Source organism: Lathamus discolor, chromosome 3 (assembly GCF_037157495.1).
Source record: "Lathamus discolor isolate bLatDis1 chromosome 3, bLatDis1.hap1, whole genome shotgun sequence".
NCBI classification, from domain to species: domain Eukaryota; kingdom Metazoa; phylum Chordata; class Aves; order Psittaciformes; family Psittacidae; genus Lathamus; species Lathamus discolor.
Window position 1 is genome coordinate 146,290,285 of NC_088886.1, and position 72,089 is coordinate 146,362,373.

The following is a 72,089-nucleotide window of genomic DNA, read 5'->3' on the forward strand; positions in this document are numbered from 1 at the left end:
AGTTCTACCAGCAGTAGAAGATGACTGAATTAGGGATTACTTGAATAAACTGACATCAAATAGTCCTTGGGACCTGATGGGATGCATCCAGAAGTGCTGAGGGGGCTGGCTGATGTCCCTGCAAGATCGGTTGTTATCATCTTTATGGCACTTAATCCTGTAAACAACTGGACTAAATATACCTCAAATAAACAACAAGGCAGCAAAAAATCTTTCTTCTCATTGTGGGATAGTTAAGTAAGTGATGGCTTAACCAGTCAGGTGAAAGCAAAGCAGCAAATCCCCATAGTATAAAATCTCCACCAACTGCACCTATGAGCTAGTATCTCTAATAGCGAAGGAATAAGCTACCTATAAGGATATTGTGGAGGCTGAAAGGAGTGCTTCAAATACATTATAGGTGTATTCACTGCCAAAGAAGATTTTTCTGATGGAAAGCTACCAGGAGCATGAAAGCCAAATAAACAAAAACGTTCCACATCTTCTCAATCATAGACATTTAGAAATAAAGATCCTCACACTCTCCACAACATCATTTCCAAGATGGGTATTATTCATCCCAGGAAGATGTGTATTTGTTCAATCTATCCAGACAATTGTACTTCCAAGCAGAGAGTGTTGCTAAATCAGCACTTCACATTAATCAACAGTTGAACTTGAAATCAGGTGATACTGAGAGTGCGAGCCCATGACTAATCATCAGCCTCTGCATTTCCTCACCATTAGCTATTGACAATGAACTGCAAAAATGAAAAGCTCCCTTTCCAAGTCTTCTTTTTCTATGCTAACCGAAGCTGACAGGCTCACAAACACACTGACCAGCTGTGAATCTGTGGAGAACATACAGAATGTGAACAGAAAACTACCTAAGGGAAAAAAAACCCAACACCCAATCAAAGGGTGAACAAGAGTGAAACAAAATCTGTCCTTCAAATCTCTGCAAGGAGCTCTGAATTATTTTAATGGCAAGTCTCTGCATTGTACAACACCGAACCATTTGGAAAACGCATGCAGAATAGAGATGATATTGCAAGTAGCAGTGAGAAATACTTAGCAAATGATAGTGCAGACTGCATACACTGAAAACGCTTTTCTAGACAAGATGCTTTGAAAATCAAGCTCTTGCCTCGGTCTTGAATGTTAACATTTAGTAAGGACATTTCTCATTTCTTAATGTCCTGTCATCACATGATATTAAGGTCCTTTCCAATCCTAATCATTCTATAATTCTATAACTCATATATATATGAATAATACACTAATAGAGAAACATTGTATGAGAGAGAAACCAGTCTTTTCAAAGAATGATTTCAAAGTAGTGCTGTTCAGTAGTGGGTAGCTTAATAACAGTTGGTGAATCTTTCTATTTGTGAGTTGAAGAGGCTGACCTCTGCAGCAGCCCATACCTCTCTGTCAACAGTCTTCAGTGCTCTCAGCCAGAGTTGTGTCCAAAGGAACTTTTGATTTGGCATGATAAAGGGAAGCAGAAACTTCTGGCAGGGGATGAAACTCCTAAATTGATCTGCCACTGACAGAACAGGCTCGTTCTGGAAATCTCTGCCCTCAGCTGCTAGTTCCCATGCCCCAGCTGGAGATTCCCACTGCCCTGTTGTGTGACAAATGCCAAGTGAACTGTTGATGGAGCTACTCTGAGTGGGTGGAGTCTGTAGCACACACAGGACATCTTTCTTAATGTCATTTTCATACTGATTATCATTTGTTCTTACAGGACAATATTAATCACCTTAGTTAAGTCTTTATGGGTTTCACAGATAATTAATTCAATTAAAGTCAACTGCTGACATTTGCACAATGAAATGAAGGAATGGTACTACTGAATAATGTGTTTATTTGCTCTGTCCAGGAAAAGACAACAAACTGACAGCTAAAAGAGATTTTTCTACCCAAGGAGTGAACTTCTCAAAAATCTTCCTCACCTCCCATGTTAGTAAATCTGTATCACTGTAATTCTCAAATTTCTTTTTTCCTTAAGGTTTCACACGTCTCTCTGTGAAAAGGGGATTGCTGCAGTCACTGCCACTTAGACGCCTGCTGCCTGTGACTCATCTAACTGATTGCTGTCCCTCGTCCCTCATCTTCGGCATAGACTACCTCAGGAGAGGGTACTTCAAAGACCCAAAAGGGTACCGATGGGCTTTTGGTATTGCTGCTTTGGAGACCGAGGAAATTGAGCAGCTGTCCACCTTGCCTGGTCTCTCAGGGGATCCTTCTGTTGTGGGGTTGCTGAAAGTCAAAGAACAACAAGTGCCAATTGCGGCCACAACAGCGCACCGGCGGCATTATCGCACCAACTGAGACCCCCTGATTCCTATCCATCAGCTGATTCATAGACTGGAGAGTCAGGGAGTGACCAGCAGCTAATAGCCCCATATGGTCAGTGCAAAAGTCTAATGGAGAGCGGAGACTAACAGTAGACTATCGTGGCCTGAATGAAGTCACACTGCCATTGAGTGCTGCCGTCCCGGACATGCTAGAACTTCAGTATGAATTAGAGTCAAAGGCAGCCAAGTGGTATGCCACAACTGATATTGCCAATGCATTTTTCTTAATTCCTTTGGCAGCAGAGTGCAGGCCACAGTTTGCTTTTACTTGGAGGGGTGTCCAGTTCACTTGAAACCAACTACCCCAGGGGTGGAAACACAGCCCTACCATTTGCCATGGACTGATCCAGACTGCACTGGAATAGGGGCAAGCTCCAGAACACCTGCAATACATTGATGACATTATTGTGTGGGGCGATACTGTGGAAGAAGTCTTTGAGAAAGGGAGGAAAATAATCCAAATCCTGCTGAAAGCCAGTTTTGCCATAAAATGGAGTAAGATCAGGGGACCTGCACAGGAGATTCAATTTTTTGGGAATAAAATGGCAAGATGGACATAGACAGATCCCCACAGATGTGATCAACAAGATAACAGCAATGTCTCCACCAACTAATAAGAAAGAAACACAAGCTTTCTTGGGTGCTGTGGGGCTCTGGAGAATGCACATCCCAAACTACAGTTTGATTGTAAGCCCTCTCTATCATGTGACCCAGAAGAAGAATGATTTTAAATGGGGCCCTGAGCAACAACAAGCTTTTGAGCAAATTAAACGCGAGATAGTTCATGCAGTAGCCCTCGGACCAGTCCGGACCGGGCCAGATGTTAAAAATGTACTGTACACTGCAGCTGGGGAAAATGGTCCTACCTGGAGCCTCTGGCAGAAAACTCCAGGGGAGACTCGAGGTCAACCCCTCGGCTTTTGGAGTCAGGGATACAAAGGATCTGAGGACAAAGGATCTATACCCCAACTGAGAAAGAGATACTGGCAGCCTATGAACGGGTTTGAGCTGCTTTGGAAGTGATTGGCACTGAAGCACAGCTCCTCCTGGCACCCCAGTTGCCTGTACTGGGCTGGATGTTCAAAGGCAGGGTCTCCTCTACACATCATGCAACTGATGCTACATGGAGTAAATGGGCTGCACTAATTACACAATGAGCTCGAATAGGAAATCCCAGTCGTCCAGGCATTCTAGAAGTCATCATGGACTGGCCAGAGGGAAAAGATTTTGGAATGTCATCAGAGGAGGAGGTGATGCATGCTGAAGAGCCCCCACCATATAATAAACTGTCAGAAAGTGAAAAACAGTATGCCTTGTTTACTGATGGGTCCTGCCGTATTGTGGGAAAGCATCGGAGATGGAAGGCAGCTGTATGGAGTCCTGGATGACAAGTTGCAGAAACTGCTGAAGGAGAGGGTGAATCGAGTCAATTTGCCGAGGTGAAAGCCATCCAGCTGGCCCTGGACATTGCTGAATAAGAAAAGTGGCCAGTACTTTATCTCTACACTGACTCATGGATGGTGGCAAATGCCCTGTGGGGGTGGTTGCAGCAATGGAAGCAGAGCAACTGGCAATGCAGTGGTAAACCCATCTGGGCTGTGGCACTGTGGCAGGATATCGCTGCCTGGGTGCAGAACCTGGTGGTGAAGGTACGCCATGTAGATGCTCATGTACCCAAGAGTCGGGCAACTGAGGAACACCAGAACAACCAACAAGTGGATAAAGCTGATAAGATTGAAGTGGCTCAGATGGACTTAGATTGGCAACATAAAAGTGAACTATTTTTGGCCTGGTGGTCCCATGACACCTCAGGCCATCAGGACAGAGATGCAACATAGAGATAGGCCCGTGACTAAGGGCTGGATTTAACAATGGACACTATTGCCCAAGTTATTCATGAGTGTGAAACATGTGCTGCAATTAAACAAGCCAAATGGTTAAAGCCTCTTTGGTATGGAGGACGATGGCTGAAGTACAAATATGGGGAGGCCTGGCAGATTGACTATATCACACTCCCACCAACTCGCCAAGGCAAGCACCATGTGCTTACCATGGTGGAAGCAACCACCGGATGGCTGGAAACATACGCTGTGCCCCACGCCACTGCCCGGAACACTATCCTGGGCCTTGAGAAACAGATTTTGTGGCGACACGGCACCCCAGAGAGAACTGAGTCAGACAATGGGACTCATTTCCGGAATAACCTTATAGACACTTGGGCCAAAGAGCATGGCATTGAGTGGGTATATCACATCCCATACCATGCACCAGCCTCTGGGAAAATCAAACGGTACAATGGGCTGTTAAAAACCACACTGAGAGCAATGGGTGGGGGAACTTTCAAGCATTGGGATACACTTACCAAAGGCCACCTGGTTGGTCAACACCAGAGGATCTGCCAACAGAGCTGGCCCAGCCCAGTCAGAACTTTTACGTATTGTAGAGGGGGACAAAGTTCCTGTGGTGCACATGAAGAATTTGCTGGGGAAGACAGTTTGGGTTATTCCCGCTTCAGGTAAAGGCAAACCCACTCATGGGATTGCTTTTGCTCAGGGACCCGGATATAGTTGGTGGGTAATGCGGGAAAATGGGGAAGTCCAATATGCCTCAAGGGGATTTGATTTTAGGGGAAAACAGCCAATGAACTTAATTGTATGCTGTTGCCTGCTATGTAATACTTTTATAGCGCATCAACTAGATGTCTTCAGGTCACCAGCGACTGGCCCTGACTTCCCTCCAACCATCATCCCAACAGAGAATGAATTTTGATAGAACCAGATGAGTTCTGCAGTGAAGGAACGATCAGCATCAGCAGGCAACAATCCAACACTGCACACAGCCTTTCCTGCCCTGAAAGACTGTTACAGGGGATGGAACCTGACATCACAGACTGAATGGACTCAACAGTATTATAGGGATTGGTCCATGCACTAAGAAATTATTTCTTTCTCTCTGTCTGTGTGTTTATGTGGATGTATATATATGTAAGAGAGATGGTATATTGAAAATGTGGGATCTGAGCATGACGTGAATGGCATGGAATAAGGGGTGGATACTGTCCTGGGTCAGCAGTAGCAGTAATTTTTCTCCTTCTTAGTAGCTGGTGCAGCACTGTGTTTTGACTTTTGACCTGGGAACAGAGCTAATAACACAAATGTTTTAGTCTGACCAAGGACTTTCTGAGCCTCATGCTATGCTAGGGACGAGGGGAGGCCGGGAGGAAGCAGAGACAGGACACCTGACTCAAGCTAGCCAAAGAGGTATTCCATACCACAGCACATCATGTCCAGGGAGGTAACTGGGAGTTACCCGGAAGGGTACGGGTTCTCTTCAGGGGGGAGTCGAACTCATTCGGCTAGTGATATTATATTCTCTTCCCTTGTTATTTTCTCTTATTATTATTATCATTGGTGGTAGCAGTAGTGATTTGTGTTATACCTTAGTTACTGGGCTGTTCTTATCTCAACCCATGCGAGTTACATTCTCTTGATTCTCCTCCCCATCCCTCCTGGAGCAGGGGGGAAAGGAAAGAAAGAGGGAGAAAGTGGGGGGGGGGATTGAGTGGATGAGCTGTGTGGCTCGGTTTAAACAACGACACCTTCTCATAGTGCAAGGCAGAGGACAGACAGAGAAGAGCAAAACTCAAGAATCTCTGTTAGCAGACAATTGCCAGCTTTCTTGCAGGGTCACAGACAGACTTCTCTCCAGCAGAAGATGCACAAAGGATTGTACCGAACTGAGCATTTGAAGAACCTGAGGCTCTTCCTGCTCCTCATTCTTCCCTTTAGACAGCTAAAACTGAATGACAGACACTGATTTCTATGCACACCAGAAGCTTTCAGTTAGACACACAAAATACATCCCATTGCAATCACAGATCTGTTCTCCACTTATTTGACCTGAAATTTCACAATGCCTTCTCCACTTGGGATAGGCTTCATTTTATGGCACTATAAATTTATTGATTTACAAGTGAGGAAACAGCACTGAATTGTTCTGGTAGGAAACAAGCCATGGATCAATCCATCCCTGTATTGCATTTCTGTGTATGTTTGATACAAAGTCAAGAAACAATTAATTCAAGAAAGATCTAGTTATTAAAATGCTGCGAAGCCATTCAAACTCTTTTCTTGCCTAGTACTCCCAGGAGTGATCTGAATTACCAGCATTCTGCCAATGGCACTGAATGCCTCATACAAGAACTGGGCAGGACAGTGCTACACTGGAAGCCATAGGGCATTCATGATATGTAAGCATGTTTAAAACCAGGATCTGTAGCCAAGAACAGTGCACCTTTTTGTATACCTGCCCCAGCAAAACTGTTAAGAGATATCAGCCTCTATTATGGCAGGGGGGTTGGAACTAGATGATCTTGAGGTCCTTTCCAACCCTAACTATTCTATGATTCTATGATTATCAAATCGAGTTCAGTTCCATTCATGTTGTTCCTATGCTATTTAAGTATACTTAAAAAGCAACATCAGTGGTCAGACCTTATATTTGGACAAAAAACCTTAAACTGCATTCAAAATAATATAAATCCAGTATAGTAATTAAAAATAAATTCTTTTAGGAAGGGTAGATGGAAATACATGAAAATATGGGAAAATTGGTTTTCTGGTATAATCTAAAACGACTTACTTGCATGCACCATTAATTTTCACGATATACTGAAGGTATTTTTTCAACAAACCAAGCTGCTCCCAAATGGCTGTAGTCATGATGGGATGCTATTTGTCTATGTCCATTTCTACTTCAGTTTTATAGCGAGTGGGACTTCAGCCTCTATAAACAAACAAAAGCTCTGGAAACCTGTGGACAAGCAGCCAGTAAGCCTGTAGCAGTGACAGGCTTGCTGGTATGCTTTCCAGTGTTCCCTGGAGAGGAGACAGTGTGTAACTAACTATACTATACTAATAACTTATATCAGGAAGTGCTCCCCTCCGTATAAATATTTAAAATCGTGAGTGCTAGGGTACTGAGATTTCCTATGACCACTGTATCAGCTCCTGCCTGTTTCCACCAGTTATTAAAGTTGCTCCCTCTTGGGGAAAGCAGGAAAACCTTGGGGGATGCCGGCTTGGTTGTTACCACCTCGCCTGTTACGGCCGGCTATGACCCCCTGCGGCTCTGCGGCTTGTGCTGCTGAAGGCTTCCAGGCCCTGCGGGGCTCCGGTACCCCTGCAGGCATCGAGGCCCAGAGCGGCCGGGGACAGGCGGGGCCACCGGGGAGCCGGACGGGACAGCGCTGAGGGGACGGAGAGCGCTCTTCCCTCAGACTCAGCCGCTGCCGGCACAGGGGTTATCACAGAATTATTTACGTTGGAAGGGCAGTTAAGATCTCCAAGTCCAACCATTCCCCAGCACTGCCAAGGCCATCACTAAAGCATACCACTGAGGGCCTCAGATACACGGTTTGTGAACGCTTCCAGAGATGCCGACTCCACCACTGCCCTGGGCAAACTGTTCCGGTGTCCCACTGCTCTTTCGGTGAAGAAGATTTTTCATAGAATCCAGTCTAAACCTTCCCCGGTGCAGCTTGAGGCTGTTTCCACCCGTCCTATCACTTGTTATTTGCAGAAGAGACTGACCCCACCTCACGACAATCTCCTTTCAGACAGAGAGCGAAAGGGTCCCCCTGAACCTTCTCCATACTAAACCCCACCGCGGTCTCTCACCGTTCCTCACACACTTGTGCCCCAGACCCTGTACCGGCTCCGTTGCCCTTCTCTGGACCCGCTCCAGTACCGGTTATCCCCGGCACAGCACCTCAGCCCTGCCCCTGCCCGCTCCTCACTTTGTGGGCAGTCCCGGGCCGCCCCCCTCCGCGGGGCTGGACTGAACGGAGCAGCTGGTTGAGAGCAGCGGGAGCTCCGCCCCTCGCGCTCCGCAAGCCCCGCCCCCGTGCCGCGCTACACCAATGAGAGCGCTGCGAGCCGCTGACGGACAGCGTCACGTGCGGAGGAGGAGGCGGGGCCGGAACCCGCGCCCGTGCCCGCCCGCCCGCCCAGGGGCGCGCCCCTCGGCAGCGGCTGTGGCGGCGGCGGCGGCGCTGGGACTCGGCGGGCTTCGTGGGGCGGCGCGCGTGCGCGCACTCGCGCTCGGCTCGGGAGCGCGCCCCGGCCCTCCACACCTCCCACCCGCCCCTCCGCTGTCCGCCCGGCGCGCACGGGTGCGGAGCGGCGGGAGCGTCCCGCTCGCCCTCCTTCCCGGCGGTGTGCGAAGATGGAGCTGTTCCAAGCCAAGGACCACTACATCCTGCAGAGCGGGGAGCGGGCGCTGTGGTGCAGCCGGAGGGACGGCAGCCTGCAACTGAGAGCCGGTGAGACCCCGCCGCTGGCGCTGCTTCCTGTGTGGGGAAGGGCCCGGTGCCGTCTCCCGGGGTGCGGTGGCGGAGAGCTGCCGGGCAGAGGGGTCGCTGAGGGAAGGGCAGTGGCGGTGCCGAGCCCCGGTGAGGAGTGCCGGGGCTCTGTGGTGGTGCCGCGGGTGGGTCCGGTGGGGCTCAGCCTCTGCCCATCGCCCGCCCCGCGGAGGGTGAGCCCCGGCTGCTGCTGGCCCCGCGCTGCCCGGAGCCGTGCCCGCGGGGCGGGAGGTCACGCGTGTCTTGGCCCCGCGTGGAATTCCAGTGGGGAAGTGGGGTTTTATTGTACCTCGTGTTTGTTTCTGTGCAAAACCAAGCCGGGCTGCGTCTGCCACCCCCCCCGCCCTCCCGTGGGGAGCCTGGGTGGTTCATGATATCAGAAATGGATCTGGGCACCCTCAGGGGAGCATCGCCAAACCAGAAGGGCCATCTTGTGCTGGTGTCGGCCTTACGTAAGGGATGCTGGCCACTGTTCCCGGCAAACGGTGGTTGCGTCTTGGGGCAAATGTGTCCCTGTGTCTCCTCTTCGAGGAGAGGTTGAGCAGGGCTCTGGACTTCTAAATTGCTCTCAAATTTTATTAGTGTAAGTGATGGTTACAGTGGGAGTAAGCGTATCTATATCAGGCTGAAGAGAAGGAAGTGGCATCAAAAATTGTGGATTTGTGTTAACAAAAACGTTTGCATAGGGTTGCGTTACAGAAATCTTGAAACAATGGTAATGATAATATCCTATCCTGGAGGTGAGTCAGTAAAAGTGTCTATAAAATAAAATACAATCCTTAGAATCGTAGAATCCCGGACTGGTTTGTTTTGGAAGGGAGCTTAAAGCTCATCCAGTTCCAACCCCTGCCACGGGCAGGGACACCTTCCACTGGAGCAGCTTGCTCCAAGCCCCATCCAACCTGGCCTTCAACACTGTCAGGGATGGGGCAGCCACAGCTTCTTAGGGCAATCTGCGCCAGTGAAATCAGCTTGCTTTGAGAAACAGATGTACCTTAGATGTAAAGGACTACAGTGTACCTGCTTAGAAGTTAAAAGTACTCCAAATAGCTGGATGTTTCACCAAATGAAAAGTCTTCTAAATTTGGGATCCATTTGTGCTGATAAAGCCAGTTCAGCATGCATATGACCAGGTTGGCTATCTGAGCAGAGCACACTTCATGATCCCATTCATAAAAGGCTGGAAAAACTTTATACATAGACATCAAATACCATTGTTATCTGTGTTCATCCAAAGGGCTGTTTTTCAGACTGGTCTGCCTTGTGTTATGGTTTTATACTTGGGTCATGTCTTGTCAGTGCAAGTGTTTGGCATCTCTTAGATAAAATTACAGTCTGCCTCAAGGTAATGTCATTTATTCTTGTCCAGCAGCTTCACTTACAGTTGAAAGTCCAGTAATACTTTGGCTTATACGTCACCTTACAGAATACTTGATGTTAAGCTAGCGAATAATACTGCTAGTCAATGAAATGTGTGGTTTTGTGTATATGTGTGTGGGGAAGCCTTCAGGTTTAGATTTGCAATAGTTATAGCCATCTGCAAAAGCATAAAAGCTCGTGCTTGACCCAGACTAATGAAAGCACAAAATAGTGAACTGTAGTTATGGTGATTGGTGTTTGAAAGCTTTAATTTTAGAAGTATCAATTTTTTGATACTTTTATCAAAATAATGAAAAATCATGACATTTTAGTTTTTTATCAATTTTTAACATTTTATCAAAATCAGGAAAACAAAATCACTTCATGCAGCCATTGCTGTGATTTTTTTTAAATACATTTTTGTTTTCTCAAAGTCCATGAACCTCATGGAGGCTTTGCCATTGCCCAGCAATGCCTCTGTGCTGCTCAGCAGCATTTTGTCCTTAGCTTTCCTTTAGGTTTTCAGCCAGTATACATGTGATCCCTGACCTACAGATGAATGAAAGGTAATGTGATATCAAAGTATCTCAGTCTGCCTGAAACTCTTGACATTGGTCATGCTTTCCTGTTTCAGTGTGTTTGTAGTCTTGTTTTTCCAACGCTGCCTGTGGATCATCTTAATGGAAGTGGGCTCTAGGGCTGTGAAATGAAATATCTTAAAGTGTTGAAAGCAAGCCCAAGAGAGAAATGGTTCTCTGACATGAAGTCTTTCTTGGCTCGGTAGCTCTTGCATGTATGAAGACAAAGCTGGATATCCTCAAGTTTACAATGTTATTACAGCTTAATTTCATTAATCAAGGCCACTGACCGGAAGTGAGTAACTGGATTATTGTGTGATGAGTCACTGCTGCATTAAAAATCCTAAAATCATAACTTGTGTTCATTGACATGCTTAATAGTCTGTCAAAAGGCTGTAATTTAACTGTGTGTCTTTGCTTGGCTTTGGAGGCCTTGGTTTTATTCTGTCCCGCAGAGGCTGCTCTGAATTAATCTTTATACATTCACAGATTGAAATAGATAACAGTGGCAAACCTTGCAGAGTATTGCTTTCTGTGATAGGTCTGAATCTAAAGAGCTGACGCTAAGCCTTATAAAACTCTCCTCTCTGAACTGCAAAGGCATGTTCAGAAATGTGCTGATTTTTGAAAGCTGTGTTTTCTGACCTCTTTGAATCATGGAGAGAATAGCTTGAATTAAAAAAGGCAAAAACCCCTTGGTAAATATTTGCTAAAAGCAAAATCTGAGGTTGGCCCTGGTTTGGAGGATTTCTGCCGATGTTTACAAGATGTTTCTGGTGGTTTTTTCCCCTGTGAAGTGAAAGCACTAATGAGTCACCTGCAGGAAATCTATGAATCACTTTGGCATCATAGATTTGGTGAGGAATTTAGCTGTCTACAGTGTACTTTCATCAGTGTTGTGAAAAAACATGTGCTGTTCAACCATGCTTTAAACACCTTACATCAGCTCTTGATCAGGATTTCACTCTTGGTTTACTCTATTTATGCTCTGTTTTGCTGCTCCTGACTGCTAGTTCTATGCAGTTCACAAACATTGTTTTATTGATGTTGTTGGTATAAATTATGTATTTATAGACACATGTGTATACACATATAAAAAAGAGTGAAAGTCTTGAAGACACTGAATTCTTGCTGTTTCCTTATCAGCAGAAAAAGGAATGGGACTATTTTATGGGGTGAACACTATTATGATCATGTTGGCCTTGATAATACCCTGGGCAGTAATGCCAGACTCCGTAAGTTTCGGAGTTGTTACTAAAACTATTACTAGTTCTTATGCTGGTTCCCACCACCCTGCAGGAAAAAGCCTCCAGGGTATTTTGAGTGATATATGGTTTGGAATTATCCTAACACAACTTTTGTGCACTTATGCTCAAAGACTCTATCACCTCTGCCTGCAAGAGTAAGGTGCTGTTAAGGCGTGTCCTACTTCTGAAGCTATAACTAGAGGCAAATGAGCATTTGTTTGTTCTAAATGCTTTAGGAAATTAGTGTTACAGCACTGACTTTCATCTGTTGTGAATCAGCAGTTGAAGCAATGCCTCTTAAATGTTTTGCTTTTAATGAGAGGCATGTTACCAAACAGTATGTCAGAGTATTGGAGGACAGATTTCAGGTTAGGTGTCTTAGTCTGGTAGTGTGAAATCCTCTCTGAATCACAAATCATAAGGCCATCTAGTGTGCGATGTGTGCTTGCCTTACTCCTCAGAGACATTGCAGGAGTCATGTCGGAATTGCTTGTCAGAATTCCTGAGCTGCTGTTCGTGATTGTAGACTGGAGAAGAGTGGTACCTTTGTTTGAAGTCTAATGCCTGTATATGCACGAGTGAAGGCCTTGGTCTAATGAACAGTGTAAGGAGTAATGCCACTGGTACCTGTAGATGGATTGGTAGGTGTAAGCCTTCAGAATTGTCCTGATGATGGCCAGAGTGTGAACTCGTGCTACTGAATTATTTCATACAAAACTGACTTCCTGAATTTCTGTATTATGTCTTAAGAACTGCCTGTCTGTTCTGGAAAATGAATTCCAGAGGAGGTAGTTGTAGTTTTAGGAATAAATCTCTCCATATTCCAAGTTACTTGTTAAGGAACCTCAAGCTGTTTTTTGACACTTCTTTAGCTGCAGTGGTTACTGAACTGTTTCTCCCCCTTGCTGGCTCATTCTGTTCCTTCTTTTCTGTACCCTTTCTCAGTTGTCAGCACAACATATTTGTGGTGTATGTGACAAACCAGATGTTAGATCTGATCTGTATTAGCTGCAACCCAGCAAGAATGTATGCTTAAAAAATCTTCAACACTTCGTTCCCTGTTGCTGCTTGCTCCTTCTTGCAGAAGAGAATAGAAAGGACTTAGGGTAGAGGGGTGGGCTGCTGTGAATCCTATATCTGATGGAATATTACATACAGTAGTCCATTTTTTTTTCCTTGCTTCTGACTGCGAGACAGGATTTTCAAATATATTTACCACAATTAAAATCAGTAATTCAGGTGGATTTTTATGGCTCATATTTTAGCAGAGGTTGGACTCATCTTTGATCTCATGGCTTAATATGAGCTAAATGGTGAATAGGAAATTACAGACTAACTGCAACTGAAATATTTAGAACAGAAGGCACTGACAAGTAGCAGCCCTTCAATTAAGAAGGTCTGTATCAAAGGCTTGTGGGTTTTCAATCTGTGAACACAGTGATTAGGTTCTTTCACGGTTTATCAGTGTGGGTGATATTTCAGCTCTATGTGTAAGGAAACATTAAAACTTTAAGTGACTTAGGTTTTGAACTGCAGTAAAAGGCGACCATTTATTTGATATGCCACTTATGTTCTTTCAAAACAACTACTGTAGATTGGAATGTGTTTTATTTAATGATGTTTAATTGATACTATTCAGCATACAGGAGAGCTCTCACGTTGCTGAAGCTATGCCCCAGAAAGAATAGTTAATGCTGTAGCTTCTTAAGGGACTCTGCAATAATTTCCACCAAATAGTTCCCTTGAACTATGAGGCTTCTCAGATGCTGGGTTAGAATTTTCTTTTAGAAGCAAATCCTTCAGTGCAATATCAAACAGGCCCCAAATATAGCTTAATTACATATTCAATTATATGTGTTTCAGAAACTCTTCCTGTTAGAGCTGTCTATTGAGACCGGAGGCCCAGAGTTTGACAGACTACATTTTCTCTTCAAATATCTAGAAGATTTGAGACTATGGGCAAAACCTTTTTTCTGACAGTGTTTAGAGGTTTAGACGGTGTTTAGAGAATAAGGTACGAACTTGGTAACTCAAAATTTGCTTCTCAAGTGTTAAACTTGCTATAAACTTGTGATTTAAAAAGTAGTTCTGTTCATTGAGTGTTCTGGACTGGTTATTCCAATTGGATCTGGAAAAAGGGAAATATAACCCCCATTTTCAAGAAGGGGAAAATGGAAGACCCAGGGAATTACAGACCAGTCAGTCTCACCTCTGTGCCTGGTAAAATCTTGGAGCACATTCTCCTGGAAGGCATGCTAAGGCACATGAAAAACAACAAGGTGCCTGGTGACAGCCAGCATGGCTTCACCAAGGGGAAATCCTGCCTGACCAATTTGGTGGCCTTCTATGATGGGGCTACAGAATTGATGGATAAGGGTAAAGCAGTTGATGTCATCTACCTGGACTTGTGCAAAGTGTTTGACACTGTCCCACACGACATCCTTGTCTCTAAATTGGAGAGATATCAATTTGATGGATGGACCACTCGGTGGATAAAGAACTGGCTGGACGGCCGCACACAAAGAGTTGTGGTCAATGGCTCGATGTCCGCTGGAGACCGGTAACGAGTGGTGTCCCTCAGGGATCGGTGTTGGGACCGGTCTTGTTTAACATCTTTGTCGCTGACAGGGACAGTGGGATTGAGTGCGCCCTCAGCAAGTTTGCCGATGACACCAAGCTGTGTGGTCCGGTTGATATGCTGGAGGGAAGGGATGCCATCCAGAGGGACCTTGACACGCTTGTGCGGTGGGCTGATGCCAACCTTACGAAGTTCAACCACAACAAGTGCAAGGTCCTACACCTGGGTCGGAGCAATCCCAGGCACAGCTACAGACTGGGCAAAGAAGAGATTCAGAGCGGCCCTGCAGAGAAGGACTTGGGGGTGCTGGTCGATGAGAAAATGAACAAAAGCCTGCTTCAGTGTGCGATCGCAGCCCAGAAACCAACCGTATCCTGGGCTGCATCAAAAGGAGCGTGACCAGCAGGTCGAAGCAGGTGATCCTGCCCCTCTACTCTGCTCTTGTGAGACCTCACCTGGAGCATTGTGTGCAGTTCTGGTGTCCTCAACATAAAAAGGACATGGAACTGCTGGAACAAGTCCAGAGGAGGCCACGAGGATGATCAGGGGACTGGAGCAGCTCCCGTATGAAGACAGGCTGAGGAAGTTGGGGCTGTTCAGCCTGGAGAAGAGAAGGCTGCGTGGAGACCTCAGAGCAGCCTTCCAGTACCTGAAGGGGGCCTATAGGGATGCTGGGGAGGGACTCTTCGTCAGGGACTGTAGTGACAGGACAAGGGGTAACGGGTTAAACTTAAACAGGGGAAGTTTAGATTGGATATAAGGAGGAAATTCTTTCCTGTGAGGGTGGTGAGACACTGGAATGGGTTGCCCAGGGAGGTTGTGAGTGCTCCATCCCTGGTAGTGTTCAAGGCCAGGTTGGATGAAGCCTTGTGTGGGATGGTTTAGTGTGAGGTGTCCCTGTCCATGGCAGGGGGGTTGGAACTGGATGATCTTGAGGTCCTTTCCAACCCTAACTATTCTGTGATTCTATGATTCTATATATATCTTTATATGTATTATATATATAATTGGATATCCAATTTGGATATGGTTATTCCAGTTGAGAAACTTTCAAACCAAATCTGTACGTCTTGAAAACCCACTGTCCTGCTGTGGCAATTTAACTTGATATGTATGATTTAACTCTTGACTTCAACAGCAAGAACAGAACTTTTCCCAGTTTATTTTCAGTTGTGATTTAGCCATATCACTCTTGCAGGAATCATTTGCAAGAATTTTAACCAGGAAATAACATTTGTTGTAAGGTAGAATATGAAAACGGAGTCCACTGGGAAGTGGTGTGTTTATGGGTATGTGTAGGTTTTTCTTCTCCTTCCATCTGTTTAAACCTTTTGGGAGGTGCTCTTATTCCTGTCTGTGGAGTTAATGCTTCCAGCTGATGATCATCGGATCCCTCAGCTGATCAGGTTCTAATTATATCCTTATTCGTTAAAATCATTTTGCATGTCTTCATAGGAAACAAAGTCACAGGAGCTGAGTATCAAGGAGAGAAGAAATTATTGGACAGATTTCTAGGGGAGGAACTTGAAAACAGTACAACCCCTGTTCCTTTTGAAAGTTCTGCTTTAGCAAACAGTGGTATTAATGCTCAATGATCGGTTGTGTATTCTTGTTCCAAACATACCTGATTTCTCCCCACTGAGAACTGGGAGAGGATTTCTCTTCCTGAAAAGCTGACCAAAATGAATGAATTCCACTTGAACATTTAGATTTATTCTTTAAAAGGAAAACCATTACTTGAATAGAAGCCATGGAACAGTGTTTATTGTGTCTTTGGAAACCTGCAAGCAAGGTACTTGAACATACTTAGAGCTCAAAAACCTATGCTCTGTTTTGTATAATGAAGTCTTTATCACTAATAAATTCCAAAGGATAGTAGGTAAGATCATACTGAGATGCTGAAGTAAATTGCATAAAAGATGCCAGTGTTGTGCAAAACAGAGTTCTGAGCCAAATTTAAACGTATATGGTCTTGCCTGAGAGCTGGTTGCAAAATGTGCATGGCAGATGTGCTGCTCTATCATTAATTGTTAACTTTCAGTTTGTTTTTCCCCTGTTTCTCCGTTTAGGAAAAACAGCAACACATGGCTGATGCTTAAATGTTTTTTCCCTATCCTGACATGTTTATGATACATTGCTTGTTGTCATTTGATTAGATACTCAATTTGTTCCCAGCAGTTAAAAAGAGGGAGGGAAGGAAGGAAGCAAGCATGTGGTGCCTGTGGCATGAAATTATTTACTCTCTGTTCCTGAAACACATGTGCCAAGCTCTTGAGTATAGCTCCCTTATTCAGTGTATGAAAAGGTTGTTTGCAAACCATAATTCTTTATCTGCTTTGAGTTGGATTGGTTGTATAGTCAGGAAAGTTAATTGTGGAGTGAGAAGGAAAGGTGATAGTGAGGGAAAACCTCACCTTGCTTAGACTTGGCTTACCACAGCTTGTACCAGTATCCCTCTCATGGCTCTTAAGAAGTGTTAACATAAATCACTTCAGTGATAAGTAAAGGAGGTTATTTTTCATGATCATTAAATCCTTATGCTCAGTTAGTGCTTATAGTCAAACCTTTTGAGTATAGGTGAAACTGTTGAGCAAGTGTTTTAGAACAGCCTGTCTGCAGAAGGACTGAATGTAGTGTTTATACTGTTGGCTTTAGAAGTAGGTATATCTTCCTCCTGCCTTTCTGAGAGTTTCCTTCTTACAAAGTAAATAGGATTAAAAATGCAGACAACCTGCTGCTTTCCTGGCTTGAAGGTATCCTTACCAACGAACAACTTGAGCTTTGTTGAAATGTCAGCTGAAGATAGGGATGATGTTGGTCTGTAATAACATTATTAAGCGCTTGTTACGTTGGGAAGGATGAAAGATGTTATTTCCTTTGTCAGAAGTGATAGAGGTTATGTTTATTAGCAAAGTTCAGCAGTGGAGAAGAATAAAAGGAAATCCTACAGTAAAAAAAAGCCAAAACCACTGAGCTTCAGTGGCTTAGTGCCTGTCTGCATTTTAAGAGAGTTACTGCTGGGCACTTACCTGAACGGGTTGAGGAGGTGATTCTAATTTCAATTGGTTCAAACCCATCTTAACAGCTTGCTGCACACAGTTTGGCACACCTTTTGCCTCCAAAGTGGGGTGCATGCACTTAGTGCACAAGGCAACTCATTGAGGTGTGGGAAGAAATATTTTGTAGCATTAATAAAATAGTTTTAAAGTAGTGTTATTTTATCTTTATTTCATCCATTTAAGACTTGTATTTCTGTGTATTTGTTTTAATGTATTTAATATTAGTGCAGTAGAACTTGTATATTACGTAGCAACCTGGTCCTGTGGAAGGTGTCCCATGTGGCATAGGGGTTGGAACTGGATGAGCTTTAAGGTCCCTTCCAACCCAAACCATTCTATGATTTATAGATAAATATATGTATATTTGGGATGCATGTTAAACTGATAATCATTACTGATGTGGTATGTGATAAGAAAGTTTGGACACCACTGATCTAGAGGGTCAAATCCCATTTAGAGAGATGTTTCACCTGGTAACAACTGCTGACAAGAGTTTGCTACCACTTCCAGTGCAGGAGTTCCCTGTGCAATTACTTGTAATACTGGAACCTCTCCAGACTCTCCAAATGTTCAGAGCTCTCTGAACGTTTTCCGTATGTTTTTAAGTTTCCCGAGCAATGCCTGGTGACTCAGGGGATTTTATGACTGCAACAGAATACAAAGAAGTGTTCTTCATCAGAATGAATGGTAAGGATTCACTTTTGTTAGGGACTTTCTCTGGGACTTGCATCCTGCTTTTGCAGGAGTAATACAAACTTGCGTTGTATACTCCCAGCTCCACTGCTTCAAATCTGTCCCTATACAACTTGAATTGTATTTGAACTGTTCCTGTTCATCTCGTCTAACTTGGAGATACTGAAGCAAAGTGTCCAAAGAAACTAAATTGCCGTTTCGTTTTCTTAGATACAAGTGGGTGGATGTGTACTTTGTAGTGTGCTGTACTTCTGACAGGGGAGACAGGCACTCTGTAAGAAACTTGCATTGCATTACCATTTGGAAACATGATTCTCATTACTGGAGATTGGAGGATAAGCAGGCTTTCTAGCAAGGCTATAGGGTATAGCAGAGTAGCAAAAAGGAGACTAACTGGGATGTTTTGATAGCCTAGTGTAGCCCAGCTATCAGGTTGGGAGGATGCAGGCAGAATGGAGAGCAGTGTTGTTTACATGTCCCTAGTAAAGCAAAGCATTTCAGTTCAAAGCGATTGAGGGCTCTCAAGGCTGTAACACAGTGCAAGCTGTATAAGTGACAAAGGTAATTCAAACAGGTGATTAGCTGAAGGGATAACTTGTTTAAAGTTTGGGGGAGAATATGCAAGTAAGTGATGTTAACACTTCATGACAAGAGCTTGTAATACTAAATGTCTTCATACTCCATCTTTCTGTAATTATAGTAGCTAATATAACTTTAGAAATCTGTGCTGAAAGGAAAACTCAATTAGCCAAGTTTCATTTGGATAAGTAGTACTTTATTTCCTACTAGAGAAAGAAGTTCAAGTTTATACGCTTAAGTCTTCCCAGTTAATAGATAATCTCTTAATCCTGGCTAATAATTCAGAACACAGTTCAAAGATAAACTGGAACTTGGAAGCAAGCTTTCTGTTGAAAAGCCACGAGAGGTCATAGGGGTCAAATAGTGCTAATAATAAGTTGTCTCTGATCTAAAGCAGACACAGTTATAGAAAAACCACTCTATCTAAAAATAGTGTTGAAGTTGAGTAGTGTCCCCCCCCCCCCGCCCCCGCCGAAGTTAACGCTTCGGGTGTCGAAAGTTATGTTAGCAGAGGTAAAAGATTTACTTTGGTTATTTACAGTGAGTTACTCAGATTTACTTTTTGTGTGTAAACGTCTATTGCTTGTGTTGGATGTTGTGAATTAGGAGAGTTACTGCTCTGTCAAAGCTATGGAAAGAATTCCTGAGAAATAACATGTCTGTGTTTATACACTCACATATAAACTGAGCTTGAAGCTCTGTGATGGTTTGTATGTTTTTGTACCAAGTGCACTGACAGGAAACTTTCTAACCAGGGTGCATTCCTGAAAGCCAACAACATTTGAGGAAGGTAGGAAGAGTATACTCCCTGAGCTATAGCAACATTGGAAGATAAATAGTTAAAGCTATCTGATGAATTGACCCAGGCAGTGGTTCACTAGTAAGGGCTGGATTCAAGTGATTACAAATGAAACCTTTTATTCTTCCTGCCTTTTCCCTGACACCCTACCTCCTTAAAGCTGTCAGGCTTGCATAGAGTCATTCAGTGTAGAGCAAGTGGCTTATCCCAAAGCAGAAGCTTGTTATCAGAATTTGTGCCTGGCCTAGTATCAGTTCTGCTGCTGGCAGATTGGAGAAAGAGCTAGAAAGCACTTTGGCTTTTGATGCTCTTCCAACCTGCTTTTGAATCTGCTTTTTCAGGGTTACATTTGTGTAAACACGAAGAATTAAAGAAACTTAATTGGGCATTGCATGGCCCTGCATCACTGCTGGTAAGCTCCAAGGGGTGGTGGTGCAAGTAATCACATCAAAGCTGGTTTTGTTCTGAATTGACGACGGAAGTTCTATTGTGCTGCAGCCACAATGCTGATACAATCACTGTGACTGGTAAATGTATTGTCAGTGATTGTTAATCTCTAACAGAAATTGGCAGAAAGAGGCAATGCTTATTTCAATAGCTTGAATTTAGTTATTGGGGTAAGGGAAAGAATGAACAATTTTGTATGTCACGATGGCAACTTAGTAAGCAAGTACATACCTCAGAGTATTAAGGGCAAGTTTAAGACCTGTCAGACTGTGGCAGTTCTCTCAAATGAAAACATATTGAGGACACCAGAGAACTCCCCATGTCAAGGAAGATGCTCCCTGGGCCTCAGCTCACTGCTTGTAGTGACTCTTTCTGCTTTTGACTATTTTGACAGCGGTCATTATCACCAGCACAACGCTGCAAGAAATCTGTTTCAGCAACATTGTGTTGCAGTTTCAGGTTGAGAAGTCTTTGTTCCTGGTTGGCTGAGTTTCAAGTGATCACCAGGTGACTAGTATGGTATCCATAGGAAGGTAGGTTTGTGTGGGGTAGGAAGAGTAACTGTATTGATAAGTTGTACTTAATATCTCAAAGCATTCGGTCTGTTTTGTGTGTGAAGGCCAGTGTTTCCTTTGATAGAACCTTGTGCTAGTTAATTCATATTGATAAAAACCTCTATATGAGAAAACTCAAACTTGCCACGTGTTGTTTCAGCATTCAGCAGTAAGGAGTGTGGCCAGCTCTCCCTATATATGCTATCCAGAAACTGTTAACTGAGGATTTTCAGGTTTGTCTTGTATGGTTACTTTCCCCTTTGGCTTTAAAAAGATCTAAATACCTTTTGTAACATGTCTGTGTACCAGCTTATGCTGCCTCTTAAATTCTGCTGTGTTTTGCAGTTAAAGACTGATCTCCTTCAGGCTTGCAGTTAGCTTTTTTGGATTTCTCTATATTTAAAATTGTGACTTAAGCAAAGACTAATTGGCTATAATTTCAAAGATACAGATGGTGGCTGAAGATGCTGCTGCCTGAATTGCCAGACAGACTAAATGACTGCAAGTGAAGAGACTTGAACAACTTTACAGGGATAGACAAGAGATGGAGACAGCTTCTTTGAAACCAGAGTAACTAGGACTGTGCTCAACACGAAAGCCCATCTTTGAGGGGGGATGCGTGAGTGATGGTTAAACCTTTTCACTTGCTTCACCCATCTTCCATTTCCAGAGTATACTCTTGAAGAGCAAGAGGTTCATCAGTATATGCTGTAGTGATGTATATTCAGCATGGTTGGGGGTTGTCTCTGAGTTGAGATAAGGCTTTCACACAGGAAATAGAGCTGTAACCAGTAATAAAGTTTTAGTCAGAAGGTCAGAACCAGATGTGTTATATTTAGTTAAAACAACTTGCTTGCCTCAGTGTTGTCACAGGACAGAAAGTATGATGCTGTCACCAAAGAAATCCAGTGCTTCCCAGCTGGTGGATCTATAGCTGCTGCCCTTAAACTCTCCAAGTGCAAAGTGCATTTAACTCCAAATGCATTCTCTTTTTTCCAAAGCTCACTCGTACTTTAAGTGAACACAGGAATTGAAGTTCAGAGCCAGTTCTCATTGTGCCTTTTTACTCCTAGGGAGATATATTCTATGGATGTTCTATATGCTTATGTCTAGGGCTACATATGTCAGAGTAACCCACAAAACTAACAGAACAGCCATGCAAGACCCACTTGCTCTACAGTCCTTGATACCAATTTCCTTTTGTCCTTTTGCAGGCAAGTTGAAACTATCATTTCCTTACATCTGTAATTAAAACAAAGTCTTGTTTTCTTATTTACTATCTCTTGTAAGCTCCTAGAAGAAAGCTTCAGTTACTAAGCAGAACTTTCCTGCTAATATCTCTTATCAAAGCAGGAAATCAGTGGTTTAAAAATACTTGCTGGGTTTATAGTAGCAGTGGTGAACCTTCAGTGGTTTGGTTCTTTAAATTCCTCCTGTGCTTAGCTTTTTTTGGTTGCTTGATATATCTAGCTGGTTTCTAGCTCTTGCAATGGAATATGAATGTAGAAATCAATTGCAAAGATGGCAAAAAGCAGATGAAGCCTGAGACAGTACAGCTTTAGAACCAGGGATGAACACAAGACTCTGGGATTGTGTGGATGATCTGGGAAAGAAGCTGGAAGACTTGAGAGTAAGGAAAGCTGCCTTTGTCCCTCTTCTCTGTAAGTTTGATAGTGCAGATTTCCCACTCAGCATGTTATCTGGACTGAAACTCTGAGCTCAGGCTGTCCTAAACTTGTTTTATATGAGCACAAGTCTCTGTCATACTGATACAAAATGAGTTTGGGTACTTCAGCAAGTTTTGAGGGTAGGTTAAACTGTTCCCACTGTCGTAGACACTTGTTTCCTGGTGCTCATCTATCTGTGTTAGTCTCCTTATGAACTTCATTTCATTATGGCATGATTCTTACTGGGCTCTTTACAGACCAAGTAACTGTCTGTAGCATTCTTACAGTGAAATGAGAAGAGCCAGGAGTTTCTCTGCATATACAGTCCATTAAATGGTACAGCATGATTACACGCATGAATTGTAGTTCTGTACTGCCTCCTGAAAACATTGCTTTGAATTGCTCTTAGTTCTTTCTTATATACAAACACGTGGTATATCCCATTTAAAGCAGTTCAGTTTAGATCTACCTTGACTTCAACCATTTCTACTGTATCTTATCTTATTGCTTGTATTTAGTGGTGAAATTAACTGAGTCTGGTTTAAATGTCTAATGCTGAAAGCTAGGAATAAATGTATGTTCTGGGAATTCCTAAGTCTTAATTACAAAAGTTTCAAGGAGGACACAGTGTTTGAGAACAAGTACTGAGGTCTTGTAAATAAAGTATGTGCAGGTGATGATTTGTACCCTTCTGTGTCTGAAGATGTCGTGTGAGTTCTTTCAGAGGTTCATCTAGGTACACTGGGAAGTAAGATATTTAATTTGCCTGGATGTTAAAACTGGAGAAACTCTTCCACTTAGGAACGAAGTAGTTTTGGTAGACAATAACAAGCTGCTTGTCCTTCTTGGTGTAGAAAAACCCTTTCTTCTCCTTTGCCTTTGTGAGTTTGTTCTCTCCTATGCAGATGTTAATTGTTTCTGAGGATTTGTTTTCACTTTAAAGATTTGCTATACAAAATTTGTTCTTTTGCATAGTCTTGAACAGGTACTGCTGTACTGTTAGAAACTCTTGCTGAGTATCAACAGTGTGTGTCTGTGAGACCACAGGTTACTTAGTCTTCATGTTTATCCTACCTTACTGACTTGAATCAAATGATGGCTTGAGTGCATGTTAAGAGGAGTAGGCTTCACAGATCAGACAGTTGACAGTGTTGCCTTCCTGCTTTCTCTTCTTCTTATGTGGTTCACTGGAATTTCTTAACAGTAGGAGAACTAGAAACCTAAAACTCAACTTTGTGTATTTTGGTATTCCATGTAGTTGTTGAGAGTGTTTTAACAGAAGAGGAACTGTGTGTGTGTGTATGCATGTATACAGAAAGACAATGTGAAACTAATAGGAATGGGATAGGGATGGGAGAGAGCTGGGGCTGAAGGTTAACAGCTGCTAGGTTTTTGAAGCTACATTACCAACTTAATGACCTGTATTCAATTTCACTATAGCCATGTAAAATTTCAGTTAAGCTACAAATTCTAATGGTTGTTAGAAGAATTGAGCCTCCATTAAACTGAATTCCTATGGCCAGTACAATCATGCATATTTTTGCTGAAATATCTGGGGCAGGGCTTTAAATTAATACTTAGTACTTATTAAATTAGTTAGGCACTTAGTCATTTGGTCATAGGTACTTCTTAATAGGCTACAATTGAACAGCAGATGCATCTTATTGCAAGAATACTGGTGTTTTTCTACCCTCTAAGGTAGGTAAAGTAGAGAGAATGCCCATCACTGAGTTATCTGTCCTGTTGAGTTTACTTTAAAAAAACACTTGCTTTGTTCTTTTTTTGCAGCCACTGATCTTCTTCTGGCTTGGAATCCCATTTGCCTGGGCTTGGTAGAGGGAGTCATTGGTAAAGTTCAGCTCCATACAGGTAGGTGGCTCGTGCTGGGTTTTTGTTGCGTATTTTCCTCACAGTGCTAATATACTTTGCTTTGAGGTCAGTGATGCTACAGATAACACTGTGTAGTTCAAATGCAATTACATAGTGGTCTTTGCAATGGAGGAGGATTCCCCAACCATATCAAAGTGAATATATAATAGCTGCAGATGCAAATCCCCTCTACTTTCCAGTGTGTGTATTTTGGTTTGTCACTGCCTTGTAAAAATGGAGAACTGCATTCATAGAGTAGAAATTTGTGTTTGAGGCATGTGAAAGGTGTAAAACTCTTGCACCTTTTTGAATAATCCTTTCAAGTGGATTTTTGTTGTTTTACTGTGGTACAGTGCAAAAACTAACAGTGGAAGTTTTCACAGAGCTATAAATCTTGTATTCTCAATGCTGTATGGAAACCGCAAGAACAATTACTACCTAGGTAGGTGACTATTTGAAAGTAAAAGGAACACTTAAATTTATTTGTAGTTAGATGTAAGACATAGCTATGAAGTGAAAGAGAAGTAGAATGTGTTGTGATTAACTGATTCAAGTAACTTTTTCCTGTGAAATAAGGTCAGTGCTCCTTTAGCTTTAGTCAGCTGCAAAGTCCTGTAGCCATAGCAAATATTTCTTTTTTTTATGCCAGCTTTGTCTAGAAAGATTCTTTTGCCAGCAGAGCTCTGGATATCTATTTACTGACAAGTAGGAAAGTCGGCCATAAACTCTGCTTGACTTATTGTGTGCTTGTTCTTTTTGCGAATGCTTAGATCCTGCATTTAAAGTAGTGCCTGGCAATATGATCAATACAGGTAAAGTTTCAAGTGTGTTCCAGGCTAGCAGGATGGATTAAGCGCTGAAATGGATCAGATGTTTCTGTTGAATAGAAACAGATTAGTCAAGATGGCAGTGGCATGTTAGCATTAGGGGAGGAAAGAAAACAGGGACCGGTACACCACTGCATGAGCTTGTGACAGATCTAGTTCTGGGAAATGCTTGGCTGCATAGTTACTGTCACGTTTCTGAGAATATTAGTTGAGAACCCATCTCTCCATGAAGTTTAGAATCATGTCCTCTTTCAGCTGTATCACTTCATCTTCTCGTCACCAGATGTTTTTGACTGTGCTCATACTGCAGACCTATTCAGCCATGCTTTTTCAGATCTGATGATATGAAGTGGCTCAGACTCTGCCATTTCACTTTCTCTTCTCCCCATCCAGGTTATCTGTATTGTTCAGCATGTGCTGTTCATGATGAATGATGGCTAAACTCCAGCAATGACTCACTTCTGCTGTGGGAAAATACTCAATGATTGTTTTTAGTATGGTTTTTAGCCTTTTTTCAAAAACCCAAGCACTTGGGTACACAGTGGCCTTCCCCCGCCTCTCCCTAGGGAGTCCAGTATAAAAGCCCTTGAAGAGGAAGACCTTATCAAATCCTTTCTGGAAGGTCGAGTATGTTATGGCAACCAAATATCCTTGCATGTGTGCTTACTGTGAGACACTTCCTCTGCTTATGAAAGCTGAGTTATAACTTCCTGCAGTCTGTGATACTTCAACAGGTGCCAGCTTGCTATTGTCAGGTAAATTATCAGGTAATAAACCTGGTCATCTTTCCACACGTCCTGTAGAGCTGCTGAATCAATGTTGCTCATCATTTGGCTTGTGGCCAAATGCTTAGGCCGGTGGAAGCATTTTGCTTCCTCTCTGCTTTGTTCGGGTGACATGATCACAAACTGTTCATAGACTATCTTGTTGTAGATATTCTGATACTTAGGGATGCAACTCTCCTGTGAACTGACATTTATTTTTTACCATGAAATGTCTGAAGGAACAGTCTCCAGCTATTTATCCTTACTCTTCTGAGAGCTACTGCTCCCTTAAGTTTGCTAACAGTTGATGTATGTCCTCCAATGGGCTGCAGTCAAAACAACAGGGCTGAGTTGTTTGTCAAAGGTCTCTTGGAACCTGTTATTTCTGATGAACTCTCACTTGATCAGATTCAAGTGTAGTTTCATGTAATCCTCTAGCTGAATCATCTAGCACACTGTAACAGTAACCTGTCTTCATTACTTATTCTTCTATCAATCTTTGTCCCCTGGAAACTTTATCAGCAGAAGTTGTATAAATATTTAACATTGCTGGACCATTATCTCTGGACCTGGTAAGAGAACTGTGCTGCAGAAGCTGGGCGAAATGCTTTTTTCCCCCCAGGGATGATCTGAGACAGAGCTGTTGCTCTGATTATTTTTTTTCTCTCCTGCCCCTAGATTGTAAGGATCAGAAAACTTAAGCTCTTTTGGCTAACTATAGTTCTGTATGGGCTTGCCTTGCTCCGAAACTTGTTATTAGCTATTGTTGGAAAGAAGTATTGATGTCTTAAAATGCTTAGCACACACTGACTAATGTTAGAAACTTTCAATACCTTTTTAAGTACTGAAGTTTCTACCAGTACGCTATAAAGCTGTCACTAAGCCTATGTGCGCTTGAATGTCTTGGGCATAGATAGATCCTTTTATGTTCTTGAAAGATGTGCTTAATGCAGCAATGCTGGAGTAGCCCTAAAATGACCTTGAAATGTCCCATAGTCAGTCTTGGGCTCTCCTTAATTTTGCAATGAATTACACTTGCCAAAATGCTGTAAGTAGGGATGGGATTTAATTTACTTTTAATCTTGCTGGTTGTATTGCTGGCCTGCAGAATTTGTAGGAAAGCTTCTGTGGCAGAGAAGCAGTCTCGCAGAAACCAGCCAGCCAATATTACATGGCTTAGTTTTGAACTCTTTAAAGAATTTTTGCCTTGAGAAGGTCAGTTGTACATCCGGACATAGCTGTACACCCACACTGGAGGTGAAAATCTACTTAATGTATCAGCTGGTACTTCCTCAATGCTGAATTTTCTTAAACAGTAAGATGCTTTGGGGGATAAAGGGGGGGAAGCTAAATAACAAAACTTTAATTGAATCATAGAATCATAGAATAGTTAGGGTTGGAAAGGACCTCAAGATCATCCAGTTCCAACCCCCCTGCCATGGGCAAGGACACCTCACACTAAACCATCCCACCCAAGGCTTCGTCCAACCTGGCCTTGAACACTGCCAGGGATGGAGCACTCACAGCCTCCCTGGGCAACCCATTCCAGTGTCTCACCACCCTAACAGGAAAGAATTTCCTCCTTATACCCAATCTAAACTTCCCCTGTTTAAGTTTGAACCCGTTACCCCTTGTCCTGTCACTACAGTCCCTGATGGAAGAGTCCCTCCCCAGCATCCCTATAGGCCCCCTTCAGGTACTGGAAGGCTGCTCTGAGGTCTCCACGCAGCCTTCTCTTCTCCAGGCTGAACAGCCCCAACTTCCTCAGCCTGTCTTCATACGGGAGGTGCTCCAGTCCCCTGATCATCCTCGTGGCCTCCTCTGGACTTGTTCCAGCAGTTCCATGTCCTTTTTATGTTGAGGACACCAGAACTGCACACAACGCTCCAGGTGAGGTCTCACAAGAGCAGAGTAATGTTACAATGCAAGTATATGGTCTCTTACCTTTTTCTGGCTCATCCAAAGATGACTTGTAAGAAAACATGGGGTAAAAATGGGAATAGAAAGAAAAGGATTTTAGGATGTGTTGTGGATATATGTTACTGAAACAGAACGTTGCACATATTCTTGGTACAGATGCACAGTCAAGATTGTCTCTACATGACGTTCCCATACAGTACAAGCGCATAAACAGTGTCTCCTTTACAGAATATTAATATTGTTTTGTGGTTTAGTTAATGTGATTACATACAAATACAAATGTAGCCACTCAACTTCTTTTCATCAAAATCCCAATATAGAACTAAAGAGGTGGTTTTATTATTTTTTTATAAGAATGAGAAGTAAATACTTTAATCCACTAAAATAGTTATGGTAGGCTGAAGTTGGATCACTTCTAATCAGAGACTACTTAGCGAGTTGACCAAACACTGTAGTGCCAGCATATGCCCAGAGTTAATCCTGTAGATCTAACTATAACCAAAGCTGGATTTCTTAACCAATTCCAGCAACTTCCACTTAACTCATTCATTGCCACCACATGTTTTTGTTTCTGGGTCAAAGCACTCTCCTGTGCAGTTTAATATCTGTACTTGTATCAATTTGGTGTGCTCTTCCGGTGCTGGTTAATTAAGACCCAGATGAAATGCTGCTGGCAAGGTTCTGTAGACTCAGAAAAGAGAAGGGAAGTGGAATTCCTCCTCCCCTATCCCTAGGAAAGGAAAGCTTTTTTTTGTTAGTATGCCTCTAAATCTTGATAGGAACAAAGGGTAGTGGTTCAGCATCTGACGTATCTTCAGTGAGATGTAACTGCTCCATTTCAAACTTCATCCGGTCAATAACTTAAAACATTCTTTTTGCATGCAACTGATTTCTAAGTTACTGAAGTAACAAAAAAATAAGCAAATGTAACATGAAATTTCTTGGCTAAAATCAAAATACTTGCAAAAAGCAGCATTTATAGTCAACTTCAGCACAGTTTAAGAAAAGCTACTGCCATAGCGTTTGAGAAGCTAAATATTAAATTGTTTAGGAAGTGTTAGAGCAAAGCAGCAGTGGTGTGCTGACAGTGTTGAAGCAGAAGAGGAGTTAGGTTTCTGTTTTAGTGAGGAATGGGAGGGAGTAACTTACTTTAGATACAGTACTCGAAATCATTCATTGTCATCTGTTCTGCCATGGTTCATAGAACACTAAAAGAGAGCATCAGGTGTTAAGAGATGATTTGAAGTGTGCACTTTTCTGGAATGACATAGCTGTAGTGTTCTGTACACCCCATACCTCCCACACTGAGTAGACAATAATTATTATTTTTGTTTTAAAGCTATTCTATGGAATTAATGTGTTTGTTTTAACTGCAGGAGCACACACTCTGTTTAGGGATTCAGTTATTTAGATATTGCTGGCAATTATAATATGCTGCTTCTATGACTATTGTTGAAGCTTTCACTTTAGGGCATAGTTTATCTGCATAATTACTTCCTGACTGTTCTCTTTTGATCCGCAGGGGAATTCCTGTTTTCTTTCAGTGTTCTGTGGCTCTGGCTATAATACAAATAAAGTTTTGAAGTGTATACCAAGATGACTTTGAGTTCACTTTTAAAAAGGATAAAAGGCTACAGAACTCACTTGGCTATATTAAGCTCTTTTGTTCTTATTTACTGCCACCAGGGTTTGTTAATATGAGGTAAACTGAAGAGCAGCCAGAGGCTTTTTCTTTGCCAGTTTTCACTGAATTTGCTTAAAATGCCTTCACATTATACTTTTGTTTTCCAATGGAATCATACTGATTATTTAACTGAAGCTCTGGATGGTATCCTTTCTGAACAGAGTATCTGTTTAGTTTGTTGACATACACTGGTGATCTCGTAGGAGTAAGTAGTGTAGCTAACCTTCTGTAGGTGGGAACAGATGAGATGATAGGACTAGGAATAGCTGTCTGAATGCCTTGTTGTACTACCCTTCTGTTAAGCTTGGATTGCCGTGGATTTCCAGAAACTGTATTGATTTTGCCTATTGGAAAGCAATACGGTAGACCTTCATTTTCAGTGAAGCAGTAGTCATCTCATTTGCTGATGGTTGATTTGGTAGCTTTTCAATTTCCTCTTTTTAAAAGGTTTTTCTTACCTGTTCATTGCTTTTCTTAGTGTTGCATAGAATCTGCCCTGTTTTCCTCAGCTTCCCTTTTCTTGTTTCCCCCTTATCCTCATAGTTGCTAGCTGGAATGGTGGAGGCAAAGGTATGTGTTTGTCGAATCCTTGTTGCTTGTAACTCTATATAAAAGCTGTTCCAGCATCTGCTGTCAGTGAGGATACCTGTCTTGCTGACATTTGCTGTCTGTCTCTTGACCTTATTTGTTATCCTTTGACCAGTGTTTAGGAGACTAGGCTCATGTCATAGCTTTGAGTAACCTAGTCCAACCTGAGAGCTGACCCTGAACGAGCAAGGTGACATCCTGAGATCCCTTCCGACCTGTCTCTGTGATCCTAGAGAGATAAAGACCCTGATGCTGTGTTCAGGAAGCAGTGCAGGACTCCCTGTAGAAGATCACATACATTAAATATGTCTGTCTTCATTCCCCTTCCCCTTCTTCCTTTAGGGGGGGGCAGGCTATGCTTGTCACAGTGCATTTATAGTTATGAGGATCTGTAATTTTTAAAGGCTTCTTAGTACCTAACGTAAGCACATCCCTTTTCTAAAAATAATCATATAGAATCAAAGAAAGGAGTGGAATGTCGTAAGGCACTGTAGTCTGTTTGCAATGATTATTTGTTTTCTTTAGGTAGAAGAAACTGCTGCTTATATATATCTTGTCAAATTTGGATTGAAGTGTTCAAGGTTATTTAACTGTGGTTATTCGAATGATGTTCACAGCTTCGATAGAGCTTTAATTATCTTTTGAGACTACATTGGAAATTCTGGGAAAGAGAACAATTCTGGGTGTCCTGGGGCTTTGAGCAAGTTATCCCAGCTTTTTCTTAAGCACTCAGAAGATAAAGTACTGTTTAGAATTTACCGAACAAGGAAAACAGATGTGTTTGCTATGAAGCCTCTAAATAGGCTTTTCAAAGGCTGTATAATATATTCAAAGGCATAATACATGATACAATCCACTGTCGTAAGTGTGGAAGCATATTTAAGTCTGTTATAGTGCATAATGCCGGTATATGACCTCTTCAGTTAAACTCGATTGCTTCTGAGCTGAGAGTAGAGTATATGTGTGTCCCTAAGATGTTCTGTGCCTTTTATATCCCTCTTAAGAGAACTTTTTCACTTTTGACTTATAAAAGGCCAGCATGCCACTGATCTGACCAAGGGATTAAAATCTAGGAAGCTCATGTCCAGACCACTGTTCAGCAATGACTGGGAATGTCAACTGTTCTGTTCCCCTGTCTCTTTAAAGTGTCAAAGCTAGATCTGCAGATGTTTTAGATTGCACATATCTGTGCCAATACCTGTTAGCAATATCTTCATTAATCATAGAATCATAGAATGGTCAGGGTTGGAAAGGACCTTAAGATCATATACAGGCTTTAGAAGCCTGCTATGACAGATTTAAATATGCTTTCATACTTATGACAGTAGATTGTGTCATGTTTTATGCCTTTGAAAAGCCTACCACTTAGATGTGTATACTTCAGGAATGATGTCTGCTCCAAACAAAAAGAAGGTAAAGCTTCCTACTGTTTCCTTGTTTCTTTCCCAAATGTTTAGTTGATAATTCAAAGGTTGTGGTAGATTATCAAATGGAGCACTAATACCTAGGAAGAGAAGTAGTGAAAAACTGTGGGATGTGCAGCTGCTCTGTCTTGAATTTCCGTATGATTCTTGATACTTTAACTGTGGCTCTTTACAATCTCTCATTTTGTAATTACAGAATTTGGGTAGAAACTCAAAAGCTTTGGCATTCTGAAATTTAGGGTGGTGAGGCACTGGAATGGGTTGCCCAGGGAGGTTGTGAGTGCTCCATCCCTGGCAGTGTTCAAGGCCAGGTTGGACGAAGCCTTGGGTGGGATGGTTTAGTGTGAGGTGTCCCTGCCCATGGCAGGGGGGTTGGAACTGGATGATCTTGAGGTCCTTTCCAACCCTAACTGTTCTATGATTTTATGATTCTATGATGTTGTGAAGCTTTAAACATACATGAGCTGCTTTATCATATAGTCCATGTTTGGTCACCATATTTTTTAAGTCATGAATCTTGTAATCAGATGTTACCCGTGTCTGTCTTGTTTGCTGTTTTATACACAAGAGAAGGTACAAAGGGGAAGTCTTAGCTGTTGAGTTCTAGCTATTCTTTTCAAACTGTACCGCCATTAGTGACATTGGTGGGAGTATGCATCATCCTAGAGGTTGCCTCACTGCTATAGATGAAACAGTGATAACTTTACCTGCAATGAATATGTCTGTGAAAGAATTTATCTCCTTATTATATTAGAGAATGAATAAGTATTTTTAGTGTATTTTTATTACAGTGGATAACAACACAGCAATAGTCAGTTGTCATTCACTGGAGTTTTCTAGTTAAATGGTTCCTATCAAGGATTTTACACTGGGGAGAAGCTTCTGCCAGATTAATCAATATAAATGCCTGACAAGACAAATCAAAGCATTTGCTAATCTCTTTTCCCAGATTTACCGTGGTGGCTACTTTTAATTCGTCAGAAAGCACTGATTGGGAAACTTCCAGGAGACCATGAGGTTTGCAAAATAACAAAGATCGCAGTGATTCCACTTTCTGAAACAGAACCTCAGGATCTGGAATTAGAGGTATGACTGTCTTCTAGGAACTCTGACTTCTCCCCTTCTGCTTCAGTGAAATTTGAATGTGAGATATAATAGTTAAACAAATTCATCTTATCTCGTGATATATGCAGACATATTAAGCACTCTGTGCTTTATAAATACTATGTTATGGATGACGCTGGAGATGAAAATCTGAATGTTCCCCCTGTATTTCTAAGTGTCTGCCCTAGGATTGTGGATATTACAGTCTCATTTTATGGACTTTAATGACAATTTCCTTGAACTTTTAAAAGTGCATGTAAGTACTGGCATTAATTCAATATCATTATTTAGCTTTGTAAAAAGCACCACTTTGGGATAAACAAGCCAGAGAAGATTACGCAGTCCCCGGATGACACAAAGTTTCTGCTGAAGACTCTTACTCAAATTAAATCAAATGTGTCTGCTCCAAACAAAAAGAAGGTAAAGCTTCCCACTGTTTCCTTGTTTCTTTCCCAAATGTTTAGTTGATAATTCGAAGGTTGTGGTGGATGATCAAATGGAGCACTAAGACCTAAGAAGAGAAGCAGTGAAAAACTGCAGGATGTGCAGCTGCTCTGTCTTGAAGTTCCGTATAATTTTTGATACTTTAACTGTGCCTCTTTGTGATCTTTCATTTTGTAATCATAGAATTTGGGTAGAATTACTAATAAAGTGCATTTTTTAAGGCACTTTAAAATTTTACCAGGATCAGGTTCTAGTGGGATTCTAATCCAATAAAAAAATCACTCTGCAGGAGCATCTCAGATAATGCAGAATTAGAGACAAAATTTGGGGCACAGTTCCTCAGAGAACACCATTCAGTCTTCCAAAAAGCTTTTAACACAATAATGGTTTGGACTAGAAAGTCCAAATAATATTTCTTAAAATTAGAACAAGTAGATGCAATATTTCTTAAACTCTTGAGATTGAAACCTACTACTTGAATGTAAGCTCCAGAAGATTGAGTTTGAGTGCTTTGAATGCCTTAACTGCTAAAACTAATAGCGCGATATTTCTGAGGATGCCATCCCTTGTGTTTCTCTCTGCTGGGAATTTTAAGATCCTGCTCCTCAGTAGGAGACAATGTTTGACCTACAAGGCTAGAAATAGCATTTAGCAATGTGGCTGGAGTCTTTTTCAAAGCAAAAGATAAAAGAAAGCCATTGCTTTTCTTTCAGATTAAAGAAAGCAAAGAGAAAGAAAAGCTGGAGAAGAGGTTATTGGAGGAATTGTTCAAAATGTTCATGGATTCAGACTCCTTTTACTACAGCCTCACCTATGACCTAACAAATTCTGTGCAGAGGCAGAGTACGTGTGAGAAAATCAACTTACCAGTGTGGCGAAAAGTAAGTTATGGTTTGGGTTTGGTGTGTGGATGCCTTCTTGTTTTGGTTATTCCCCTTCTTTTGGGATTTATGGTGTTCAATAATGTATGTGGTCCAAACTTGACTGGTCACATTCTCTGCAGGTATAGTTTACTGCAACTGAAGATCTTGCCCTGTGTGAACCCACTTCAGTGCAAGGAAATGAAACAAAAGCCTCCAGCAGCATGTCTTGAACTGAGCTGTTATGTTCAAATGTAGTGAACACTAGACTTGTGTGTACATTTGTAGTGAATAACACGGGTGTCTTTACCAAAGATATTGCCAAACTTTACGGAAAATATTACAAAATCTGCCGTTTTCATTTTAAACAGGTTGATGACAGATTCTTTTGGAACAAGCACATGATTGAAGATCTCATCACTATTGATGTAAGTCTTATTCCGAACAATAGCAGGTGTATGATGAGAACCTTTACTTTTAGTTGAAGTGTTTACTTAAGGCTTCTCAGAAGTTTACTTACAAACCTGTTTGGCAGATGGGTCAGGATTAGGACTGTGCCTTACGAAACTGAGTAGCTGGCATTACTTTCTTCCCTTAACCAGCCTTCCAGCAGCCCTTTAATTGCTAATGAATGAACATCAGCTGAATTAAACATTTTAGTACTATAAAGCAACGCAGGTGTTGGCAGTCCTGGAGTAATGGTTGGATTTGATGATCTTAAAGGTCTTTTCCAACCCGGTTTATTCTAAGATTCTTTGTGTGGTGTGACTGTGCTGATTTCTGAATAATTAAGATGCATCCTTCTGTGAAATGGATTATCCCTGCACAAAGCTGAACTTGGTAAGGAGGAGCCAGAAAAGAAACTCTAAATTCTAAAGTTTTCTTCAGCTAAGATTTTTGTCTTCCTAAGTGGAGACTGCTTTTTTCCCTCCTTGAACAGAGCAGCTGATTGGTGTAACAGTAGTATAGAACAAGTTATTCTGAGCAGTTATTCAGGGTAGATAAAGCATTTTCCTGGTTAATGAGCACATGAAGAAACAGAGCAACCACTCTTCTCACTCCCTCATTCACTCACTCACTTCACTGATGAAGTGAGACCAATATATGATCTCACTTCATTTTAAATTAACCTTGTAGATAAAGGACTGAGTTAATAACTACTGTTTGCCACTTCAGGCCAAGTCTTAGATTATTTTAGATTAGAAGGCATTTTAGTTTATGCCCTGTGACTTTCATTAATAATTTTATGTACTTTAATGATTATAGTAGACAGAACAGGGTAAACCTAGATGCTTTGTGAGAAGTTCTGTATAACGCAGGAGTTAAACTAGTCGTATTTTTCATGCTGTAAGGTATAAAGGGATAACCTTGAGCTAGGAGGGAATTCAGGTCTTGATTCTGATTGAGAAATTGAGGTTTTAGGGTGACAACGCAGTAATATGCAGAGCCCTGAACCAGGTGGTTTAGGTACTAGGTTGGCCCATGTAAAGCTTTTGCTAATATGTTTTGCTGAAATCAGGGTAACAACATTACACTTTTTTAATCTACCTATATAAATGTAATATACTGTATGTCCACACAGAGGTTGTAAAACTACCTTGAAGCAGAAACTAGGTAAGAACTTGCCTATATTTCCTGCTGTATGTGAACTGCCTATCCTTGTCTTTGACATGAGAAGTTGCTGCTTAAGCTTTAAATGTTCTTAAACATCAGATGTACTGTTGTATTGAAAACTCCCTCTGTGGAAACAGGAAAAAAAGCTTTTAAGTATTATAGGAATTTCATCTGTCCCTACATAGCTGGGAGTACAGGAGGGCTTTTTGCCTTGCCTTGATTCAGCTTGCTTCATCTCCACAGAAAAGTCTCTTAAGTTGCTTTCTCTTTCTTCCTCCTGACTTAAAACCCCTATGACTAATGAAAATAAAATGCTTACAGAAATAAGACAAGGATATGACAAAAACTTCTTAAAACATGAAAAACACGCAAAGTAACTGTTTATGAGCATGCGAAATGGCAGAATTATTGTAGGTAATGTAGAACCAACAGGAATGTAAATGTTTTTTTTGTAACCCTTAGAATGCTGAAGTGGACTTCTGGATTATACCCATCATACAAGGATTTGTGCAGATTGAAGAACTTGTCGTAAACTATAATGAATCTTCTGATGATGATAAGAGCAGTCCTGAAACTCCTCCTCAGGAATCAACTTGTGTAGATGATGTTCATCCAACATTTCTGGTGGCACTTATTTCACGCCGGAGTCGTCACAGAGCTGGTAGGCAAACAGAGTTCAAGGCATTGGGATTGTTCCTGATCGCTGGAGAGGGATGCGAAAGATAAAACTTAACAGAATGCTGTGTTGCTCAGCAGATAGTCAACTGTTACCAAAGTATACACTACAGCCATTCCTGCTCGTAGGAGGAAAAGAAAAGGCTGTAGTACATATAGCACTGCACAGCTGTTACTTAGAGCAATTACTAAGTGAGCTTCACTAGTCTCCTCTGGAGCACTGAGTGCATCTTTGGAGGTCACAGTTCTGAGATAAAGCTCCATCTTTGCAGTAGGCTCGGGGGGGAGTTAAATTTTCAAAGGTCTTCCTTTGTGGGCTGTGACAGCAGCTCAATAGAGACTTGAAAAAGCATGAGTGTTTGTGTGTGTGTTTACACCTCAAGAGATATTTACTTAGGGACAGGGTGTGAAATAGCAACCATGCTTTGGTCTTGTACCTTATTTAACTTATTCTAATAGTAGCAAGGCAAACAAATTATTCCCTGTTCTTAGGAGCACAGAAAGAAAGACTGAATCCCTTTACAATTTAGTAGGTCCTGTTAACTCTAAGCCTTTTCAGTCTATCAGGTTTAAAAAGCACTCTCCACCATTTCCAACTCCTTTCCTGCATGGTCAGGTGTTGAATATATCAAAAGAACCCAAGAGAAAATAAACTGGTGAGCTGACCCTGACATGGCACTTGCACCACAGCTCGTTTTCATGCATTAACTTCAGTTCCCGCTGAAAAACCACTATTGGTGGTGGGACACAAGTAAAGGGTGTCTGATGCCTTGATCTAAAAGCTTCTGCTGGTTAAAGGCTGTAATACTGCTTTGATGTTTTGTAACCCTATAAAGGTACCTAAGGGAGATAATTTTGTTCCTTTTGCTTCCTTGTTTCTACCCTCTTCTTTCCCATAATCCTTACTTAGTGCTGTGAGATTCAGGTGCTACTTCAGCACTTGGAACATAGTTGTTCCAATTCTGTGGAACTGAATTTTCATGCTACAAACCATGGTCTTGAATCTTTCTCCAACCCTTTTTACTTCTTTCTCATCCGTTGCTACCACCTGCATCCTCTCCGAAATAGTGATGTACTCTCCTTTGGGTAACAGAAGTGCAAACACTTACCTGTTCTGCTTAATGATTATATCAGAGATGGCTAGGCAAAAACTGTATCTTTGGAAGGTCGGTATCTGTTCTTAATGTGCAGAATTAGTTATTCAGGTTAAAACAAGGTGGGAAGTCCTCTGTTTTGTGGAACATTCAAGTTGTCCTGAGCTGCTTGTGGGATCTCCCATTGTAAGAAGTAGAACATCTGTCAGTAAAGGGCATTTAATGCTCGGTATTTTCCCGGAACCTAAAGTAAAACTTACTGCTAAACTTGACAGAACAGGAAGTAATGTATCCTTTAGGGTAGATTAAATGTATTTGTGACTTTATAGTGCCAGTAGATTGCCTTGCCCTGTGAACTTACTTTCTGCTGCTCATAGTATGTCAGCAAATAAACTTTGTCCATCTAGTCAACATAACTTTTGGGGATTAGTCTTAGATAGGAGCTACTTCTACCATTAAGCATGGCTTTTGGCTAGAACAATCTTGGTTGTCAGAAATGGTAATAAAAGTTATTAATGTTTAATACTTAACTATGAATTGATCATTCTCATTCCTCCTAGGAATGCGGTATAAGCGAAGAGGTGTTGATAAAAATGGAAATGTGGCAAACTATGTTGAGACAGAGCAACTGATTCATGTTCATAATCATACTCTTTCATTTATACAAACAAGAGGCTCTGTGCCTGTTTTCTGGAGCCAAGTTGGATATAGATATAACCCACGGCCCAGGCTGGACAAGAGTAAGTATTGAGTGGAATACCTGAAGATCAGAGTTCCCTTAGGAATTAGGCTCATTGGAGTGTTTTACCTGTAGCCTTTCAGTGGCACTTTCTAGAAGCCAGGAGTAACAGTAATGACTTGAATCCAGTTAACTCCTGCTCTAATTCCAATTATGTAGAGCTCTGACTTCTTGTCCATTGTAAATTCCAACAGGTCTTGAACATCAACATTTAATGAAGAGCTTGGTTTATGTGTAGTCTTATTTGTTGTAGTGCTTTCTGGGTTGTGAATTGAGACAACCTAGTTTCTTCTTTTGAAAGCCCCGGTAGACATCGGTGTCTTACAGATATCTTTGTCCACAAAGGGAACTTATGCTGTGAGGCTCCTTCTGCATTTTGAGCTGCTGTTTCAATGTGGGAAAACATAGACATTTCCTCTAACACCAGTTTTGTTTTCTTAAAATTTTCCCCTCTGGTACTTCACATTAGGAGGTCTTTGCCTTCACTGTCATTGACTTTTGGAATCATTTGTTCCCTATTGTGTAAACTGTACTCATGGGAATATCTCATCATTTTGCATATACCTATCCTGCTATCTGGAAAAATCATATCCAGTATACCAGGATTTTTTAGTTTGGACATTTTCAGTAGGACACTTGGAAACAAAGTGAAAATCAAGTTGAAAGACCTTTAGTTGCTTGACCTGGAAGCTTCCCATGTAAGTGCCACTCAGCAGAGTCTGTGTGCCTCTGCTGCAAAAACATGTTAGCAGTCACTGGCATCAAAGGCTGCCTCCGACACTGATTTTTGACATGCTTTTGTCTTCTCTGAAATGAAGTAATATCTAGTGGGTTTGTCAGATCTAGATTGCTTCCTTTTCCACTTAAAGGTAATGGAAAAGCCAAAACATGTAAGAATATTTACGAGACAGTGACAAATCTGGATGCTTGTGTGAACTAAGCATTCATAGCCTATACTTCCTTCAAACATAGAGGTCTACAGAATAATTTTAGGGTTAGCATTGTAAAGCAGAAACTTTTCTCAGAAGGAATCTAGTATGCTTATGATCTCCCACTGGATGGGGTTGATTGGCATCCTGGAATCATACGTATGTATTTCTGCAAGTCCAGCTTGCGTATTGGTTTTACATTCTCCTCTAGCACTAGCAGGTCTGGTCTTCTGCCATTGATGACTATTTTTAGGGTTGAAAATATTCTACTTTTCAGAGGGGGCGGTGATGTTGGAAGTTAAAGGACTGTTTTTCCTGTGTCTTGGGTAAGACCTAGTAAAATGGCCTTTGAGCTTGCTTCGGAACTTGGGCTAAGCACCTAAGTTGCCAAGCAGTGTTACTGTCATTACAAACTCAAGAAAGGTGTATCAGTAGGTTTGAGCTTCTTGTGATTTTCATGCCAAATAACTTGGAGATGACTGAAGAGGGATGCCTCTTTGCCACACCATAGAAAGGGAAATATTTAGTAAAAGCCAAGTGAGGGAAATAATAATAAAATTAAAATAAAATAATGAAAGAATAAAAATTAAATACCCCCACCCACTTGCACTGATATTTGGAAGCAACATTTGATTAGTTCAAACTGAAATGTTGTACCATGACATCCAATTGTAGAGCTGAGTGGTTCCTTTTGACCATCTTTTTATTATTATTATTATTATTATTATTATTATTATTATTGTTATTGTTGTTGTTGTTGTTGTCATTGTTTTCTAATAGAACTAGTTTCAAAAAAATACTGAGAAATTGCATTTAATTTGATAGATTTACAGGTAGGAATTAAGACCTTGGGGAATCAGTGATGCCTCAAATCAACTCGATAGTGGGTTTAGGTTTTAATTACAAGTAGTTTCATCCTCTGGAGCTGGATAACACTTTCAGTATTATCCGCTGTCCTGCACATCCCCCTCTGCAAATTGCAAACCTTCCTTGTACTTCAGTTTGCTTTGCCAAAATATGCAAACCAAATACAAACACTCTTCTTTTGGAAGTGATGTTTATGTGGGTGTGTGGTGCATATATAGAAGGATTAAACAGGCTTATTAACAGTTAAATTTTTGCCCTATCTGCACAAAACCCCAAAATTAAGCAAAATTTAAGTCTGGTGTTTCCTTTACGCTGTAGTATTAGAACAACAGAGTTGAGCAAATTGATGAAAGACCCTTCAAAGTAATTCTGTACAATGTGTTGTGTGTCTGAGTATTTTAAGTGAAGGTATCTTAGTTTCTTTAAAGTATAGATTTGTGCATGATGCAATACTTCAAAGGGGACTTGTTGCTCAACAGGCTGTTTCTAACAGTTCTCTCTGCCTTGTAGGTGAAAATGAGACGGTGTCCTGTTTTCGTGCACATTTTGAAGAACAGCTGAAAAATTACAAGAAGCAGGTGAGTGCTACGTGATAAAATAGTCTTCTAATGGAAATGCAAGGGATGAAAGTTAATGGTTTAGTTTGTTTTTCTTGTTGCTGATATGTATTATGGTTTAGAAGCTGTTGACATCGGAAAATTGCTACATAAACTGAATTTTACTAGACTTTCAAGTATCCTTGTAAGTAACTGCTAGAAACAGCAATAACTTACAGATATGTAAGACCAACTTCGTGTACCTGTCTTGCGAGTTCATAGCTTCTCTGCATGAAACTTCGGGTAGGCAGGTAGCTGTTGAAGCTTATGTGATCTTGAGTACAACCTAGTAAAGATTGTAACTTCAGTAAGACTGCTTACAAACCTCTTGAGCTATTTGTTATTCCCTGGTATATATCTAAGCAAGTCGTGTAACAGATGACAAGTGTTACTTATTTAAACTTTTGAACAGGTTATTATTAATCTGGTGGATCAGACAGGCAGAGAGAAGATTATTGGAGATGCTTACCTTAAACAGGTGCTTCTGTACAATAATGCAAATCTGACTTATGTTTCATTTGACTTCCACGAGCACTGGTAAGAAACCTTTTAAGAAGGTCGCTTTACATCTTTTTTTGTTAGCATAAAGGGAGAGTAGAAAAGAGGAGAAACATTATTATTATTATTCTATTTCTGCATGAAACACTCCTTTCAAATAGGACAAACATATTTTGTAAACCAAATCACTATAAAAGTTCAAGTTTGGGTTCTTTTAGGACCCTGATGCTGTTTTTCTGTTATAAAATACACTGGTTTTTAATCTATTTGAAGTAGCTGCTCTTTTAATAACTCCACTCTGATGATGGCATGTTCTTGTGCAGTGTTCACATGCTCAAGCATGTGACCTCTCACACAGGCATGTATTTCTCATGCTTCTTTCAAGCAGGCTGCATTTGTGAACTGATATGGGGTCTAAAACCTGTTTTAATCTTCAATTCCTGACTTAATCTAGGGATTGCATCTGGCCTGGGAAAGCATTACTGCCTGAAGAAGTATGTCATTAGTAGATACTGCCTGAGAGGGGGAGGGAAGAGCAAAAACACCATCAAAATAGTGATGGCCTTTGAGATGCCTTTTCCAGATGACTGTTGGCACCCTGAATTGATTTGATACTTTTGTTTAAATAAGCTTTCATTTTTGTTTCTTTGCTTTTCTCCTAAGAACTGCTGTAGTGACCAGGAATCTTTCTTTTGCGCCGTTAGCACAACTGAATTGACAACAATGCTGAAAACCACCTGGTTGGGTGGGAAGAGGAGGGAATGTTGTGTCTGTAGGTGATTTTTCTGTAGAAACAGCGGTGAAGCAGTGCAAGCCATCCCACTTTCTATAGTGGTTACTTTTGTTGAGACTGCCTAAAATGAGAACAGAATGTTGCACATGCTTGAAGAGCTGTGCACTTTGTCTTCCTTATGGAAGCAGCATTCAAGAATGCAAATTCTTGTGAGTTTAAACAGCTTAATTTCTTTCCTTGGGTTTAGATATTGAACGGTGCTTTAAAATAGTTCAGAATATTGGCTGTGACTTAAAGGGGAATGTCTGTGTCTCCCACTTAGCCAAAAATACTTGGTTAACATTGCAAATAATATAAGTAAGAAAAAACCACTGCTCTAGTCCAAACTAACTTCTGCCAAATTCTGTGTTTTAGCCGAGGAATGAAGTTTGAAAATGTTCAAACACTGACTGATGCCATTCATGATATTATTCTTGACATGAAGTGGTGCTGGTAGGTACTGACTGGTTTTAGACTAGTATGGAATATTTGTGTTAAAAAATAAACCAGTACATATTGAAAGGCCTTGATTTTTGTCATAACTGGTATGTTTTATATTCCTCTCTGGCTGCCCAGCCTGTGTCAGAGTTTCTGTGGTGTGAAGCAGTGGTGTTCTACACAAGTAACAGCAAAAGTTCTCAGATGCTGCGTTCTGCCTGGGTCTTACTGTATTTAACATTTTTAGGTTTTCTTATATTTAGTATAAAACACTTTGCATTTGACCCACAAACCCTAGAACTCCAGTCTTCCTATTGAAAACCATAGGCACGTTTGACCTTTAGTTTCTGATGATTAAAGTTCATGCATTTCGGTAGTGAATATGGCTACAGTTTTCAATTACCATATCTAGTTCAACGTATTTTATGAGTGAGGTGTTGCTGTCATTGTTGGCTTCTGTGTTCTTGAAATTAAATGCTTTTTCTCTTGACATCTCATATTATATACGTATGAATTGAATTCAGCATCTGATTATATATCAGGCTTATGGCCCCAGGAGGATGCACTTTGGATATATTCTGGTATAGACTGAAGAGGACGGTAGGTGCGAACCAGAGTAGCTAATTCAGAATGAGGTGCGGCTGGGGTGATGGATGCAACTATAAATAGTACCTCCTGTGTAGAGTTTTCTGCTGTTTGTAGGAGCTGGTAAATTGCACTGGATTTTAAGTGTCTCAGTATGCTTTTGCTCTATTTTTTCTGTTGCAAGGGTTGACCAAGCTGGCGTGATTTGTAAACAGGAGGGAATTTTTCGAGTAAACTGCATGGACTGTCTGGATCGTACCAATGTCGTACAGGCGGCTATTGCAAGAGTGGTCATGGAACAGCAGGCATGTATAATGTACTTTTTCAATTCATTGTTATTCACTGGCAAATCTGCATGTTTGAAAATGCTAAAGTAACCTCCACTGCAAAGGATCTTTGCAAACTACTTGGAGAGCTAAGAAACTGGAAGTAGTATGTACAACTAAACTTGGAATCATTCTAAACCAGTGATGCCCAATGTCCTGCTTCAGAGAGGAAATGACTGGTGTCTGTCCGCATCTTGGGGAGAATATTCTTCTTTTGATTTGGTCAATTTAAGTTACGCAGTAATGCAAAGTTTGAAAACAGACACCATCCTCCCACCCCCAATGAATCCCTGGCCCAAACAACTTGTTAAAGGTCTAAACTCTAACTACAAGTTGGATGCAATTTTAGCTGCTCTGAAGTGACATACTGTGGTGCAGCAGTTAGGGAGATAAATTGTCTCTTCTTTGTGTAGGGGAGTAATTAATTCATGGTGTAAATATCCCAGATGGCTATGACTACTATGCTCTGGAAGAGTTTGCCCTGTGTAGAAAAGGCATTTCCAAACAGACTGAGGGTCCTTCATTTAGTCTTCCTCCTCTTTGCCCTTCTTCCCTACTACTAGCTTCTCTAGCTACTTTTTGATATAGAAGCTCAGTGATGATATCTTCCATTGTGAAGACTTAAATAGTAGTGTAACTGAAACTTTGAAGCATCAGTTACAGCTCAGCCCAAAATGAGCAAACCTGTCTATGCCTGGAGTGAAGGATAAAGAATGAAGTGGGTCCTTAATAGGATAAAGAGTGAATGGCTCCAACCGTTGTATCTGGCAGTTCCTGTTTGTCATCTGCTTTTGAGTTCCTGATATAGAAAGAGTAATGGGGACAAGGGGTGGGACCAGCAAGTCTGTGATTGTTATTTTAGTATAGGATTTGGATATATATATATAAACTCCAAGAGTTCAACAGTTGCACAGATTGTTGTGAAGAGGACTTCAGTAATCGTGGCTATAGTATTGTCTTGTGTTGGGTTACATCGTTCTCATAGCTGAAGTATTTCAGAATCAATTTGTAACTGAGAAATGCCCTAAGCATTGGAAGGTGACTGACACAAAGTGGAAGACTGAGGGTCACATGTACCTTACCTTTGCACTTCCTTGGAACCACAGGACTTCTCTCAGCTGGAAACTTGATAGGTTTTTCAAAGTCAATCAACAGATGTGTATCAGTTTTCATCTTACTTGCAAAGAGTGCTTGAATGCTGTTTTGTTGGCTGCAAATTGAGGCTTGCCTATGATTTAGTCCAAATTATCTGTGCAGTTTGCCTAACATTTAGTGACTACATTGCAGTTACATATGTGTTCCTTTATCAATTTAGTATATGTAAGAAGACTAAAGTTTGTATTGTACCCAAGCCTTATCCTGGGAAAACTGAAGTACTGGTTCTTCTGAAGAGTAAAATATCTTAGTTTTGGTATCGAACACTAACTGTCCAAACTGCCCAAGCATTAATAACAAACACAACATATAAAATTGTTTTAAGGCTTATTTAGGGGGAGGAGTAAGTTTGAAGACGGAGCTGCTACATTCGCTTCAGTGTCTAGAAGCAAAAGGTTCCAGTGTGCTTTTCCTTGTAACTGGAAAAAGATTCCATTTCTTTATCTTCAGACCTTTGAGGTCACAAATGCCTTTGCAATAGAAGACATTAATTTGTTTATCGGTGTTAGTTTTGTGATGTCTGCTCTTTTGATAGCTCTCTATAGAGAATAGGAGCATTTCCTGTCTTGAGTAATTTAGAGTAGCTTGTTTTACCTGAGCAAGTCTTTTTGAAGATTAACTCCTACATTCATAATTAATATATTACTGCTGCACTCAGTGATACGATGTTTAACAATGAATTAGAGATTCAATGGTAACAATCTGACAAATTAGCAGAATGGGTTTCTTTTTCAGATCTCATAAAATTTAACAATGAACTGCTTGGCAGTGTTCCCATTGTCTTTATCAAGCTCTGCTATTGAGAATGATTTTTATCTTGAACCTTATATTAACGTGTCTGTCAAATTCCAGCTCAAAAAACTGGGTGTAATGCCACCAGAGCAGCCTTTGCCAGTGAAATGCAATAGAATCTACCAGATAATGTGGGCAAACAATGGAGATGCCATAAGCCGGCAGTATGCTGGTACAGCAGCCTTAAAGGTAAGGGGTGAACAGTGTGATCTGTTCTGATGATGAGTAGTATCTTATCTTACTGGTTTTATGTACCATGGAGACCGAAGATATGTAACAAAGTTAGCCAAATATTCTGCATGGTTTTGTTTTGGAGAGACATGAGACCTTTCGATAGAGGGGTATTTTGTATCACACTTGGTCTGAATTGGAGAAGAATCATAGAATCATAGAATAGTTAGGGTTGGAAAGGACCTCAAGATCATCCAGTTCCAACCCCCATGCCATGGGCAAGGACACCTCACACTAAACCATCCCACACAAGGCTTCATCCAACCTGGCCTTGAACACTGCCAGGGATGGAGCACTCACAACCTCCCTGGGCAACCCATTCCAGTGCCTCACCACCCTAACAGGAAAGAATTTCCTCCTTAGATCCAATCTAAACTTCCCCTGTTTAAGTTTTAACCCGTTACTGCTTGTCCTGTCACTACAGTCCCTGACTAAGAGTCCCTCCCCAGCATCCCTATAGGCCCCCTTCAGATACTGGAAGGCTGCTCTGAGGTCCCCACGCAGCCTTCTCTTCTCCAGGCTGAACAGCCCCAACTTCCTCAGCCTGTCTTCATACGGGAGGTGCTCCTGCCCCTGATCATCCTCGTGGCCTCCTCTGGACTTGTTCCAGCAGTTCCATGTCCTTTTTATGTTGAGGACACCAGAACTGCACACAATGCTCCAGGTGAGGTCTCACAAGAGCAGAGCAGAGGGGCAGGATCACCTCCTTCGACCTGCTGGTCACGCTCCTTTTGATGCAGCCCAGGATACGGTTGGCTTTCTGGGCTGCGAGCGCACACTGCCGACCCATGTTCATTTTCTCATTGACCAGCACCCCCAAGTCCTTCTCTGCAGGGCCAAAGAATTGGGTGTCCAGGCAGTGCTGGCTGTAGTTTTAACTTCATTCTGTTAGTTTTACATTGGGATACAAAGCTGGTTACATATAAGGAAGAAGTTTGTTACTGAGAGGGTGGTGAGGCACTGGAACAGGTTGCCCAAAGAAGTGGTAAATGCTCCATTCCTGGCAGGGTTCAGGGCTAGGTTGGACAGAGCCTTGGGCGACATGGTCTAGTGTGAAGTGTCCCTGCCGGTGGCAGGAGGGCTGGAACTGGATGATCTTAATGGTTGATAGAACAATTTTTAGTGTTCCTGGTATTTGGCATTGGAAAAACCTTTACAGTAGAAATCTTACCCTTAAATATCTTTTAAAATCTCTCTACTGAACTGATTAGTCTATTACATTAATATTTAAAAGAAAATATAATAAAACCCAGCCTGGCATAGAATCATAGAATGGTTTCGGTTGTGAAAGACCTCAAGATCATCTCGTTCCAACCTCCCTGCCATGGGCACTTGTCTTGCCTATGAATATTTAAATCTGAATCATAGAACTCTATTTATACATCTGAATATTCAGCTATTGTGCTTGAAGATTTCTCTACTCCCTCTTGAGGTTCATGGATTAAATATATTTCCAGTTTGTGATATTTCTTTTTAATTTGAAAGTGAAACACTGGAAATGTTCTTCATAGCGGTTGCTGTGGCTTTTAGAACTGCTCTGTGCCAGTGTTCAGAGCATCTCTGAAAATAGAATCCTCTAATGAAATGCAACTACCAAAACTGCTTTTTATTCCAGTTCTAAGCCTTCCATGATTTAGAAACTCTTGTTTCTGAGCTCATGAGGATATGTTCTGTATTTTAGTATGTTATGCTTGTCTTGTTTTGGTAGCAGAAGCAGAGATGATAAACACTTTTCAGTAGGTTCCAGTCTTCTTCATTGCTCAAATAGTGTTCCTTTTACATTAAAGGCCAAAACATAATTCTTTTTGAGGTATTCAAGTATTGCAGTGACTGATATCTTGAAAGTTCTGCCTTCATGTTAGCTGGCATTTATGCCCATATTACTGTTTTCTGTTAGGACTTCATATAGAATCCTGTCTGTCACAAGCCTAAGATTCTCAGCAGAGTCAAACAATGCCATAAGAAGTAGATGCTCTTTGAAAATCAGTATTTTTCTTTATGAAATAGTTACTTGAACGTAACTTCTGAGCTGTCATCTATTCAGTTTGGAGTTTCATGGAATCACAGAATAGTTAGGGTTAGAAAGGACCTTAAGCTCATCCAGTTCCAACCCCGCTGCCATGGGCAGGGACACCTCACACTATACCATGCCACCCAAGGCTCTGTTCAACCTGGCCTTGAACACTGCCAGGGATGGAGCACTCACAGCTTCCCTGGGCAACCCATTCCAGTGCCTCACCACCTAAATTTGAGAATGCCAAAGCTTTTGAGCTGAGGCTGCTTCTTCACAGCTGCATATGTGCATGACTCCCATGTTCTGTGTGACAGGGTGACTTCACAAGGACTGGTGAAAGAAAGCTGGCAGGAGTAATGAAGGACGGAGTTAATTCTGCGAACAGATACTACTTGAATCGTTTCAGGGATGCTTACAGGCAAGCAGTCATAGGTAAGAACAGAATATGAACTCAGCTGAACTATCCTATTTAGCAAAGTTTATTGAAATCATCTTGGCTTATCTTTTTCACTGACTTTTACTTTTCCTGAAGCTTAAAAGCACCATGAGTGTATATATTGTTCAATATATATGTACGGAGACATTCAGTGTGTATGTTGTACAATATATAGATACAGAGACATTCAGTATGTGTATATATTGTTAAATATATAGAGAGAGACATTCAGGGTGCGTATATATTGTTCAATATATAGGTATACAGACATTCAGTATGTGTATATATTGCTCAATATATATAGAGAGACTTCAGGCGTGTATGTATTGTTCAATATCTATATATACAGAGACATTGAGCATGTGTATGTATTCAGTATATATATACAGAGACATTCTGTATGTTTATGTATTGTTCAATATATAGAGACATTCAGTATGTGTATGTATTGTTCAATATATATATATACAGAGACACATTCAGTGAGTGTATATATTGTTCAATATATATATATACACAGAGACGTTCAGTATGTGCAGGTATTCAATATACATATACAGAGAAATTATGTGTATGTATTGCTCAATATGTATAGAGAGAGACTATCTCTGTAGTGGATGCACTGGGCAGTCACTCTCCATTTGGAGATTAAACAACACTCAATTCACAAGGGTTACATGCAGTTAATGCACCTTAGAATTCACTCCTAACTCCCTTTTAGCATTAACTGTCTTGTAACACCTCTCCTTTAGACAAGTTAAATTTATGTAGCAAGTGTTTCTTAAAATGGTGAGTTAGCCCTTGCTTTTCACTGAGAGAAAATAGTGTTCCACCTACTGAGTTTTCAGTGTCGGGCAACATTCTATTCAGAAAGAATAACAATTTCCCAACAGTATCTTTAACTATGAAACATTGGGAGGAACTTACAAAGTACTCAACAGACTGTTGATGTGCATCACTTCTAACTGTTGGTCTTTTGGTTGGTATCTTGTGGGATTCATTTAGATTTGATGCAGGGTATCCCTGTGACAGAGGATCTTTACTCCATATTTACAAAAGAGAAAGAGCATGAAGCTCTGCATAAGGAGAACCTGAGGAGCCATCAGGAGCTGATCAGCCAGCTTTTGCAGAGCTACATGAAACTGCTCTTACCAGATGATGAAAAATTCCATGGAGGATGGGCTCTTATTGACTGCGATCCAAGGTCTGTCAAATAAAGTCGTGATTGTTCAGCTGCCGCTATGGCACCTCTGTTAAATGCTACTGATGTTAAATGAGTTTGGTAGCTGATAAGTTAACACAGTACAAGTGGGCAGTTTTGTGGAATGACAAGAGTTCTTAAAGGGATTGAATCCTTGTAATTGTAGAAGTAAAGGTTACTAAACGTTAACTTTTCCCAAAATACCGTAAGGATGGTGCTTGCTGGAATTACCTGCATTACCTTGAAGACAACACCTGGAAATGCATGCGTTCAGTTAATATTGCCAAAATGTGGTAGGCATCGTGAAGAGAACTTCTAACTACCCTTTGCTCTCACAGAGGCTGTTTGAGGAGCTGTTGTTCCTTATTGCTTTATAGGAAAAGTGTAACTTAACTTCAAAGCCATATCCGATCGGATTAAATTCTTGTGTAATGGGTCAAGAGTAGGAAAGCCTAGGTTTCTTTTCATTAAGAGGAGTGAGCGTGAACTCGAACTTCACTCCGAAGTCTCCTTATCAAGTTCAGAGTTCTCTAACTTGTAAAAGAAAGGTAGTGATTAAATCTTCGGCAGGTTATGCTGCAGTATCTAAAAATAGCAAAGCAGGATGTTATGACAGCTATTCAAAGCACACACTCATCACCTTAACAAAGTCTGAGACATTTTTCCATTTCTCTGTTAGCATTTGCAAAAGGCTTGTGGGCTTCCTATTTATTTTTGGACCTGCTACTGACTTACTTGAGCTGTTGGGTAACTCCAGGTTTAAGAGGGAGTGTTGCTTACGTGGATTCACTTATTCTATGGCAGTCTAATGACACATCACAACTCGTTAGGTGAGACACTTCACAAGCCTTGGTTTTTCGGTGGCTGTGAAGAGGCAGCAGCATCACATAGCTACCATACCAATTGAAACCTCTTGTTGTAAAGTGCCCTCAAGTGTAAGAGTGTCCCTAAAATACACTAGGGGTGGATTACAGCTTTGCAAATACACTTCTCTGTATTCATTCGTTTTTCTTCTTCCCCTTCCTTAGTCTCATTGATGCCACTCATAAGGATGTGGATGTTCTGCTGTTACTTTCTAACTCTGCTTACTACGTGGCCTAGTAAGTTACTGCTTTGCCTTACTATGTGCAGTTTATTTCTAGTAGCTCAGTTTTAGAAAAATTTAGAAAAGCATTAAATTCTGATTCTTTTTTTTCTAGTTATGATGATGAAATCGACAAGGTGAATCAGTACCAAAGGTTAAGTCTTGAAGCTCTGGAAAAAATAGAAATAGGTAAGAATGTAGTCACCAGATACCTTTATTGAATGCTCTTAACAATAGCTTGAGCACTTATCAAAGCATCTTACAAATGTATTGAAACAGCCAGCCTTAATGTATATCCTGTGTGGTCCACCACAGCTAGAAAGATGCTTTCTTGCTGATAATGGATGTGAGAGTTGACCTCGTGTTCTCTTTTAGTCCCGTCTTTTGCTACTGCTTGAAATAGAAGCTTTGATCAATAGAGGGGATCTGATAGTTTCCCTGCTTCAGACTCTTAAACCCATGGATTCATCAAAATGGATTTCACAGTTTATCAAATGACAGTAATAATTGGATCAACTTCTAGAATAAATCACAGCTTTGTGCACTCTTTGATCCAGATACAGCAGCTGGTTCTGAATTGTACTTCAGATCTGGTTCATAGCTTTCTAAAACTCTTCTTTCTCAAGGCCTTGTAAGAAACGTGCTGTTATGAAATCACCTTGTTATCCCAATTTAACTTACTGGCTAAAGACTATCTGCAGGCTAAATCCAGCATTTTAAGCTGAAAGTATTAAAGATGTAATATTTTTGACTTTCTAGATGAAAGGGGTGTTCCTGTTGGAGAGGATGAAGGGATATTTCTGTGGCTCCCAGTGTTTGATAGTTTACTCCTTCATTACACAATGCATAGTGATTTCATCATCTCCTTACTGTAACTTTCACTGTCTTTGTGCAATTTCTAACAGTTCAGTGGAAAGGGGTCTCACTTGTGTATTGTGGAGATCTAACACATCCTGATGTACAGAATATAGGTGAAACGTCAAGACTAAATACCTTATAAAAGCAAAGATATAATACAGTGCACTGAAGAGTGGAAGCACTTCATTTGGTAAAAATTTATTAGCTTGCCCTTTAATCCATGCAGGAGCATACCCTAAAATAGAGGCTATAATGGGTGTACTTTCTATCCCTTCTGTTTGAAAGGGTGATCTGTAATAAACAATCAGGCTGAATATAATAGACATATACAGAGGCTCTGATTACTTTGTGTAAGTGCTTGTTTGGCTATTGTGACAATCTTTCATTCAAAATGTCTGTCCTACTCCAAAGACAAAGCATTTTATGCTGAAAAAGACTGTTAACACCTCCATTTAGGTACAGTCTTTGCAATATCTCCCTGTCTGGTTAAAGGTTTCTAACCTCCTGGTTTATTTCTCAGGGCCTGAGCCTACTCTCTTTGGCAAGCCCAAGTTCTCTTGCATGAGGCTGCATTACAAATACAAAGAAACGAGTGGCTATTTTCACACTCTTAGAGCTGTGGTACGCAGCCCAGAAGAAGATGGAAAAGGTTTGTTTCATATGTGAAAGCTTTATACATAGAAGCATATTCAAGTGTTCTCTAGGAAACAGTTTCCATTGCTCTTAGAATAACTTCTTAAGGATATATTTTAATATAATCCAATTGTATGGGGTGGGGAATCCACAAACACACTGTATGTGGCTTTTAATACAAAGGAAATTGGTTTAGGTACGGATTTAAAGCAGCATGTCTCTCTAGGATTGAGACACTTCATGTCCAGATCTTTACTGCTCCAAAACCTGATTAAATGAACTTAAAATTAGCTCCTAAAGAGCAGAAGGAATTGATTTGTTTAGTGAAATCAATGGCTGAAAATGTTCTTGCTTGTTGTTTAAGTCAATTACATGAAAACTAATAAGGAAAAAATAGCACTTCTGACCTGGAGCACTGAATTTTGTCAAGAAGGATTAGAATGAGTATAATTGCTTCACTTCCTTCCACAAATGATGAATCGTGGCAGTGATTCACTTAAACCCAGTATTCAGAGCTTAAGGAGAGTCTATTCTCCAAGCTTACTTTGTAATCTTTAAATCACAGTTACAACTTGCATGGTGCAGCTGTTCTGTAGGGTGAAAGAAAAACCCCAACCATCAAAACCGAACAAATTTAATTACATTAAAATCAGACTTATTTCTCTGTGGGGTTTTGGAATATGGGGTTTTGAGGGTTTGTTAAGGGTCTGACAGGCTGCTACTTGGATTTCAGACACTCTTCAGTGCATCGCAGAAATGCTGAGAATCACAAAGCAAGCGATGGGATTAGATGTGCCCATTATTGAAAAGAAGCTGGAGAGGTGAGTACTTCAATGATGTGAATCTTCTGTGTCCTACTTTCACTCTCTTCTCAGTGACTAACAGTACCTGGTAACAGCCATGTGTGTGATACCTGAAAGGAACATTCAGATCCAGCTACTGTGCTGGGAGTTAATTCCTCCATGTGCTGCTTCCAATGATAATAGCCTGCAGGTGCTCATCTAGAAGTATAAGCAAGAACACTGGTTTATACTTGTGTGCCTATAGACAATAGACACTTCCAAATGTAAATAACACCCTGCAAACCATGGTTAACGTGTCAAATTTCATTTTTCCTATCTGAACTTGATGTCTGCTTCTGTAGTAAGAAGACAAACTGAAGGGTGAATCTGGTTTGGATGCCGCTGCAGCTGAGTGTTTAACAAATCGAGATCACATTACAGGTCGTGTGTAAGGAAATGGCTGAAGTTAAACTTCTGAACCCTTCAGTGTTAGTCAGAGGGGAGCAGTTCTTGTTTTGCAAGCCTGTTCAGACAAGAGGGCCCATGAAAGCTTAACAGTACTTGATAAATACTTACTAGAATCTTTTAGTTTTTACTAATAACTCAGTTGTCTATAAATGAACAGAAGTAACCTTTATGTACAAATACTGATGAGGCGTTAACAGTGAGGACATCATTTACATATTAGTTTCTGAAATGTCAGATTTTTTCTGCTCCCTTTTCACTTTGGGCCTTTTTTCAGTAGCAAAACTGAATTTGCCAGGTTGGACACAGGGGCTTGGAGCAAGCTGCTCTATTGGAAGGCATCCCTGCCTGTGGCAGGGGTTGGAACTGGATGAGCTTTAAGCTCCCTTCTGACCCAAACCATTCTGGAATTCAATGAAAATGTCCATCTGTATTATGGAAACAGACTGGAAGATGATAAATAGTTGCTGTTTATGAGACCGCCTTGATTTTTGCGTTAGAGATTTCCTTCTGTTTTTTCCAGGAAGAGCAGTAAACCTCATGAAGACATCATTGGCATCCGGTCTCGGAACAGAGGGTCCCTGGCCCAGGGCAAGAACTATCTACTGAGCAAGTTCTCATCTCTCAATCAAAAAGTGAAGCAAACCAAATCCAATGTGAACATCAGCAACCTCCGGAAGCTGGGCAGCTTTACCAAGCCGGAGGTGAAAGTCAATTTCTTAAAACCAAATCTGAAAGTGAATCTCTGGAAATCAGACAGTAGCCTTGAAACGTTAGAGAATCCGGTGGGAGATCCTAAAGTCCACACGGAATCTGATACAGAAGGGTCAGATAATGATTCCTTCCACTCGGATGACTTCCTGACCAATTCTAAATCCGATGAGGACAACCAGCTGACTGACTCCCTGGAGAACATAGGGCAGGCAGACTATGTGCTGCCCAGCTGTGGGATCATTGCCTCAGCACCACGGTTGGGCAGCCGCTCCCAGTCCATCAGCAGCACTGACATGAGCATCAGCATTCACGTTCCTTCCGAGATCCATGTGTCTCAGGGTGACCGCTCTGACTGTGAAGACGTAGCCATGCCTTCTGCTGACAACGTGGAGATGGAGTTTGCTAAACCTATGGATGAGTACTGCCAGAGGTTTGTGCACGATGCTCAGAACAAGGTGTCCGATGTTTTGGAGGCTGAGGCTGGTTCTCAAGAGCCTCATCACGTAGTAAATCGAAGCAGCAATAATACATCTAAGGCAGCAGAAACCAAGGCTGAAGCTGTCGGAGATGCTCCTTCCAGGCCATCTAAGTTGGATGTACAGTCTTCTGAGCCAAATCCTCAGCTCTTAGCTGTTGGTGGGTCTGACTTCACCAGATCTCATAAGAGCCCAGGATCTGCATCTGGTAACCCCGAGACGGGACTCCACATGACTCCCTCTCCAGCTGAGAGCAGCAGCAGCAGAGCTGTGTCTCCCTTCGCGAAGATCCGCAGTTCCATGGTCCAGGTTGCTAACATCACACAAGCAGGATTGACTCAAGGGATTAACTTTGCTGTGGCAAAGGTCCAGAAGAGCCCTGCAGAACAAGAAGCTCTCAATGAAATTAAACAGAAAGAACTGAGAGCAATGTTCACTCAATGCCAGACACGGATCATTCAGATCTAGTTGCTCCTTTAGGAAGTGTTCCTTTAGTTGTGGCTTTTAATACAATAGTAAAGAACATGACATCAGGACTCACTGTGGCATGAAGTGCTACTGAATACTGGGATCAATAATACAGGTAACTTGTTTACAGGCAGTGAGAGATGTGAATGAATTTGGTTCTGACCAAGCTTAGGCAGGTGAGATGAGGATGGTAAAACCCCTATTTAAACAGGTAGCTTAGACACTGGGATGTATTAAGCATGCTGTCCATCTTCTATGTGTTGCACAGTTATTTTTGGAGACTAATTTTGTAGCTCTTCTGACTTCTTGTAGAAAGTATTTATACTCGAAAGGTGAGACTGCACTTCTGTGACCTTACTACTTACCTTGCACTACACCAGCAAAAGAACTTAACCGGTAAATTACACTTTATTTATTTTTGGACTAGTGTTTTTACTTGTTTCCATTGAAGTTTTAGATGCAGCTTTCTATGAATTGTGCCTCTCCAATGGGAATGGATGCGTTTCTGTTCCATTGCGTTATGTTAACCAGAAATGAAGATTCCTTTTTTGCTGTCTTTTCCTTTCCGCACCTCTTGGGCCACGTTCAGTCCACGTAAAGCGTATCGATCCCACCTGAAATACCCACCGTCCTGCGGTGCACGTTCACTCCAGAGATCTCTTTGGCTGCTCACTTGTTTTGAGGTGAGGGGAGATGGAGCAGACGTCCTCTCCTTGTCTTGCCCATGCTGAAGAGATTCCTGTTTCTTTCTTGTCCTCTAAATTTCAAACACTGGCAATTTGCTCTTATTTTTTATCACTAGATAGAAAGACAAGGCCAGTACCTGCCCTTCAGGCATTGTGTCCCCTCTCTATGCTTTCTTTTAAGCTATATTCCAACTGTTCAGATGCAAAAGTCCAAGTAACTTCTAGAAGAGAAGGCAAATGTACTGTTCCATGGAATCAGTGTTGCATTACAGCATAGCTGTCAGCATCTAATCAAAACCAAATTCATTACCACCTCAAGCTTTGCATACTTGCAGGATAAAGCAGGCTAAAGCATCCGCTCGTGCTGGGAATGGGATTAAACCCCCCTCCCCTACAACCCTTATCTGTGTGTGTCAAAAGATTTACATCTACCTTAACCACTCTTTCCCAGCAATGCCTTGCCATGCTGTTCTAGTGTAGGACATTACCCAACAGCTCCTGTACTGCAGGACCTTGCTATGCTGTGGTTTGTGACTGTAACCACCGTTGCAGACCCCGGTGCCTTGGTGTTCTTGTCCATGTACTGTAGGTAGGCTGCACGTGGTGTTCAGAGATAATAGTGTCATAGGGGTAGGGTAGTAACTGTGTCTTAGAGCTTCTAAGTGTGTCTGAAATGGTTCTCCCCTGTCCCTGACGGTCTGAGACTTTATTAAACAGATCTGGTTTATTTATTTTATGACAGTGCTGTGGGTTTGGGTTTTTTTGAGTGTCTCTCTACTTGTGGCTCTATTTAAAATGAAACTACTGCTGTATTTTAATGTGAGCAATATACAGGAGCTATTTTAATAAAAAAGTGGAATCGAAAGGTGGCTTTTGGCTGTCATGTGAAGGGATGTGGGACACTGGGGCTGGGGGGAGGTTGAGCTTCAGGGATGGGGGGGGTTTGACTTTCTCTGGCATGAGAGTCACAAAATCACAGCAGCTTTGAGGTTGGAAGGGGCTGGACTCATCTGGTCAGGACTATGTCCCACGTGTCTCAAAGCATGGGAAGGCTCCACCACCTCTCTGGGCACCCGCTTCTAAGGCTCAGGCACCCTAATGGTAAAAAGCGGTTCCTGATGCTCAGAGGGGACTCGTCTGTGTTTTGGTTTGTGCCTATGGCTTCCTGTCCTTGCACCAGGCACCACGGGGAGCAGCTGGGCTCTGCCTGCTTTGCACCCTCATCTTATTAGTGTTCTATACTAATAATACATGATTGATAGACTTCTTAATATAGGCATATTGGTGATGTTCTAGACATGAATGAGATCCCCTGCCAAGCAAGGGCCGCATACACGACTTGATCCTTTATCCTTCTATCATTGCTCTGATGCAATGCTGGCCTCAAGGAAGTTAAAAGTCATAGACATGGTGAGGGGACTCCTTAAAAGCTGCCCAAGCCTTGGAACTTGTAAAGGGCTGGAGGAGGGACAGGAAATTCCAAATACTTGCCATTATTTAGGTAGGAAAAAGAGAAACTGGTCTGTACAAACATCACATATATGTTTGGTCTGTACAAGCACATGTAGTGACTTTGACAGCCGGAGAGTCCTGTAAGGCAGGATACCAAGAGCTGTAAAATCACTCTTATATTACAAACCCAGTGTTGCTCAGTCAACACTCGGGACAGATCCCCCTGGAAATGAATTCCTGACCTGGTGCACTGGTTCCCTGCCTTCTGCTTGGCGACCCAAGCATGTTGTGTCCTTCCAGCTTAGGCATTGCCCAATAGTTATGAAATATCGGAGACGGGCTCACGTGGCACTGTCCTCAACCCATGCTGTAAGCAGCACTGAGATGACATTACAAACCAGCTGTGTTCCAGCCAGGCTGCCTTTTGACCAGAGACTTCATTTTCTCCTTCTGGTCAGTTGCTTAACTTCATATTTATGTAGCACAAGGCAGATGAAACCAGGAATACTCAGCTTAGTGTTCAAGAAAAGGTGATCTGAAAGGGCATCAAGCTGGGCTAGTTTAAGATAGACAACACTTGAATTAGTGTGAGCGTGCAGAGATGAAAAGGACAGGGCTAGAGTGGCTGTGCTGCACCAACCAGTGTCATATTTAGACTAGAAATGTAGTGGAAAAAGGCAGTTCCTGTTCACACAATCTCAGTTATGAGACACCAAGTGAGCGGGTTTTGGCTTCATCTCAATTGGGCAGGAGCCTTTGTCCTTGTTGATAAAAGGATGACTTGAAGCAAGATGTAGAATCAGCTCCAGCACTGACTCCTGCAGGCTGCCTCCACAAGCACAGCACAGTGTTTCTGGACTCTTCCATCTCTGTGTTGGTTTAATGTTTCACTGCTTAACCCACCCTTGTTAAACCAGTTCTGCAGGTGATACTAGTAGCAGATCGGCCTCTGGAAACCAGCTCATACTGTACAATGCAAGTTGTATAGTAATTAATGGCTATTATTCAAACAGTTTAAACACGTTACTGCTCATGCAAAAAGCCTGATACGTTCTGTACGAGTACATGAATATCACCAAATCTCCAGTCAATGCCTTGAATTGTGCCAGAATAAAGCTCCTTAGAGACACTGAAGAAGTGAGTCATGGTGTTGTCTAACAATAAGGATGTATTTCATACTGGAACCTCAGCATGGATAAGATCAAGCAAATTCTACCACTGTTGTGCTGCTGCGAGTGCAACGTGCCTTTACTCACAGGACCAACAGTGCACAGGCCCAGAGAGCAACAGTCTGGTTCTTCCAGCTGCTGCCAGCTCTGATACTCACACCTCACCACCCCTAACACACAAACTTACTCCAGGATGGAGCCTTACTGTGTAGGAAGGGCTCTGGGTTCAACTTCCTCACTATTAAAGGACAGGAGTTTACACAACTTCAGTATTAAAGTTTAATATCAAACAATTTGCTCATTGTTACCAATTTTCAATTACAAAACAGGCTCCAAAAAAAGGTCATAAAATATGGTGAACCGGCTGAACGGGGTTAAGTGTGCTCAGCCTGTGAGGGTAAATAGCCATAACTTCTTTTGGTATAAATTATCTACAAAAACTGGTATAAACAATATTCCAATCTTAGCAGGGGGATTCCATCTAGGATTAGACAAACTCATAGCGACATCCACAGAGTGTTAAAGTTCATTCCCATTGACACATTTCTGCTGCTGCAGCCTGGCTTTCCGTAAGGCCTCCAGTTGCTTTGCTCTCAGCCACCTCTCCCTGGATAGCGTTGTCTGCCCCACGCTGAGAGACAGGAACCTGGATGAGCAGAAGCAGGGGTTAAGAGCTTGGTCATGTGTCAGGTTCGATAAGCTTAATACAGTACAAGTGTCAGGGACTGTAGTGACAGGACAAGGGGTAACGGGTTAAAACTTAAACAGGGGAAGTTTAGATTGGATCTAAGGAGGAAATTCTTTCCTGTTAGGGTGGTGAGGCACTGGAATGGGTTGCCCAGGGAGGTTGTGAGTGCTCCATCCCTGGCAGTGTTCAAGGCCAGGTTGGATGAAGCCTTGGGTGGGATGGTTTAGTGTGAGGTGTCCCTGTCCATGGCAGGGGGGTTGGAACTGGATGATCTTGAGGTCCTTTCCAACCCTAACGATTCTATGATTCCTTCAGTATCCCATGAACTAGGGAGCATGGGAAGAAATGTGGGGGGGAAGTACTTTGCCTAAGTAGCAATCTGTGACAAAGAGGCACAATGGAAGAGGAGATGCCATCATTTGATCACTGGCCAACCTCATGAAACTACAGGTAAAGTTGGTCTTGACCTCAAACAAGTGGTAAAGGTTGGACTTGATGATGTTAAAGGTCTTTTCCAACCTGGTTGATTCTATGATTCTGCAACTCAAACTTGCCAGAAGGGCTTCTGTTACAACAACCAGCACCACCTACCTTGCTACAAGCAGTGTTCTGTGCAGGTCATCAGCTGTTACGCTCTCAGGGTCACTCTTCCTCATTTCTACAAAGTCTTCTTCTACTGCCTGTAAAAAACACAACAGGTAACAGTTGGCAAAGAATCTTCACTCAACAGAAGCTTTTGAGGAGTTAAAACACTGAAATTACCCTTAGATGCAGGAGCATCTGACTGCTGTCAGGAAGCGAGTCAACGTAAGTTACAGCTTGTCTTCCAAAATCAGGTTTTGAGATGAGTTTTAGAAAGTAGGATATGGGTAAGGTATGGACTGAAATACTTAAGAGCACAAAGCCTTGAAAGGAACATTGAGAAAATGCTTCTCTTTGGTTTCTTAGAAAACATCAAGGAGAATCACTGACAGGGAGAGCAATGGGAAAGCACAGTCCTGTTCAGCTGCTTTTATCTGAACATACAGTTGAAGAGTTAGTGCAGTCTTCCATACCTTGGTCACTTCATCAGAGATGCTGTAGTCCAGCAGCCTCAACAAGCTGAGGTAAATGCGAAACTTGTTCAGGACAGAAGGGAGCACTGCTGTGAGGAGGCTGCTCATGTACTCCTCCATGTTCGGGGGGATTAGCTGTGGTTGTAAGTGGACTTGGCAATCTGACTGAAAAACAGAATTGCATATCATCTCTTTCCACATCCTGTGTTTTCCCATTCCAAGATGGATTTACTCTCTGAAGCAAGTCACTATTGACCAGAATTAAGGTAAGACAATGCATTCCTTAAATATTTAACAGTTCCCTTTCTGAAGGCTTGCGTGAAGTCCTTATTCAAGCAGGAGCCAGTTTCATAGAATCCCATATTGGTTTGGGTTGGAAGGGACCTTAAAGCTCACCCAGTTCCAACCCCTGCCACAGGCAGGGACCCCTTCCACTGGAGCAGCTTGCTCCAAGCCCCTGTGTCCAACCTGGCCTTGAGCACTGCCAGGGATGGGGCAGCCACAGCTTCTCTGGGCACCCTGTGCCAGCACCTCAGCACCCTCACAGGGAAGAGCTTCAGCCGAAGAGCTCATCTCAGTCTCCCCTCGGGCAGGTTAAAGCCATTCCCCTTGGCCTGTCCCTACAGGCCCTTGTCCAAAGCCCTTCTCCAGGTAGCCCCTTAAGGCACAGGGCCGCTCTAAGGTCTCCTTGGAGCCTCCTCCAGGCTGAACAAAGCCTAACTCCCTCAGGCTGTTCACTTCAGAGGTGAGAGAGCAAATGCTCAGTTCATAAAGCTGGAGCGCAGGAGACCAGGTATTGTAAACTCGGGCTGCTCAGTGTTTCTAGGGTCAATGCCAGTTCTATCACTCTGTTCCTGTGACCATCACCCCCTAAACTACTTGTCTAGAATAGGCTTGGGGAGTCACAGTATAGCTGCAGGCTTTCCCCATCACTGTTTAGTCCAGGAGGAGGGAATGTCAATCCCCGTTTTCCTTGGACAGGCTTTTAGCCTGCCTGCAAGCCAGGAGCAAGCAGGCAGTAACTAACACCAGTGTCATACCCACCCCTCATCACAAGGCTGTTTTCCTGCCTTCGCCTCTCAGGAATGGCATGTTCTAAGTGAGTAGCTACCACCTGTAGCTACTCCCCAAATTCAGGAGAAGCCATACCGGTAGGAGCGATCGACCCTCAGAAGTGATAAGAACATTAATATTGCAAGGGAATTCCATCTGGTGGTAATTGAAGTCATAATCCACCTTCTGCCAAGTGATCAGGTTACCCAGCGCTGTCACGTTATGGACACCTAGAAGAGCAAGAACAAACTCTGACAACAGGACCTAAACAAATGTCAGACCTGATTTGCTTTCTTTCCAATCTGTCTTTAGTGAGCAGTTGGTAGAAAAGCTCTTGCGAGCATCCTGCTTCTTCTTGTGTCTGGGGTGTTCTCCACATGGAAACAGCCACATCTTCAGCCCAAAATCAGACTTGAAATCAAGTCTTATCTTTTTTTACCCTAAATTCAGTAGGGAACAACAACAACAACAACAACCACCACCCCTTTTTATCTGCAACTTTTAACACTTAAAATATGACTTCTCATTAAATACTGACATTTCTTTAGACATTAAGGACACACATTTTAGCAGACCTATAAAGCGCACGGAGATTTTTCTGGAAATGGGAGTTTTTCCATGTTTAGACTTATTTTCCCGAAACAATGCAAAGATTTCCGTTAGTTTTACTATTTTCTGTAGTGAAATTTAGTAATTTTTCCACAGCAGAGTAACAACCCCCCCCCCAAGACTCAAAACCAAGCGAATCATTTCAGTGAGTTACTTTTAATAGCAAGAATTGAAGAAAGAAGTTTCTAAATAGAATTAACCTGAAACTTGAACCTCACCAGTTCTGCCAGACTAAATGCTTGAAGGAGAGTCCTGACACTCAGTGGGGAGACCCAAGGGGCTTATGGCATTATGCCATCTAGCAGGGTTCTCAGGACAGCACTTTTAGCTTAGGATAAAGTCACTTCCAGTGATTTCCTGTTCTTCTTTCCTTGAAACCTCCACAGGTATCTGTACTAAGCATCCCTCAGTTACCAAACTTTTAATAGGCATTGCAACTCACCTCTTATGTAGCTTCTAATTAAAGTAACTGCCTAAAGCTCTGTAGGAAGCACTACGCAGTGCACATCATTCTGTTCCACAAAGGAATAGCTGTTTGTTTAATCTCCATTTTTCAGCTGGATTCCATATAGACAATACAGGCAGAAAGCATAAGGCAGCAGCACATACTTCCCCCTCTGCTTCATTCATTATAGCAGGAAAGTAAAAGGCCATTCTAACGAATCAGAGGTATTTTGGTCTAAAGAATAAATCAAATCCGTGGCCTTTTCCTCCAGGTGACAGACACTGTCCAGTGTTCTCTACAATGCAACCAAAGTGAAACTGAACAAGGAACCATCTTGTTTCATTATTGCTCATTTGTGGCCTGGGATAGGAATCTGTAACTCCACAGAAGCATTTCCGAGCAGAACACCATAAGCTTCCAGGAAGTAAAATAGGGGAAAAAAAACCCCAAATCCCAGGAGATCAAGCCTTAAGTTGTTCAAAAAAGCTGCAGATGAGCAGGAAGCAATGAAATAGGACATGGAAAGCACAGTTTTGTTATAGACAATTATCCCTGGGACACAATTAGCATCACTGTCTTAAAATATATCAACTTCCAACCTGTCAGATGAGATTGTCTTAATAAAAAACAACCAAGAAATGTCTACCTTTCGTGTCAAGCTGCCCTTGCTCGAGCTGAGTCTCATCCACGACAAGGGAAGTGTTGCTGGCAAGCTGTAACACTCCACTGACTAAGCGGTTCGCTGTGTAGTCCTTATGTGGGATGAATCGTGAGTGGTTCATGTTTTCAATGGTCATTTGTAGGCGATAGGACTGCAATGAGAAGAGAAACTAATCAGCACCTTTCCTCTCCTTCAGCTTTTCCGTAATGCTGCTTCCTTTAGCAAGAGCGATAGCCACAAACGTTCATAGCAAGTAAAACAAAACTTGTTACCACAATATAGAACAGAATTTATCCACAGTTTCCAAATCTAAATACTTAAAATAACACTGTTAAGAACTCCTATCATCTATATTCATCAAGGGACTGCAGCAATAGGACAAAGGGTGATGGGTTTAAACTTAAACAGGGGAAGTTCAGGTTACATATGAGGAAGAAGTTCTCTACTGTGGGGGTGGTGAGGCACTGGAATGGGCTGCCCAAAGTGGTAAATCCCTGGCAGTGTTCAAGGCCAGGCTGGACAGAGCCTTGGGTGACACGGTCTAGGGAGAGGCAACCCTGACGATGGCAGGGGGTTGGAACTGGATGAGGTTAAGGTCCTTTCCAACCCAGACCATTCTATGATCCAAAACTTAATTACTAAGAGTTTTCTGCAGAATGATATCCACGAACTTGTGAACAAACAGTAACAGTACAATAATCAAATGGCCTAGATCACAGAATAGTTTGGAAGGGTTGGAAGGGATCTTAAAGCTCACCCAGTTCCAACCCCCTGCCATCGGCAGGGACAGCTTCCATTAGAGCAGGCTGCTCCAAGCCCTGTCCAGCCTGGTCTTGAACACTGCCAGGGATGCGGCAAACACAAGAATATCTAAATATATTAAGCCTGAAAGACAAAATTAAGTATGCAGCATCTGACTGACAGTTTCATACCTACAAGGGTATGAGTTTATTTCCTATTCACCCTAGATGACTCTAGGTAAATAAAGACTTCAACTGAATAGGCAAGCCATAACTCTATTTTTACCTGCCCTCTACATAGACAGCAGAAGCCTTTAAGAAGTCTGGCTTTTAACTAAAATATTGCTGGAACAATTAGCCCAACATCTCTCATCAGCAATATGAAAGCACTCTAATGCCATTGTCCTTACTGCTGGCACAAGCTGCTGGATGATGCGGTATACGTGCTCTGTGAAGATGTTATTCTTTGGACATCCGCTCAGGTTGACTGTGAATTTTCCCAGAGGGAGCACATCTCGTCTTGCATAACTAGACCAGAAACAACACAGGTTAGGCAAGCACTGAAGAATACAGGTATCAATCAGTTTGTGCATTGTGCAGGTTCTCTGATAGCTAGCAGGGCTTCACTGCTAATACATACATAAATAGTAGCACCCTATTTCTTCCTGCTCCAGTGTCCAAGGAGCTAAGTTAGGCTGGAGGCTGCTTTGGAAGGCTTTGCAGCATGGCACAAAAGCAATGCATTTACACTGCTCGAGGTCCTGCAATGTGCCCTCCAGACATTCTGTTCTCTTTGTGCTCTACTATTACTCAGTGTACATACTTCATGTACTTCATCTTTTTCCTTTCTTGCTGCCCTATCTCAGTTTCCCTGCTTATTGTGCTTGTTCATTTCCTTTACCTGCCCTCAGCTTTCCTCTCCCTTTTCTGACTGTGTATCTTCTCCCCATTCTAGAGAAATGTCAACTTTTATGTGATACAGCTAAGAGAGAAAACACATTCTAATCTAAGTGTTAGAGCATTCACAGCCCCACTAGAAAGAACAAAAGTGTGCACAGAATGAAAAAACCCACATATTGATATTGGAGTACTTGTATTTACATGAGGATAGGGTTCAGGGCAGACTGTAAACACAACCCAACCATAAAACTTAGCTCATAATTATGCTGCCTCATTGCTACTAAGAAACGTCTTATGGCTTTTTACACACCAGCTGCAGGTATCAGAAAGGTAAGACACTGAGTCCAATTACAGATCTGTGAACCCTTCTTTCAGACAAATCTGAGCTGTACTATTCACTCTGCAACAGAATGGAATCTTTGAAAACCATAGAACAAGGGGTTTCTTTACCAAGAAATTATTACTATTTAGAAAAGGGAATCCATTTTTACTCTGAAGAAATCTGAGCCTTACAATACTTAATTTAATCCAAACATACTGTCTGAAGTTTTCCACCTGAAATTTTCATGAGTCAAAGGATGCTGCTCTTTCATCCAGAGACAGTTTAAACCAAGGTAAGAGAACGTTAAGATGCACTCTAATCAGCCATGAAGACAGGTCCCAGTGCATGCACATTCAGCTATGGCATCAGCTCAGGTGGTAAATTTCCATCACATGCTAATGGGGGTCACCTGAACTTGCCATTAAACATATGTCTACATTTAATTAAAGAAATTCCCAGAATGTACCTTTCAGTGTCTCTTAATACCTCAGCAATAACTACTGCAGTTTGTAAATGCCATCTTTGAGGAGTCAGTTGCATGTCCTAATCAGTAAAAGGAGCTAGAGATAAAAAGATGTTTTCATACCTCTGATTAAAGTAAGATCTTGGACTTGTGGATCTTACTGTCCAACTCTCAAATGAACACTGAAAGAATATATTGCCACAAAATGGGCCTTTTAACTAAACTTAGACACGTTACTGTGTCTATTATGACAGGGCAACTCTGGCTGGACAAAGTACTAGTGAATAAGTGCTATGTAAGCTATTTCTGCCATTTATTTATAGAGTGGTGAAGAACCCCATAACAGGAGATCTCCTTTAAAAGATGAAGATGTCAATTCTCAAACATCTCAATACTTACACTGTAGAGATGAGATGCAGTATAAGGTATTCAGCAGCCAAACTGTCTCCCAAGAGGGCATGGGTGAGGAACCCAAGTAACTCTGCTCTCACTGGTGACAGCTCCGACATGAAATTAGACACAACTGATAAAAGAGATAAGACAACAAATGTCAGGAAATGTGCTGTTCTCACCCTCTTTCCTCTATAGAAATCTTACTTTCCACTGCAGTGTGATCCAAAGCACTTTAGCACAAATAAATTCATTGGTTTTCCAACTCAGCAATTATTGGCTTTGGATAATTGGAGTCACTCACCATTGCCTTGGAAATGCTTTATTTTTGGTAATTAGATACTGTCTAACCTGTTTGCAGAAGGCTCTAAAGTTTGGAGTCAAATATATAAAATGGATAGTGTCTCCATATTGTATCAAAGGCAGAAATAAACCCTTACACACAGTACAACTCAGGACAAGCAATACAAGTCATGCAAGGAAGAAAATGATCGATACAAATTAGATGCTCGCATGCAACAGTTCAAGACTCAAGCAGGCCACAAGAAATAGCAGAGTTGTTTGAAAACAGAACTGCCTCACTTTCACCACAGTATCATGACTCTTTATGTTGTCAGTATGTTTCTTATTTTCACTGCTATATACTAAATTGAAAATCTCATTTTCCAGTAATACACTATTCCATTTGAAAGCAAGTAAAACCCTACAGATGAAGAACTTGGTAAAATCCTTGGGCACAACGAATGAAAAACCAAGTTTTATATAAATCACATTTATTTCAGAACTATAAACATGTAAGCATCACAAACATCTGCATCTTGCCCAGTCTGAAGTGCTGGATGGTTCCTCTGTCTAGCAGGATTTAAATTCAAACCCTGCCCTTGATGTCTGTGAGCAAATAAGTATTGTTTCACATGTACTAGGAGACCATAGATTTACATGGACACAGAGAGAGGTCAAGTTCAGATACTCACAGGTTTTACTTTCCTCTTCATTAAGGCAGGCAGGCAGTAATGGGTTAATGTGTTGTAATTTCTGTGCCAAAATCACATGGATTCTGGGAACTAATGAGGCTGGAGGACTGTGCACTCTCTGTTCCTCTGCCGTGTCCATAGACTCCACAGCATTGAGGGTTGAGCTGTCCCTAGGAAAGGGCACAGCACAACTGGACTTAGAAACATTCCACACAAATTTCTCTCCAGCTGACTTAAGAGTAGCTGGAAGCAGACCAAGAACTGAGCACATTGGAACAAACAACATCCACTCCCAGCTACTGGTAACTCCTCCCATATTCCAATTACCTTCTTTATGACTTTTATAAACACTATAAATACTGAATCACAATTATATAATGACATGACAGTCTTAAATAAGGCCTAAAGGGGACAACAAGAAACCTGGAGAGGGACTTTTTACAAGTGCCTGTACAAGACAAGGGGGATGGCTTTAAACTGACAGAGGGGAGATTGAGATGAGCTCTTAGGCAGAAGTTCTTCCCTGTGAGAGTGCTGAGGCAGAGAAGCTGGGCACCACTTAAGATGTAGCTTCAAACAAAATGTCACACATGTTCTGTCCAGCATGTACTGAATGAAACCTAACCAGGAACTTTTAAGAAAATAAGGCAATGATTTATGACACTGGTGTGTGTATGCACATGTGGGACTTCTGTCTTCCACCAGGTTCCAGAGCCTGACAACAAAATCTTCTAGACAGTCACTTAACACCTGTATCACTAGCTGAGTAATAAGAAATGAGTAAGTAAATCCTAATGTACCTCAGCTCAGACTTGAAGGTGTTACCTCCTAAGAGTTCAGATATACAAGCTTTGCTCTTCCTGATGATGCCTTACAAAATTCCTTCCAAGTGGTTTTCATTTGTTATATAGAAACTAAAATCCCTGAACTGACTTTATCAGGTAATGGTAAAGCTTAGTACAAATTGAATCAAATTCTACTGGTAAAGCTGAAAAGCTCTATAGCTTCAAAGCCTCTTCAGCAGTCCACCACCAGACTATCCACTCTTTCCACTGAAAGAAATGTCTTTTGTTTGCATTAAAAGCATTGCTAAATGCCACCAGTTCGTCTATTTGTGACAGAATGACAGGCAGGAAAACAACCCAACAAGCTATGACAGACCAACTGAGCTGTCAGTCTGCTATTAGCTGTCAGACAGCTGATAACCAAAAGCAGCTGACCAGACTGAGTTAGCTTTTCAGAAGCTGGCACTACGAGGGATTCACACTGCACTTGCCATATTGTACTTATCAGAAAGATAAACAAAATCCCCAACAGAACTGAAGCACAATGGTTCAAGGCATCAGTAGCACATATGTTAGATCAATCAGTGGTTTTACTTTCAAAATTGACTTGCGCCCTTCTGGATTAGTTTGTATTTTGTCAAGCAAGTAACTGATCAGAATTAGCAGGTGAAATGGGAAGTTTCTATCAGTGGTATAATGTGACGATACATCTTAATGCAAGAAAACCCCACAAATTTTACTCATTTTGTCATTTTCAGTCCCCAAAATATTTTCCTCATTGAAATAAAAATTCCCTGCATTTCAGGATCACACATCAGGGGAGCCTTACCTCTCTTCGTTGTTTACTATGCTCAGCACTGGATCCACAGACAAAATGCCATATACCTCCAGAACATCATTGACTTTGAAGCTATCCCAGCTCTCATAGACCTGTCACAAAGAGACAATAATAAAATACAGAGGCAGACTGGTCAGGCTGCACACAAACACAGGCAAAAGGAAATTACATCTCAGGAGATTCAGCTGTAGACTGAGAACACTGTGTGAAGATGTCTCTCCTAGTCCCCAGTGTCAGTAAGCTGGCACTGAAACAATGAGTTTCTACAATTGCATGCTGTTTCCTACTGGCATTCTTTTGCTCCACAAATGCAAATCAGTGTGTTCTAATCCGATTTATCAAGATTTCCTGAATAATGGAGCAGTCAACACAGTAAAATCGTAGAAGTTTTGTGTTGGAAGTTTCTTGTCAATACAGCATACCAAAGAATATTTCAAATACAACACAAGAATGTGTAGCTTATTGCTTTTTTTGTTTGTTCCATCACACCTTTCTTCCTTAGAGAACAAATCCTAAAAGCAAAATACCAGGAGTCAATCCCAGCTACATCCTCAAGCATCTAGGAACGGACTCTCCATCAGGGACTGCAGGACAGGACAAGGGGTAACAGGTTTGAACTTAAACAGGGGAAGTTCAGGTTGGATATAAGGAAGAAGTTCTATACTGTGAGGGTGTTGAGGCACTGGAACGGGTTGCCCAAAGAAGTGGTAAATGCTCCATTCCTGGCAGGGTTCAAGGCCAGCTTGGATAGGGCTTAAGTGATGTGGTCTACTGTGAGGTGTCCTGGCCCACGGCAGGGGGTTGAAACTGGATGATCTTAGGGTCCTTTCCAACCCAAACCACTCTGCGATTCTATGACTTTTTGTAACTAAGTGTAGTGAGAAGGTGCAGGCTCTAGTACGTGCTGTTAAAGCATTTCTACTACAGCACTTGTGAAGAGAAACAATGTCATACTGAATACATAAAATGACTATCTGTAGAAACAAAATTCTGGACCTCAGAGCCAACCTCCCTGCCTTTATAAACAATGCAGGGCTAACTACTTACACTCTACCTCCAGATTCTGTCTGCCTCTCTGAGGCCACAGCCATGCTCATCATCTCTCCCCTTCTGTTACCTTTACAAGACATGCTGGTCCCTTCTCTCCTGGCAATGGAAAATTTAAGTCAAGTGGAGGGGAGCAGTTGGGAGAAATGAGATGATGACCTGCAGAAGCTTCTGTTTCTAATCTCTTTGGCTCCACACATCCATGGATATCACCTCCACTGCCTGAAAAAATAGGATTCATAAGCGGAAATGCAAAAGTGAACATCTTTCTTCAGTGAGCATCACACAATTAGCCTAATTTGACAAGACATCAGAGACAAAAATATTTAATAATGCAATATATTTGACAGAAAATACTCTTCATCAGATTAGAAAAATCTCACAAATGCATATTCTATATTATCAAGTGTGAGAGAGCGTACTGGTAGAGAACTCTGTGTCTTAGAAACCTAAACATGGCCAGAAATATGATTTGCAAAGGTAATGCTAGAACTGTGTGAATGACTGGTTTTCTAAATTCCATAGGACTGCAAAGGAAATATTATTGCACATCTAAAAAGGACAGACCTCAAAAGGTGAGAATGTGCATCAATGAAACAGTTTACGTTAAAAAATTCTGTATATGTTCTGCATAATAAAGCTATAAACATGTATTCTACCATTGATTAGTCTGAGCATGAAGAGAAAACTGTCTAAACTGTCTTGCAAACTGGTAAGAATACAAAAGGAAAAGTCTGAATTCAGCTAACAAACCCAACAGACAGAGCACCAAACAAAAGAAAGCGATAGATTCTCGTTTTAGTTTTCTTTAACAGGACTGACAATTTTAACTAACCTCATTCTCTCGTTCAAAAGAAAACTTGTGAAAACTCTGAGAAACCCCCCCATATCCCAAATCTCAAAGAAACCCCTCCACCTTAAGTGGCATCTTCACAGATGAACAAAGCAAATAGTTCAGACTTACTAAAACCTAAGAAAGAATTGCACACCACCTGAATGCTGCCTGTGTTCCAAACACCATTCTCTTAGAAGGTTAAAGACCTTTCTTCAGGAGCTACAAGTGTCTGGTATTAATCTGGTTCCTTTATGAAGTTGGGTTAATAAATGATGTTAGAAAACAGGTAATACTGGAAGATCTTTTTAAGATATAAACTACTGTTTGTAGCAAAGCAGCACCCAATTGATTTGTTTGGCTTCAATTTACACAATGAGATCCACATACAGCGTGTGAAAGAGACAAGAGAGACCATGAAATTGGCAGAGTGGGAAATGAAAGAGGAACTCCTAAACTTCATCCTGCTGCTATGAATTGTTTGTGTGCTGTTACACACAAAAGATAATACACAAGTGCTGCTGTACAGAACATTAATGTTAGGAATTAAGTCTAGAAAGTAAAGTTAAGTCATACAATACACATGCAACATCACAGGCTCTCCCACACTGCTTCAGTTTAAACCGCTGATGACTTCAGCAAAGCCACCAAATTAGTTCTGAGGGCTGCAACAAAACCACTGATCCAGACAGCTGCAAGTGTTTCAGGATTTGAAAAGGAAATCTTTGCAAGTTCTGGAAAGATATTGCAATAACTATTCCTTAGTAACTACAATTACCCATATGTTGCTCTTTCTGTTTAGATGGATGTAGATCCATGTCCTCATCTTCCTCATAGCTTCTCTTATGGCGACTTGGTGTGTAGGATGTTGAGGGGCTGACTCGAGCTTGGCTTGCACTAATATATGCGTAACATTGTGGATTAAGGACAACCACAGACTCAGTTGAGAAATATGAGGCAAAGTGAGGGTTTCGTTTGCTTGTAGAAACAAAATGCTATTATCCTATTCTGAGCAAGACATTAGAATAATGATTCAAATTGTTATGTAGACATCACCTCTTCAGACACATAAATAACTTGCTTAAGAAGTGTACGGCAGTCATTGGCTTTGTTGAAAATAGAAACTAAAACTTACTGAGTGCTATTCCATCATCAGTCTCTGAAGAGAACATGCTTGTGGTCAGGTACAACTCAGAACCTCAAGGATTTATTTTTCTCCCTCTTTTTTTCTTCCCCCCCACCCCAACCCTCCCTGCTTCCAGAAGGATGGGGAGGAGAATCGAGAGAATGTAACCCCCACAGGTTGAGATAAGAACAGCCCAGTAACTAAGGTATAACACAAATCACTACTGCTACCACCAATGATAATATTGATAAGAGAAAATAACAGAAGAGAATACGATACCACTGCCGAATGAGTTCAACCCCCGCGAAGAGAGACCGTGCCCTTCCGGGTAACTCCCAGTTACCTCCCTGGGCATGACGTGCTGTGGTATGGAATACCTCTTTGGCTAGCTTAGGTCAGGTGTCCTGTCTCTGCTTCCTCCCGACCTCCCCTTGTCCCCGGCAGAGCATGAGACTCACAAAGTCCTTGGCCAGAACAAACATTACTTAGCAACAATTAAAAATTTTAGATTGGATATAAGGAGGAAATTCTTTCCTGTTAGGGTGGTGAGGCACTGGAATCGGTTGCCCAGGGAGGTTGCGAGTGCTCCATCCCTGGCAGTGTTCAAGGCCAGGTTGGATGAAGCCTTGGGTGGGATGGTTTAGTGTGAGGTGTCCTTGCCCATGGCATGGGGGTTGGAACTAGATGATCTTGAGGTCCTTTCCAACCCTAACTATTCTATGATTCTATTCTATGATTCTAAAAACAATCGGTGTTATCAGCTCTCTTCCCAGGCTGGAAGTCAAAACACAGAGCTTGCACCAGTTACTAAGAAGGAGCAAAACGGCTCCTGGTAAACCCAGGACAGTTAGCTTAATTTGAAATTGCACTGACATTCTGTGCCAAACACAAGCAGTAGTTTTGTTAAATTCTTAACTGAAATATCAAATCATTATGGATTTCCCATAAAATTCACATCTTTTTCACAAATTGCAACTTATCTCAAGTTTTCTAGACCTCTCCCCCACTCCCTTGGGGAAGAAGCAAACATAAAATTACTAAAAGGTGTTTAAAATAAGCATCCTGAATCCATTTAACTCAGATAATTCAGACTCCATTTACCAGGAGAAACTTAAGGTGATTTGTTTCTCCCCAAAATGTTTCCTGTACTCATTGAGAAAGTGTCATACTGTGGTTAAACTATTAAACCCAGGAATTACTGTTTTAACATGCTCAGCTACAGGTTTCTTATAGGTTCTTGCAGAAGACTCTCACTATGTAACAGTGTTCTAACTTTACCAGAAAATGCTGATCCAATTGGGATGCCAATGTTTTGACTGACTCTTTTTCTAAGCATTTGCAAATAGAAATTAAGAGAAATTTTCAAGATCCTCTCAAGCAAACATGAAGATCCATTCCAAATCCCTACTAAATCAAAAAGCAATGCTCCTAAATTCATTTGCATCCTTCATGCATAGAGCACACCATACAATCATAGAATGGTTTGGGTTGGAAAGGACCTTAAGATCATGCAGTTCTAACGCTCTGCCACAGGCAGGGACACCTTCCACTAGAGCAGGTTGCTCCAAGTCCTGTCCAGCCTGGCCTTGAACACTGCCAGGGATGGGGCAGCCACAGCTTCTCTGGGCAACCTATGCCAGCGCCTCACCATCCTCACTGGGAAGA

At 41.6% G+C, this 72,089-nt stretch overlaps 1 protein-coding gene across 1 annotated transcript; it reads left to right on the top strand.

Moving 5' to 3' along the window:
• The first annotated feature begins 8,389 nt into the window (after positions 1 to 8,389).
• INPP5F (inositol polyphosphate-5-phosphatase F) lies at positions 8,390 to 55,740 on the top strand. Its single transcript, XM_065672388.1, has 20 exons — positions 8,390 to 8,664; positions 24,052 to 24,132; positions 32,289 to 32,425; positions 32,735 to 32,863; positions 33,601 to 33,768; positions 34,119 to 34,175; positions 35,824 to 36,022; positions 37,691 to 37,870; positions 40,176 to 40,243; positions 40,674 to 40,798; positions 41,907 to 41,984; positions 42,739 to 42,859; positions 44,888 to 45,016; positions 47,387 to 47,504; positions 48,514 to 48,712; positions 49,738 to 49,809; positions 49,909 to 49,982; positions 51,172 to 51,300; positions 52,018 to 52,105; positions 53,055 to 55,740. The coding sequence occupies exons 1-20, from the start codon at positions 8,568 to 8,570 to the stop codon at positions 54,187 to 54,189; spliced, it is 3,384 nt and encodes a 1,127-aa protein (XP_065528460.1). The 5' UTR covers positions 8,390 to 8,567; the 3' UTR covers positions 54,190 to 55,740.
• Positions 55,741 to 72,089: the final 16,349 nt, after the last annotated feature.

Bases quoted from the DNA above. Each gene is read 5' to 3' on its own strand.
- INPP5F (XM_065672388.1), top strand. From the start codon at position 8,568: ATGGAGCTGTTCCAAGCCAAGGACCACTACATCCTGCAGAGCGGGGAG. The intron at 41,985-42,738 runs GTAGGTACTGAC...TTCTGTTGCAAG, and splicing joins CTTGACATGAAGTGGTGCTG to GGTTGACCAAGCTGGCGTGA. The intron at 45,017-47,386 runs GTAAGGGGTGAA...TCTGTGTGACAG, and splicing joins CTGGTACAGCAGCCTTAAAG to GGTGACTTCACAAGGACTGG.